Genomic DNA, 72,089 nt, shown 5'->3' with positions numbered 1-72,089 from the left:
TCCTCTGGGACCCCTATAATGTGAATGTTGATGGGTTTAATGTTGTCCTAGATGTCTCTTAGGCTTTCTTCATTTCTTTTCATTCTTTTTTCTGTATTCTCTTCCACAGCAATGAATTCCACCATTCTATCTTCCAGGTCACTTACCCGTTCTTCTGCCTCAGTTATTCTGCTATTGATTCCTTCTAGTGTATTTTTCATTTCAGTTATTGTATTGTTCATCTCTGATTGTTTGTTCTTTAGTTCTTCTAGGTCTTTGTTAAACATTTCTTGCATCGTCTCGATCTTTGCCTCCATTCTTTTTCCAAGGTCCTGGATCATCTTCACTATCATTATTCTGAATTCTTTTTCTGGAAGGTTTCCTATCTCTATTTCATTTAGCTGTTTTTCTGGGGTTTTATCTTGTTCTTTCATCTGGTACATAGTCCTCTGCCTTTTCATTTTGCCTCTCTCTCTGTGAATGTGGTTTTTGTTCCACAGGCTGCAGGACTGTAGTTCTTCTTGCTTCTGCGGTCTGCCCTCTGGCGGATGAGGCTATGTAAGAGGCTTGTGCAAGCTTCCTGATGGGAAGGACCGGTGGTGGGTAGAGCTGGGTGTTGCTCTCGTGGGCAGAACTCAGTAAACCTTTAATCTGCATGTCTGCTGATGGGTGGGGCTGAGTTCCCTCCCTGTTGGTTGTTTGGCCTGAGGCAACCCAGCCCTGGAGCCGACAGGCTCTTTGGTGGGGCTAATGGCAGACTCCGGGAGAGCTCATGCCAAGGAGTACTTCCCAGAACTTCTGCTGCCAGTGTCCTTGTCCTCACGGTGAGACACAACCACCCTCCACCTCTGCAGGAGACCTTCCAACACTGGTAGGTACGTCTGGTTCAGTCTCCTATGGGGTCACTGCTCCTTCCCCCGGGTCCTGACGTGCGCACTATTTTATGTGTGCCCTCCAAGAGTGGAGTCTCTGTTTCCCCCAGTCCTGTCTACGTCCTGCAATCAAATCCCACTAGCCTTCAAAGTCTGATTCTCTGGGAATTCCTCCTCCCGTTGCCAGACCCCCAGGTTGGGAAGCCTGACATGGGGCTCAGAACCTTCACTCCAGTGGGTGGACTTCTGTGGTATAAGTGTTCTCCAGTTTGTGAGTCATCCACCCAGTGGTTATGGGATTTGATTTTATTGTGATTGCGCCCCTCCTACCGTCTCGCTGCAGCTTCTCCTTTGTCTTTGGATGTGGGGTGTATTTTTTGATGAGTTCCACTATCTTCCTGTTGATGATTGTTCAGCAGTTAGTTGTGATTCTGGTGCTCTCACAAGAGGGAGTGAGTGCACGTCCTTCTACTCCGCCATCTTGAAGCAATCTCCTGATAATAGCAACTTCTTAATCAGGGGATGAGAATTAATAGGATAATACATGTAACGTTCCTAACAGAGTGTCTGGCATATGGAAAGTGTTTGCTCCCTTTGGGTGTCATTCTCATGTGATGGATTTCTTTAGCATTTCTAGGATGCTTTGAATTTAATTCCATTTTCAAAGTTGTCAGGAAGCATTTTAATATTTTGGGTAAAGTCAAGGTTTTATATTGAGCTCACACACTTTTAAATATGTGTATTAAACTATGTCTTGATGCAGAACAAGTTGCACAGATTTTTCTAGTGCCCTCTGCCCCCTATCTCATAGCCTCAATGTCTGCAAATAATTAGTGCAAAGAGGAGGTTTATAGTTGGCTACCCAAATGCATGTTAAACATTTAATTTAAAAAGCTAAAAGGATGAACCCAACAAGCTGCTATAATCTTCAAAAGATCTATTAAGGACTTAGACATATGGTATTAAATGATAAAGGCACGACTTCTGGCTTCGGACCCACTAAAAAATTGTGGAGCCACTTCTTCTATGTGGAATATCAGAAAAAGGGACTGCAGAGGTGAGTCTTGTGCCCTGGTTTCTGGCTCAGACTGACCTTGAGAGTAGAATCAAATAGCAGTAGACTTAACTTTTGGCTCTTCCAGATGCAACCAAAAATTCAGAAAGCTTGGGGCAGTAAGAATATACTGGACAGAGAACTGCCAAGGGCAGAAAATAGATCCTCTTTGGATTTAGCTCTTTCCTGGCTGGAACAGAGGCAGTGGTAATTATGGCAACTGACATTTATTGAGCAATTGTAATTTACTGGATGGCTTTATATTATTCCCATTTTACAGATGAGGAAACTGAGGCTCAGGAAGTTTCCATAACTTTCTCAGAGCCATATAGCTCATAAATGCAATCCAGAATTTGAATACAGGTCTATTTGATGCTGGACTACTTTTGTGAAACTGTTAAAGGGAACTTATAACAACTAATATGAATGATTCAGCCACTGATCTGCTTGCTTAAAGGCTGAGCAGTGGATCAAATGATCTTTTGGAAAGCCAAGATTTTGGTAGTTTAAGGCTCCCTACATCTTTCTGAATTGGACATGTTATACATCTTCATGAGTCCTTCCAGATAAGGTGCTCTTACATTCCTAGTCTGTGGATCCCTTGTAACCACTGCCTTGCCTCAAAAGCATAGCATCGATTTTACCAAGTCAGAAGTTACTTGTCTGCCTGCTCTTGACTAGAGAGTAAATTTCCTCTTTGACCAAATTCTTACAAAACTCAGTACCGGCGAGGCCCAGGACATGGTTTTAAATTGATAGTAATGTTTGTTGAGCATTTATTTCCCTGGTTTTGATGGAGGGAGGAACAGAGATGTTTCCATCTGACTTTGATTGACGTTGACTGTTGCTACCAGTGTGATCTCAAGCCCAAAGTTTGGGGATGGGGTTTTCTGCCCTTGGTCTTTGCTTTCAATGTCCCCTGAGATGTGGCACCCTCCCCCACACTCCCACCATCCACCATCCATCCATCATGGTCCAAACTACCACTGTGCTTCGCCTAAATGTTGAATGACTTGATTGTTCTCCCTGCCTAGAGCTTTGCTTCCTCTAATTCATTTCAGATATAAAAAGGTTTTTGTATTATAAAATAATACAAACATATGAAAAAGTATTGAGTAATATAATGAATTATATTATAATTCACTTAGAATTAGCAACTTCTAAAATTACATATATGCATCCATAAAAGCAATCTAAGGTATTGCTTTCCATGCATTTAAACTTGGCATAAATTGTATCACACTACACATATCCTTTAGTAAGTTGCTTTTTTTCAATGCAACATTGTGTTTTGAGAATTAGTCATGTTGTCAGATAAAATTTATTCATTTTGAATTGCTCTATGGAGCACGCATGTGGGAATATCTCACAATTTAATTTTTTCCACTGTCCTATTTGTGTGAATTTAGTTGGTTTCAATTGTACCTAATTACAAACGACACTGCAGTAGGTATTCTTACACACATCTCCTTGTGCATATTTGCATAAGTCCCTGTGGAGTAAATACCTACATATGGAATTTCCAGTTCACATAATATGTACATATTTATATTTACTAGGTAATATCAAACAAATCACTCTCCAAAATTCTTGTGTCAATTTACCCTCTCAACAGCATTTTATGGAGAATGGAGAGTTTCCATTTCCCTACACCCTTACTAGTAATTGATACTGTCAGATATTCGACAATCTGATGGATTTGACGAAGTGTCTCATTCCTAAATTTGCATTTGTTAGTGAGAATATTTTTCCACTATTACATTTTAATTTGCATTTATTAGTGAGAATAATTATATCTTTATGTACTTATTGGCTCCTGGTATTTTTCTCTATCATGTCTTTACTATTTTTTGCCTGTTCATGTCTTTACTATTTTCTGTCTTGCATTTTTAGTGTTTATTTTATTGTTTTTTAGAAATGTTTACCCTGTGTAGTCTGCATATTAATACTTTGTCAGTTAAGAACTGACAAAAATTTGCAAATAACTTCAAGTCTGTGGCATATTGTTTATATTTTTTATGGTATCTTTATCATGTAGAAAATTTTTAGTCTTACCGTAGTCAAATTTATCAAACTTTTTGCTTTTTATGATTTGAGCTTTTCTACCTGGTTCAATGAATTCTTGATTCTGTGATCAAAGAGTTATTTTTCAATCATTTTCTTAAAAAGGCTTTACTTCTCATATTGTGATCTTCAATGTACCTGAAATTTATTTTGCTGTAGTGTTCTATTTTGTTTTGTTTCCATATGGAAAGTCAGTTGTCCTTGTACCATTTATTGAATAGTCCATCCTTTTTCTGTTTATTTATAATGGCATATCTGATTATATATACCAAGTTTCCATGGGTATGTTTCAAGGTGCTTTGTTCTATTACATTGACTTTTTTGTTCTTATATCAATAACACATTGCCTTGAATATTCTGTTAGAATAAACCTTGATATCTGGTTTTGGTAATCTTTGTTACTCTTCTTCAAACTTTTCTTATTTCTTTATCCTTCTATATGAAAAGTATGTGCTCTGGCAGGTGAATTTCAATGAAAAACTTATTGAGATTTTAATTGTAAGTGCAACAAATGTATAGATCGTCTCTGTGGAAGAACAGAGGCTGCTTTAAAACTGAATCTTCTCTTCCATAAATATTTATTCAGGCTATCTTTTATGTCCTTTAAAAATTTCTTAAACTTTTTTCCTAAAAGTTTATTTCCACTTTTATAAGAAGTATTTTTAGGAGTCCTGAAGTTTTTCTTGCTATTATGAAATTATCTTTAATGTTCACTACATTTTATAATTGATGGAGCAGTTTTCTGGGAGCACTAATGGATTTGTGAATTGATCTTGTTACTTGCGGAATTCTCTTATCTTTTCTAATATTTTATCTGTAATTTTCTTGGATTTTCTAATGACATTGTCTGCAAGTGGAGACCATTTAATCTCTTTTTATCTATTTTTAAAATCACATGTTTATTTTTCTTATTGCATTAACCAGGGCTTTTTGACAATATTGAATAAGGCAAGGCCTCCTTCGCTTCCTCCAGATTTTTTTCAAGGAAATATTTCTAGTGTTCCATTGTAGAGGGGCCATGCAGCATAGTGGTTAAAAATGTAAGCTCTGGGGTCAAGTGGGTTTGAGGTTAGACTCTATCACTAAAAAGCTGTGTGACTTGGGATATAGGAACTTCCATACTGTTCTCCATAGTAGCTGTACCAATTTACATTCCCGCAAACAGTGTAGGAGGGTTCCCTTTTCTCCACACCCTCTCCAGCATTTATTATTTGTAGACTTTTTGATGATGGCCATTCTGACCAGAGTGAGATGATACCTCACTGTAGTTTTGATTTGCATTTCTCTAATAATTAGCAATGTTGAGCATTTTTTCATGTGCCTGTTGTTCATCTGTATGTCTTCTTTGAAGAAATGTCTATTTAGGTCTTCTGCCCATTTTTTGATTGGGCTGTTTGTTTGTTTTGATATTGAGCTGTTTGTATATTTTGGAAATTGATCCCTTGTCAGTCACATTGTTTTCAACTATTTTCTCCCACTCTGTAGGTTGTCTTTTTGTTTTGTTTATGGTTTCCTTTGCTGTGAAAAAGCTTTTAAGTTTAATTAGGTCCCATTTGTGGGTTTTTGTTGTGTTGTTTTTATTTCCATTACTCTAGGAGATGGATTTAAAAATATATTGCTATGACTTATCTCAAAGAGGTTTCTGCCTATGTTTTCCTCTAGAAGTTTTATAGTATCTGGTCTTCCATTTAAGTATTTAATCCATTTTGAGTTTATTTTTGTATATGGTATTAGAGAAGGTTCTAATTTCATTCTTTAACATGTAGCTGTCCAGTTTTCCCAGCACTACTTCTTGAAGAGACTGTCTTTTCTCCATTGTATATTCTTGCTTCCTTTGTCATAGATTAATTGACCATAGGTGCATGGGTTTATTTCTGGGCTTTCCATCCTGTTCCATGGATCTATATGTCTGTTTTTGTGCCAGTACCACACTGATTTGATTACTATAGCTTTGTGGTATAGTCTGAAGTCAGGGAGCCTGATTCCTCCAGGTCCATTTTTCTTTCTCGAGATTGCTTTAATTATTTGGGGTCTTTTGTGTTTCCATACAAATTAAAAAATATTTCATTCTAGTTCAGTGAAAAATGCCAGTGGTAATATGATAGGGATTGCATTGAATCTGTAGATTGCCGTGGGTAGTATAGTCATTTTAATAATATTGATTCTTCTAATCCAAGAACACGGTATATCTTTCCATCTGTCTGTGTCATCTTCAATTTCTTTCATCAGCATCTTATAGTTTTTGGAGTACAGTATAGTCTTTTGTCTCCTTAGATAGGTTTATTCCTAGGTATTTTATTCTTTTTGATGTGATGGTAAATGGGATTGTTTCTTTAATTTCTCTTTTTGATCTTTTGTTGTTAATGTATAGAAATGCTACAATTAGTCTGTAGATAAGACATTATTTATAATAACTTTTTTCTCTCTTCCTTTCTTTTTTGTACTCTTCTAGTGTGATATTGATTTATCCTTTGAGTTTTTAAAAATTATTTTAATTATAGTTTTTAGTCACACATTTTCTCTGAGATTCTTTTTCCTCTTCAGTATTCCTGCTGCCATTTTGTCTACTTCTGGCTCACAATTTCTTGTTCTTTATTATCTCCTTGAGAATTACAACCTTACTTCCTACTTTTATTAGATTAGAAAATTCTCCTCTGCTTGTAGTTAATTTATCTCATGATCATTGTTTTGATTCCTGATTTTTATATGGTTTGATGTTATTTTTTTTGGTTTTGGTTTTGCAGTTTGTTTGGATGATGGGCTTTCTTTTTTAAGATTAGCTTCTTCATGTGTTTTGTCATTTTGTTTTGCAGGATAATCTTACATAGAAGGACTTTTGTTTTGTTCTGATATATTTCCCCCCTTCTCTAGAAGATTTATATTTTCCTCCAATGGACTCTGGGTCTGCCATCCAGAGCTATGTTTTATGTCAACCATTTGAGATTCCTGCTCCATGGGCACAGTGGGAATATTTTGATGCTGTTACTTCAGGGAGCATATGGCTTGGTTTAGCTTGATTCCTAGCTACAAGAATGGGTCTGCGTACACTGGTCTCTTTTGTCAGGTGGCTGTAGCCCCAAACAGTGGTCACAGCAGCATTTAATTTTCCATCTCTTCTTATTAACAGGGGATCTCAATCTCCATCTTGACTCTCAGCAGGGAGACTGACTGGACTCTTCAACCTTGTTTCATGTGAAGCGAATTGAATTTTATTCCCTGTTCTTCCCAGGAGCAGAAATCCTGAATGCCTCTGCCTGCTTTGGACAGGGAGCCCAGGGGCCTGTAGCTTCACCCCATTCCTTACCTTGTTTTAATTCTGTTTCTCATCCACAGAGATGTTTATGGTGGGCTTGAGGCCAGCTATGTGTTATGAATGTTCTCTTTGCGACTGTTATTTGTCATTATTGTGTCTTTGGAGCAATGCCATCTTGCCTGGATTTCTCCCTTTGTTTCCTAGCTGGCAGGACAAATTGTATTCCCTAAACTCTCTGCACGTCATCCCCCTGTTTATAATGTTTCTTTGTGTCCCCATCAAATGTAGAATAAGTGAAAAAGCATTACCAGACATTTTTAGATCTTTATTCACCTGGCCTCTGCCTGCTATTTATATGGAGCTGCTTTTAATTCCCTGAATACACCTTGCTTCCTCTTACACCAGGCTTTAACTCAGGCTGTTTTTCCATCGGATACACGTTCGACCCTCTGTCTTGTTTGTATTTAATCCCCCCGATCTTTCTCATCTCCCCCTAATGTCACTTCTTCCACTATTCCTCATTCCACATACTTTCATTCTCCTGCCCCCACTTCCCTATGATAACACCTGTCTCCTTCCTGTAACTACTGTTTCATCAGTCTCTCCTCCCAGACTGAAGCTCCTTGTGAGTCTTTCTCATTCAGTCCTTAACCACTGCACCTAGCATGACAGAGACATCCAGTAAATGTTAGGAAAACAGATAAATGAAAGGAAACACAATTCTTTCATGCACCTCATTTCTTCCTTGCTGTCCAGAGGGAACCCTGACTTGCATGCGATGTGGAGGAGTGAATCATTCCATCTACATCACCAGCTGTCTGACAAGTTCAGCTGTCTGACAATTCAGCCTTGAATTCCGTCAAGGAAATCTGGAAATTTTTGAAGTGATGGAGGGGGAAGAGGTGGGATTCCGATGTGGAACTGGGAGGGTCCAGAGGAGGTGAGTCAGAATGTCCAGTGCTCTATGACAAAGACATCCCTTCACCACTGCTTCATGTTGCTGGGGAGGGAGGCACAGACTTTCCAGGACTGCTGTGGCTTGTGGCTCTGTGGTAGTTATTAGGGTGTATCCCACCTCTTGAACCTGCTGATCCTTGCAGATTCACAAGTGAAAGCTGGTCTGAACTCAGGGGCCCTGGGGAAGCAAGGTCTCTCCACTCTGAAGCAGACGTGGTTCTGTGCATTTGGACACAATCTTGTGACCTTGGCTGAAGCCAGGTGGTGCTGGGGAATCTGAGTTCTGGTATTAATCGTCAGAGCAGCTGTTGAGCCTGGCTTTCAAGGCCCTCCCTCACAGGGAGGCTTTAGAGTGCCAAAATCTCTCTCACCCCCTTTCCTCCACCATTTTTATATGCAATCTTAGTTAAAGCACTCGCCTTTCATGTATAGGCCAAGATGGTGACTTCACAACGGTCAGGAACTGGGGAAGCAAAAAAATTCCTTGAAAGCTTTAAAGTAAATTATTTATAGAAATAATAAATGGTAAATTGAAAGATTTAAGATGAGGAGTCTGGTATTTGGATGAGTTGAAATCTGTGATGTTGGGGGATTGTTTCCAGTCTTTTCCCAGGACTTGAGTTGTTTTGTCTTCGCACTTTCTCTATCTGCTACCCTTCGTGTGCTATCTTTCCTTTAGAATGGAGGTAGGTGTAAATTTTAAAAATTTCCTTCTTCATACTATGGTAACGGGTTGGAATTGAACTACCCAGTTCCTCTTTCCTGAAATCCCCTGTTCTGATATGGGACATGAGACAGCTGTTCAGGCTAAAAGTGCAGTTGAGGGGAGGAGAGACAAGAGCTGAGCAAGCGAATGCCCTGAGGTTATTTTGAAGCCTATTCGTGAAAGAAGCTGAGGAGTGTTTTGGGAAGAGTGTCAACTGAGACAGGAAAGTAACCCACCACTGTCTTTGCCCTACCACTTACCAGCCAATTGGCCTCGGGCAAGTCATTGAATAGATGTCAGCCCACCAACTGTCAAGACCTCAGTTTGCCTACCTATAAATGGGAGAGTTGGGTTAAATCAAGGGTAGTCAGTTAAATGGCTTGTGGAAAATAAGAAGGGAATTTAAGCAAGCAGAGGGGAGGCAGGAACCCTGGCAGACAAGGAATCATGTGTAACCAAAATGTAACCCGGTACATGGTTACCATGCAGAAAAATAGACCAGGCATTATCAGCATTTCTGATTATTTCAAGGGAAGCCCTGGATCTAGATTTTTATGTGAAATATCCTAATTTCACATCTAATCAGCAACTCATTAAAAAAATAGAACAAACTAGCAATGCCCTGTTTAGGTCAAACAGACATATCTGTGGGCTGGACACAGTCTGTGGACAGTCAGTTTGCAACCTCGGGAGCAAATGATCTTTGACCCTAGATTCACAATCTGTCTTCAAAATCAGGAAACATGCATTGACTCAGCCCCAGATGGGGATTCTGAGATGCTGGTAATTGGCTGCAGCATCAGCAACCTGTTGGAGGCTGGGGAGGCCATCTAACTCCTGTCTAGATAACATTGCCTGAAGAAAGCTTTAACCCTAGGGCATCTTGTTTCTTTGTTAATAAGGGAGATGAACAAGTGTTTAAGGGATGTTGAAGGCAAGTTGGCATCAAACTGAGACTTTCTCCTGGAAGTAAACAAAAGAGTTAAAAGGAAACTAAGCAGGGAATAACTTTCTCACAATGAGATTTGATGTCAGAATGCCCTCTCTATTTATGTCCCCAAACCATCTTGTAGGGCTTCCTCAGCATGTAAGCGTTACTACTAATGTAATACCTTTTGATTATTGAGAGATGTACCATTTATATATCCCTGCGGCATTCACTGGGCTCTTGTAGCAACCAAGAGAGTAGACCTGTCCAAGGATTATCATCTCTAAAGTGACGGTTCAGGAAGCTCAGAGAAGGGACATAGTGCATCCCTAATCACTCAACTAGGAGTTAGCAGAGCTGGGTTAGAACCTGGGTCTCCTGACTCCTGTGTTCCCTGTACTACCTTATGCTGCCCACACAGATTCACTTCCCCAGCCTCTTCACAGGTGTGGTTTGCACCCCAGCTGGATCCCTGAGCAGCTGTAACACATCAGGGCTTAAAGAAAGAGTGGCACACGCACACATTCTAGTACCCACGTGGTATCAGATGCACCCCAGACAATGCTCCGGATCCCACGAGATGCTCAAATGAACACCCAGTTCTCTTCAACTCCTTGGCTAACTCCCCAGCCCCCCAGCTTGGCTGTGTGAATTCAATTCCTGTTAAAAAAACACTTCTGAGTCTTTGTACATCTTGGATTTGTCCAGTACTAAAGAGAGAAAGGTTTATTTTAATGTGCAGGAGTGCTTGGAGTCTTGTGACTCTCTACCCAGTAGAGTAGAATTTTTATGAGTATGGGGTGACAAGACATTCAAACCAGATAGAAAGCAAACATCTTAAAGTATTTTGATGAAATAGTTTGGTGGCGAATTCTAGATCTAAAAATATTCCTGTTTTTTCAGTTGTGTTCTTTGTCCTATTTAGACACTGACTGTCAGAACTTCTAATTAACTGTATTTTCCTAAGACATTTTACAGGTCCTGGAACACAGGATTGCAACACTGGAAGGTGCTGGTCTTCTCATCCTACCAGAGGGGAGACCAAGGCACAGCGGGGACGAAGGCACGGCACAAGGCACCTTAGTGAGTGAGCCATTAGCAGATGGGGGACTAGTTGATTTTATAAATGAAGTCACATTGTTATAAAGAAAGCACATTTTGATATCTTTCTCTTCTTTAAAAAATTAGTTTTAAACTGCTAAATGGCTTCCCCCCACCACTGCACCCCCCTTCAAGTATGGAAAGCAATGATATTCCAGGGAGGCAGAGATCTGGTGATAAAGGACTTGCTACAGGCTTCAGACCTGAATCCCTTTTACAACTTGCTTGTATAGCTCTGCAGGTTGGCCTGATGATGGAAAGGCTGATGCTGTCAAATGCTAACTGGTGCAATTAGAGGGACATTGAGATCTCTCTGAGCCCGTCCTTTCCTCCTGGCACCCAAAGGCACAGGTCATTCCTGGCAGCCTGTCAGTCTCCTCATTACTTTCTGGGTTCAGCACATGGGTCTGCTCTGTCAAGCGTCAGACCCAGTGAGTCAGCAAAACGCAGTGGCTGAACGAGAGCAGGGGCAGGGCTTCCGTACCTGCAGCCAGGGATGGTCGTGAGCAAGGAGAACCACAGACATGCTGCGGTGTGGAATTCAAATGAGCACACGTTTCCCAGAACCCAAAGCAGTGACAAAGACCCAGGGACATCTTTTACAGGCTGCTTCTGCTTTCTGGTTCGAGCTGATGCTTAATCAGTTAATGGTTTAGAGGGAGGGTATGAAAGTGGGACTATTCCTTGTAATTTTTTTTTTTTTTTTTTTACAATTTACAATAGAAAAGCTGGTTCAGACCATAACATTTTGCCTGACACAAACTTATCTCAACATAGATCAGAGGAAAGAGTTGAGGCATTAAATTCAGGCCAAATCCTGAAGTAGGGGTCTTCTTCAACTACTCCGTTAGACAGTCTATATCAGGAAAAATGGCTTTCGTCAGTAACAATCCAAGGCAAAAATAGCAAAAATTCTGAGAGTACCATTTTTAATGCAATATTTTCAATTTCAGATATGAATATCTGAGCCGAATAGCTAAATGTAACCAGAGACATTTATGAAGAGGTGGTAATAATAACAAAAATAATACATTTATAACAGCTGGCATTTATTCAGCACACCCTGTACTATGTTCCAGCCACACTGCTGAGACATTTACTTTGCTTGGTTGTGGCCTCCATGGGTCCTGCAACTCTAAACTATTTTGTCTAAACTTTCAGGCAATTTTATGAAGTAGTTGTGATCATCTTCAGAAACATTTATTATCAACAGATATTTGTTGAGTGTTTATTATGTTCCAGGGGTGGTTCTAGGCCCTTGGGATCCAAAAAAGTTAGATAATACATATATGCCCCCCTGTCGTGGTGCTTACAGTCTTGTGGAGAGAAAACATTAACCACAAAATGATTCTGTTACAAATTGATGAGAAAGAGAGTAATGAGGGCATGGGAGTCTTCAGATAGGATACAGAGGGAAGGCATCTTTCTGTATGGTGAATTTACAGACAGTCCCAGACCAGACTCTGAAGGGGGCAAGATGTTGGCATGTTCTGGAAGCTGAAAGAGGGTCCATGTGATTGGTGATGGTGGAGGAAGTGATAAGAAGTGAGGCTGATGAGGTCAGGAGGGGCCAGATTGACCAGGGACATTCACATCTCCTCTCTGAGTCCTTCCTCTCCTCCTGGCACCCAATATAGAATCCTGTGGGTTCTGGGGGGAATTGAGATGAGAGAACTGAGTCATGGAGGCCTTAAGTCTCTTTTCCTTGGCCACATAGCTTATAAGAACTAAAGCACGGAAGAGCCAAATGGGGATTTTTTTCTCTCTCTCATCAGTATATAAATATTCATCAGTCTGTCTCCTTCGCCTCCTCTTCCTCCTCCTCCTCCTTCTCCTTCTCCTTCTCCTTCTCCTTCTTCTTCTTCTTCTTCTTCTTCTTTCTCTCTCTCTATCTCTGTCTCTCTCCATCAGCAAGTATGTGCCAGGAATGCTAGGCTCAAGATATGTGATTGAGTTCCTATTCTCATGGCTCTTTTTTCCAGTAACTTCAATGATGCAAACTAAAGCAGGGAAAATGGATATAGACTGAAGGGGGAGGGGGCTCTTTTAGATAATGTGCCTCTCACAAAGGATACCTCTGAGCAGAGGCATGAATTCATGAGGAAGCAGCCATCAACTCTGCAGCTAAGAGAGCTTTGTGATGAGCATTTTCAAAGTGGAGAAAAACATGGTTGTCCTCATGAAGTCGTTTGACACACACTATGATGTGTGTGTGTGTGTGTGTGTGTGTGTGTTGGTCAAATTTTTTCCTAGACCAGAGCCAGCAAGAAAAGGTCAGCCTAGGTTGTATAAACAAGGAGGATTTGGAGGCTTCATGTTAATAAAATTTTGCTAGGTGTAGAGAATCATGGAGGCAGAGTTCACAAAAAGACAAGACGTAGCCAGATGGAAGTTCACGTGTGTTTGGGCCATAAGGAAATGCAGCCTTTGGTGTCCACACATCGGGAATCAGTTACACCTGGAGAGACAATTATGGCATTTTCAGTAGAACATTCCTTTGGCTCATTCAAGAGCAGACTTCCATAAAAGAGTGAGGGGGATTAATGAGCCCAGCAACAGCCAATAAGAATCCATGGGAAGACCTAATGTTGGCGTTTAATTACCATTGGGTCTGACAAGTACACTATATCCCCATAAAAGATTGAAGATTAAGCCATATTCCACTCTCGCCATTGTATTCTCTATTTTTTTTTTCTTTTTCCGAATGGAATTACTGTTGCTTGGAAAATGTAATACAGAGCAGAATTCTGAACATGATTAGGATTAGCTGTTATAGTATAAGGTGAGTGGCAAAGGACCATTTGTCATGTTGATTTTTTGGACTGTCTAGACGGGAATGAAAAATTAAAAGGCATAATTCTTTTTTTTTTTTTTTATGGTTGTCAGGTGGAATAATCTATTCAGGATTAAATCTGACAATTCACAGATCAATTCCAACCATCTTGGGTTTCTTTATGGCTATGGCCAAGATATTTCAGAGAGTGTGAGGGGATTTATTGGATCTTTTGCAGTTATTATTCAGAGAAGAATGATGTGCCTTTGACCTGTTCTGGAAATTGCCTGTACGTCTATCCATGCTTCTGTCCATCCACCCAGAAGGTACTTATGCAATATCATGAATGACACAGAGATCAATAAGTCATGACCTCTGTTCCAAAAAGCTCCCAGGCTGGTGACCAAAAAGCAAAAAAGGATATTACCCCCCAAAAGTGGAGAAATGCAAGATGGTGGCAGGGATCAGATGCTTTGGCGGTGGGGGAAAGGATCTTACACAGGATGAGGGTGCGTGGGGACAGTTTCTCATAAACATCAATGATGAGGCTCGTCCTTGAAGAAGAATGTGTGGGAATCGTTCAGGCAGAGAAGGCGAGAAGTTCTCCAAGAGGAGGAAATTCTGTGAGCCTGTGTACAGGCACAGAGGGGTAGAAGAGCAAGACTTCCCCAGGGAACCATAGGAAGCTGGCATAGCTGGATTCTAGTCTGCATATGTGGTCAGGTGCTGAGAGGAGGGAATGGCTGGGGGAAGAGGGGTCAGCTCTGAGGCTCAGAAGCATTCAGGGACAAGGTCATGAGAAGTCTGGGGACCACTAGAGTGAACTTGGATTTGATGCTGGTAGGTATAAGGAACCATGACCGTATTTTAAATTGAAAGTATCTGGCCAACATTTTAGAAATTGCATTGGCCTCTTATGGAATAATTGCTACTATGTGAGCAATTTTTTTGCAAGGATTATCTCAGTGGAGTGAGGCCTAGAGTAAATGGTTACAGGTTATGGAGGGTGAGGAAGCCACTTAATTCTTTGTCTGTTGGTCCTAACGGTGTGAGTAGCCCTTTCATAGACCTTTTCTAGATCAAGTAAATAATCCCAACCTAAAATCTTGCAGATAATTTTAAAAGGAAAGGAAAAAAACCTTCAAAAATGAAAAGTTCTCTATTATACTTCCATGCTATGTGTTACCCTGGAAACATGGCCATGGTCTGATGTGGTTTCTTGTTCTGTTTGGAACACTTCTGTTTTGAAACCTCAGCAGTGCCTGGCGCAGTGACTGGGACAGAGAAGATGCCCAGTTAAATATGCAAAACGTTAGTTTGCTAATGACCCAAACCAAGCAGTGCGAGACCCGTTTGAGTATTTACTGAATTCCGTGTGTGTTAAATATGTGGAATACCAGTGATAACAGCAAAAGTAGGTCACTAACAGCACTAGAGCAACAGCTGAATAGTTACCACTTACTGGGGACCTAGTCTAAGCTATGGCCCAGTGTCAGGCTCTCTAGACATCATCTGACAACCTTCCCTTCCCCTCACTGCTCAGTATTACTATCCCCCTTCACAGAGGGGAACACTGAGGTTGACTGAGTTCACTCTCAAGGTCACACAGATGAAGAATAGAAAGGCAGGATATGAACCCAGGTCTACTTGGCAGCAAAGTCCATGCCTTTTCTCTCCTATTGCTGTTTCTTGTGAAAGAGGAAGCACATTTGTACCCCTGGCCCCAGAGGAGAGAAAGCAGATCAGGGGGCTCCCTTGCTGGGAAGGTGAAGGGCTTTGGCAGGACTTTGTGACCACCACGGCTCCCAGAGAACAGAACTGACTTTTCTGCAAGGCTGTGGCCACCTGTCCCTGGAGATGAGACACTGATGTGAGAGGTAGACAGCCATCTCTCAGGGAATCTGTAGAATAATTTCTACTCTGGCGGGTAGAATAAAAGATATTTACTTCCATATTTGCAGTCTTGAGTTATTTTTCGGATAGTAACAGCAGTTCCTGACATCTGGATAATATTTCACATTAGTCATAACACTTACATGGAGCTTCTTATTTAATCCCAAGTGACCTCCTTTTGGAGATGAAGTAGCTGCTGCTCAGAGAAGCAGCATGACTTGCCCAAGGATACACAGAGTGAATGGAAGACTCAGAAGACAGACCTGGATCAAATAATTCCAAGATCAGTGGTCCTTCCTCTCTGCGTGTTGTCTCTGCAATGGAATGAAAATCCAGGTCTGTGGGGAAGTATCTTAAAGATGGGGTCGTCCCTTCCCACAAGGAGCATGGGCCACATGCTGAGGCTATTTCTGAGACAATCACCCCTTTCTTTGTGGCTCAATATCCCCAAGGCCTGCACCTCCCTCTGGGAACAAAGCATCCTTCAGGGTCTCCCTTAATCATGCTCATCAGTGTAATAGGTTGCTCCCTGGCCAACTGCCCCATTGCCATAGGCAGTTTATGCCAGAGTGCGGATTCTCACCCCAGTCATTTCATGTCTAGGTTATCCTTCCTGACACGTGAATCCAGGACACAAGTCTAAGTCCCGTACTTACACAGCCCAAAGGAGCCAACCCCTGCTCGTCCAGGAGCACGCTGACTCCTGACTATGGAAAGTTTGCCTGTGTCTAAGTGTAAGCAGATGTCTCCAGCTGCCAGATCGTGCAACCATATGAAACCAATCACCCACTCTGCACAAACATGCATCATCAGGCCAAAGTCTGAAGATGCACCCAACTCATCCTGCTTCCCATAAAACAGTGGGTGAGTAGGGCGTGTGGGGTATGGGGAGATGGGTCAGAGCAATCCATCTAAGAGTCAAATTTGTATGGGTCAAAGGCATAAGAATGGTGAAATCGGGCCAAAGGAAGTGCTGCTCAAAGTTATGATAGGTACTCAAACTTGTCCTGTGATACCATCTGAACACTTTCAACACTGTACTCAAGGGGTAACTAAGGTTTGGGGTGTGGAGGTGACTTCCTATGATCTCATAGCAATCTAGTGGTTCAGACAGGGCTCTATCAAAAATCAAAATATTCAGTCCAGTACTCATTTCATTATGTAAGGCTGCCTGTGCCATTGGCTTTGTGGTGGGCTCCTCCACGTGCAGTCTCTTTTGTTTTGAATCCCGTTGGCTTTTGGGGTGACTTTTCCTAGCTGAGTAATCTTTACTAAAGAATGATGATAATTAATGCCATTTAATAAGGGTTAATATTACGTTAGGCTAGATGTTCTATGTAGTGTGTTATACATAAAAATGCTCAAATACCATGAAGTAGGCTTTTCCCTCTCCTGGTTTTTTTTTTTTTTAACATCTTTATTGGAGTATAATTGCTTTACAATGGTGTATTAATTTCTGCTTTATAACAAAGTGAATCAGTTATACATATACATATATCCCCATATCTCTTCCCTCTTGCATCTCCCTCCCTCCCACCCTCCCTATGCCACCTCTCTAGGTGGTCACAAAGCACCAAGCTGATCTCCCTGTGCTATGTGGCTGCTTCCCACTAGCTAGCTATTTTACGTTTGGTAGTGTATATATGTCCATGCCACTCTCTCACTTTGTCCCAGCTTACCCTTCCCCCTCCCCGTATCCTCAAGTCCATTCTCTAGTAGGTCTGCATCTTTATTCTGGTCTTGCCCCTAGGTTCTTCATGACCATTTCCTTTTTTTTTTTTTTTTAGATTCCATATATATGTGTAACATATGGTATTTGTTTTTCTCTTTCTGACTTACTTCACTCTGTGTGACAGACTCTAGGTCCATCCACCTCACTACAAATAACTCAATTTCGTTTCTTTTTATGGCTGAGTAATATTCCATTGTATATATGTGCCACATCTTCTTTATCCATTCATCTGACAATGGACACTTAGGTTGCTTCCATGTCTTGGCTATTGTAAATAGAGCTGCAATGAATGTTGTCCCTCTCCTGTTTAAAAGGAGAGGAAACTGATACTCACAAACAGAAAGTTGCTCAAAGTCACAGAGCTTTTGTAGGTGGTACAGCCTAAATTCACATCAAGATGGACTCCAAAGGCTTCCTTTAAAGCAATCAATAAAGTCATATTGAGGCATTCAGTTGATCAGCCCTGGCAGATGGCTGGGTAATCAACATTTACACAGTTAAAAGGAATTTTTTGAGCATCAATTTGTGCCTGGCAGCATAAGTGGCTTCAGAGATACATATGACACCATTCCATCCCTCTGGGAAAGCAGTCAGTGGTGGAGTCAGATGTAAAAACAACCTCTTAGTTTGTGTTGAAGTGATGGTTAAAGGGATGACTGCTTAGGTACAACTGGAATAGGGTAGAAGGAGCATACATGTTTGCCCAAGGGGTAAGAGATGGTTTGTCAGAGAAAGTGGCACTTTTCTGTCAAACGAGTGAAGATGACATTCAAAGCAGAAGTTGACAATATGTGTAGAGACATTCACAGGACAAACTGTGAATACTTAGGGACATGCAAATCATTAGGTATTGCTGCTTTGTTAAAACATAAATGGGAAGCTTAAAATATGTAGCTTAAAAAATATACAGTTTGTTAGGACCTTGAATGTTTTGCTAAGGGGGTTGGAATTTTCTCTGAGATCAGTTGGGAACCATCGATAGGTGACGTGATTGACCTATTATTTATGGATTAGGTTTGATTGCTAGTAATGGAAAATTCCAAATTAATACTGGTTTTAAGGCAGCAGAAGTCTGTTTTTCATGCAAAAGTCTGGAGTTAAGTGGTCCAAGACTGCTATAGTGGCTCTTCTAAGGAAATCTAAATCTTTCCAACCATCCCTGTATTTGACCTTTAGATTCATATTCCAGATTCTTAGTCCAGGTGGCAAGCGGGGAACGGTGATAAATAAGAATAGAACTATGGGAAGTGTCTTAGTTCATCCAGTCTGCTATAACAAAATGTCAGAGACTGGGTGGCTTGTAAACAGTTCTGGTGGCTGGAAGTCCAAAATCAAGGTGCCAGGATGATGGGCTTCTGGGGAACGTCCTCTTCCAGGTTGCAGACTGCCGACCTCTTGCTGTGCCCTCACATGGTGGAAGGGCTATGGAACTCTATGGAAGTCTGTTTTATAGGAAGACTGATCTCATTCATGAGGGCTCCACTCTCATTACCTAATCACCTCCTAATATCATAAAATTGGGCATTAAGATTTCAACGTATGATTTTTGGGTGGGCACAAACATTCAGACCGTAGCAGGAAGTCTTCAACAGTCTCTTAAAGAAGAGTCTCAGAAGCTTGCACAGCACACTTCGACTTTATTCATCCATCAGAAATTAGCCACAGGTTCATATCCAGCTACAAAGAAGATCGAAAAATGTAACCTTTACATGGACAACCATTGGGCCCACATAAAAACCAGGTTTTGTGTTTCTCTACTAGAACTGGAGAATGGATATTTAGAAATTTTACCAATCTATGCCACAAATAGGTCTGAAATTTAGAGATCACTTCAATATCCTTGTAGTAGATGGACAAAGACACAGGGACATGACCGAAGATTTGGGACTAAGGCAGTGGGCATCAGTGGGATTGGGAGATGCTCTCCCCTCCCCGCTCCCAATTACTTAGGCTTTGCCCATTTAAGGAGATTGCTCTTACCTTTATTTCCCCACTGTTGAGTCAGAGGTGATATACGTTTGCTTCAGCAAATGAGTCATACTCAAGGTTGGGCAAACCTGTTTGGATACACAGAAACCTGTTTGGACCATAATATGAACCTGGTTTAGACCGCATCCTTCATTGACTTGAAACACTGCTCGCTGTACTTCTGACCTCAAATGGATATATCAGATTTCTTATTCTGATCGTTTATAGCGCCAGGATAGGGAAGAGGAAGTCTCTGTACATACTATTCAGGTTAGCAGAGTTAGTACATTTTATCTATGGATGTTCACAGAGTTAATTAGTTAGGAGCATGTACTTTAGAAGCAAAAAACTATAAATTCAAAACTCTGCTGTGGTCAGTGTCTCAGGCTGTCTAATTTCGGAGTCAGTCTTCTTAATCACCATACTGTATTGCCTCCTCTCTGGCATTTTGTTTACTTTTGCCCCTTCCCTAAACTTCCTTCCAGTAAGGTGAGAGAAACAGTCTCGGCAGCCTTGATGAGTATCCCTAGAAGGTGGTGGCAGGATGGACTGAAAGATACAAGAGTTTAACGTTGGTCCCTGACTGCGCTCCTCTGGCTACCTACCTCCATGCAGCCCCTTTAAAAATCAACTCCTGTCCCAGCAAGTATGTCTAGGGACCCGTAAAAGGAAGAGCCCTGCATACGCCCAGTGTTGGCTCAGCCAGTACTCGTCATCCCCAAGCTACCTGCACTCACTTTGTATCTCACTTTTTCTGCTAATGTCCTTATGCCCCCTCCCTTCCAGGGTCCTGGCCTCTCCAGTTTACTCACCACACCTTATAGTAAGCACCCACACTATATACATTTGTCTCGTTATCTTGAGATGATTTTTGCCTTGTATATTTTCAAGCATTTCAAGCCTTTTCCTGAGGCCTGCCAGTTAATTCTCAAAAACTCAGTAGAAAATTTATTGTCTTTGCAGTTTAGGTGCCGAAGAAATGTAACTTAAGTACTATTAATTATCTCATGATTCCCCTTTACCTCTGGGACTTAGGGGCAAGTGACAGGGGCGCTTTGAAAAGCAACTCATCCCTGTTGACTGTGCTGGGAGAGCCTTGGGCCTGAACATGCAGGACTCCTGGGGAGAAAAGCCTGGCTTTCTTCAACAATTTAAAGCAGGAGTCTGAGCTGGGAAACCCTACAGCTTTCTGGCTATAGTGTAATCATTCATCTGTTCGTGGTTCTGGGACTTTTTGCTTACAAAGTACTGGTCTCATGACCTGCCCCGTTTGAGGACATCACCAAAGGTCTGCAAGACAGGATCAAATGAGTTTTTAAAAATACCCCAGGATCCCTCTCCACTGCACCGCCTACCCAGTATAACGGAATTAGACTCAAAGCAGCATTTGCTGAAGATCGCACTGTTTGCATAAATTTTCCATTAATACATCTGGTTTTCCTTTTGAAAAGGGCCTTCAAACCTCATAAAGCCAAAGTCTTTTGAATCAAACCACAAATTCCTTATAGCTAACCTCAGCGAAACTCCCTCCCTGCTCTGTATACTTAGTCCTTCTAACCCCCATTTCTCTTCTCTCTTCTGTCTTCATTAACTTAGCCCGAGCCAAGTTCACAAGGATAAATCATGTTTTTTTTTTTAAATTCACTTCATATTAATAAAAATTACAGGTCGTTTTTTCTGTCTGAGACCTTTGATTTAGAATAAACACCATTTATTGAGCTCTAACAACGTGCCAAGTGCTTTACTTAGGATCCCATTTAATCCTACAATAGTCTTGCAAGGTAGGTGGTATTTTTCCAGTCTTTCTGATGAGGAAAAAGAAACAAAGAGAAGTCAAATAACATGTCTTGCTCCTGCTAAGTGGTGGATTCAGTAACTCAAATCCAGTTGGTCAATTCCAATACCCTCACTTCTCATGTTTGTCTCTCTACATAATATATTCCTAAGACTTAATTTTCAAGTGTGATTTGATATTTAAAATAACTCCTCTTTTGCCTCAGGCAATCATTATCCTGCTCATTGACTTCATGGTGATGGTGATTCTCGCTATCACTAAAAATATCGGCTACTAGTCTCTGAGTGTATTGCTAATCACATACCATACCTTGAATTCTTACAATAATCTTTTGAGGCAAATGTTGTTATCTCTATTTGTAAACTGAGATGCAAAAAAAGTTTGTTAACCTGCCCAAGGTCACACAGCAATCAATTAATTGGAACTGCAGATATTTTTTAAATTAATTTTTATTGCAGTACAGTTGATTTACAGTGTTGTGTTAGTTTCTGCGGTACAGCAAAGTGAATCAGTTATACATATACATATATCCACTCTTTTTTAGATTCTTTTCCCATATAGGTCATTACAGAGTATTGAGTAGAGTTCCCTGTGCTATACAGCAGGTTCTTATTAGTTATCTGTTTTATGTATAAATAGTAGTGTGTATATGTCAATCTCAGAAATCAAACGTTTGTGTATGCCAACACCCAGTTAACTCATTCGAGTCCCACGACAACCTTGTAAAGTAAGTTGCATTATCATCTGCATTGCACAAGTGAGGAAACTGAGGCAAAGAGAAATGAACTCACTTCTCAAAGCCGCACAGTCAGTGGTGCATGGGGGCTTGACTGTGAATCAGTTAGTTCAGCTCTGCTTCCTGACTCAGAGCTTGGAACCAACCCCCTGCTGCCCGATTGTCTGATTTCAGAACCTCTTTGCTCTGGACAGGTGTCTATGTGAATGCATTTAAAACTACATAACTCATCCAGTTCTTTTAGTCTCTGGTGACCTCATTGTGTCGAAAGGACCGGACGTGATGCATGCCACGTCGGTGGCGATCGTAGTCACTGAGATGGGTCTGCACTGATGTCTGGGAGTTTGGACTGAATGTTCGTGACACAAGAAGGTGACCCGCAAGAAGTATATCGCTCTGTCGGAAAGCTGGAGCTAGGCAGGAAAAGTCATCACAGACTGTGGCTGATTCCCCTCCCACCAGGCTCTTTTATGAGCAGTGTTCAGGTAGTCAAAGCTTATCTAAAGGCTGAACAAATCACACTGGAATCTTCTGGAATGTGGGAAAAGGGGGAAAAGTAAGTATTGGGTGTGAGTGGAGAGGTGGGGGGAGGTTCAGCTGGAAGATGGAACATGAACTAGAGCAAAGGGGAAACTTATGTCAGCCAGTTTTCTTTTCAGGAATGAAGGACCGACAATGGAAGAAAAAGCAGAGGGGATTTTTTTCAGTTGCAGGCATGGAAGTAGAGAAATCAATATCTCTAAGAATCCCTAATGGCAAGATGGGCTCTGGGTGGGTATCACCCTACATTTGATTCTTAAACTTTGACCTCCAAAATCTGCTCAACTATAGGGACATGCATATAGTATAGCCTAAAGTGGACTCCTGCCCATTGGAAATTTCTTTGAAGCCACATGTTTTATTAATTAAATACTGGCCAGGTACGAATTCACACGTATGTGTTTTATATGAAATACTTGTTTAAATTGCTGTTCAGTTAAGTTACTTAACTTACTCTAATTTTCCGTGAAAATGATGCCCAATGTTTACTATTGGATTTGAGTATTCCCAGAACGATGTTTCAAGAAGCTTCTTCCTATCCTGGATTTATGGGAAGGTACCCTCCAGCAGTGCAGAGAGGCTCAGGGAAGAAAGGTTTGAAGGGGACTAATATTTATTTGTGACCTATGTTGTGTCTGGCACCATATTAGGTGCTGTGCATATACCATCTCATTTAATGATCCTAATAGACATGCATAGTGGTTATTATTAATCCCCATCTTATAAAGAAACAAACCCGGAAGAGTGAGTTTACCAGGTCACTGGTAAATTATACCAGGTCATGTGACTAGACCATGCAGGAGCCAGAATTTGAAACTCAGTCTGCCTGACTTCAAAGCATGTTCTTTCACCAACTCATCCAACACTGCCTCTCGGGGTAAAACAGAGAATTGGCACTATTAACTTAAATCCATGCAGACAATTAGGTCAGGAGACTCTTGTTCTCCCAAGGGAAAAACCAAACCAAAACAGAAACCATGAACTCCAGTCTTCTAATCTGGAACATCAAACCTTTCGTGTCTCGTGTCCTGGTCTTTGCTGCGTGTGGAATATGGGCTATCTCACGTTTGCGATTGGAGACCTCTGTCTCCTTCTTCTGGGTTAGAAAGTAAACTATTTATGAGGGGGGCATTGGTTTTGGTGAGAAAACAGATCTCATATTATCATTTGATATGCTGTGCCTTTCATTCATGACAAATATTTTGTGGTCGGTTGGAAAAACGGCCCTGATTCTCTGCTCATCCCACATCCGTTGCCATGTGACGTTGCCGCCCCTTCATCAAAGGGTAGTCTATTTCCCCAGGCTTTGAATCTGGCTGCCCTTGTATCTTGATTCACCTAATAGAATGTGACAGAAGTTTTAATGTGCCAGTCTGAGACTAGGCTGTGAGAAGTTCTGTTTCGGCGTGCTTCTGTTTCTCTCACTTGCTCTTGCCATCCCTGTCATGCCGTGGGAACAGAATTGGGCCAGAGTGCAGGAGGGGGAGGGGCACGTGCGCGCAGCCACGATCAGAAACTGAACTGCCTCACTGTACACAGCTAACCTCATTCTCAGGAGGGAGCCGGGGGGCAGAAGAGCCACCAGCTATACCTGCCTAAATTGCTGACCCGCAGAATTGTGAGCTAAAGAAATGGTTTTTGCTTTAAGCCCCACGTTTTGGAGTGGTTTGTTTTGCAGCAGCAGATAACTGACATCCATTTACTAAAACCTGATGGAGTGCCAACCCTGTGGCATGCTACGGGGACATAGACATGACTAAGGCACGGTACCCATTCTCCAGGGTCAGCCAGCATCCCCAACAGAAAGTCAGCCATGTAAACAAATAATCACCACCTGACAAGTTACGTGATGAATCAAAGTGACTTGTGAAATCATTTTAGTGGGAATAGTTCTGCTTCCTCTGTAAAGAAGCCATCATTCTAAGCGTCACAATACTAGTTGCTTCCAGTACTTCCTGTGACAGTGTCATCCAAGCCTCAAACTGCATCAGTGGTCACTCGGCGAGGAGCCTTGAGGATTACCCAGTGCTATTTTTGTTTATTATGGGAGCCCCACTGAATATCCTCAAATGGGAGCCAGGAGCTGGGGGCCAGAACTTTTTGGAATGCTTATTTTAAAGGGATAGTATCCTCTGTTTAAAGATGGAACTGCTAGATATTTGGGTGTACCAGGCAAAAATTTCAGTCTCTTGGACTTTTTAATGATCAACAATTTTAATAGAGCTGTAGACACCAGAAATCATGGACTTTCTGACTCTCTCTGACTTTTCAGAGAGAAAACGAAGGCCTTAGCAGGTAGATTAGTAGAGAGAAGCTAAACCTGGGTTTGAATCTCAACTGAGGCATTCACCAGCTATTTGATCTTTAGCTCTTTCTGGAATCTTCATGAACTTCACATTGTCGTTATACAGGAATAAAGATACCTACCTTATATGGTTATGATGAGTACTAAGTGTGCCTGGTACATAATCAATGTTAATTCATTTCCCCATTTCCTTCATTCTTAACTCTCCTTTGCTTTCTGTTACCATTTCTTCCTTTTTTTTTAAAAAATAGACCCAATCAGAGCCTCCACACACTAAACTTCTTGAAACTGGGTCCTCATTATTAGCAAAATGGATGAGTTTGAAGGCTTCCCCAGTGTTTATCTGTAAAAGAACCTTTTGAAAGTGGTTTCAGTGACAGTTTGAGTAATAATATCTGTTCATGATTGTGAAGGGCTAAGGCAAAAGGTTGACACAAGTTGGTCTGGAGCAACTCTTTGCACTGAATGCGAGTGCCCATAGCAACAGCGAGCCTGTCCGTTCGGTCCACGGAAAGAATGGTGGTTTTCTGTTATCCTGGGCGCCAGGGTGGAATGGAATGGAATGGAATAACTGTCAACTCGCTGGTGCATTACACGTGACCAAAGACGTAGCTAGATAGACTGTCTAGAACTTTTTCTTCAAAAGTAGCAAGACCTTCAACATTCGTATGCAAACCAGAGAGGAAGTGGGAGAATTCTTTCCTCTTGCTTTTCTTTGCTATTAATCTCAATCACAAAACTCTTACTTTAATTTTCCTTCTATAGAAAGAACGTCTAACAGAAAGCACATGTGAGAATTAAATAAAAGCAGAACTGAGTGAGGGCTGAATCTGCGATATATAAGATATATATATATATAGACTTGTTTACAGAGAAGGTGTATGACACCATCTTGGATATACAGTTTTATCACCTGTATGACTGTATGATGATGGGACGAATCTCTCCTGGGGTTAGCATGGGGCTATGGGATTATAGAGATGCTCCAAGATAATGGATGTGAGAAACAGTAGCCTCTCTAACTAAAACACTCTGTAGTCTCAGAACCTTTGCCCTTGCTGTTCTCTCTGCTTGGAGATCTCTTGCTTTCCTCCAGAGACGTTTGTCGGTACATGCTTCAATTCATTCTGGCCTCTGCACAAACGTCACCTTGTTAGAGGGACTTACCTTGATTATCTTATCCAAAATAGCCATCCTATACGCTCTACTTTCTCATCCTGCTTCATTTTTACTTCGGAGCGCTTCTCTGACCATGTATTATATAGTCAGATGTTGATTTGTTAGTTGGCCATCTCTTGCAGTAAAATGCCTGCCACATGAAGGCAGGGATTTTTGTGTGTTTTGTTCACCTCTCTATCCCCAGCACCTATAATAGTACCTGTCACGTAGTAAACACTCAAAATAAACGTTTATTAAGTAAATGAATAAGTTAATGAATGTGCGAGATTATCTTTGTGTTGAAAATCTCAGGCACATGGTGGGCATTCTGTAACTGTTGGCAGAGTTAACAGCGGGACTGCGTGCTCCTGTGTGAGCAGAGCTGGGGAATCACGACACAGCAAGCAGCATCTCCTTGGCTTCACACCCCTGCAGATTGCGTAAGGAATATCCAGACGCTTTCTCTTTCCAGCATGATGTAATGTGGAATGAGAAGACCTAAGACAGACCAGACAGATGATCTCATCCCCTTCCTGGGCATTCCCAGGCTTTTCTGTTCAAAAAGGAATAAACAAAACCTGCAAAGTTCAGATCACAGGTGGTTGTTTCAGCCGCAGTCCTTTGTTGGCAAAATCCTGGAGCTCATCTCACAGCTCTCTGGCGGCCAGGGGGAGGGAAGTCATGTGGGATCTTGCCTGGCCTCTTCCTTCAGCCAAATGGAATGGATTTAGCCTGAGAAACTGGGACATACAGGGGGCGAAATACATTTCAGCATCAGCCACAGGGGACAAGCTGTGAGTAACTAACTGGGGGTGATGGGAGAGTTTAAAACACAGAGTAAGCACAGTGTTTCATTGACTCCAGAAGCCTGAGATTGTTCTTGGTATTGTTTCAAAGGTTTAGGGCCTGAAGAAAAAATGTACCCAATTTTTCTTACACGGCTCAGTTTCATATAAAAAGTCCTTTGGTTTTGATGTCTGTGTATATATTAAAATGATCATAATTCTGATTTATAGATATTTATTGTTCTACAGTTTGCAATACCTTTTTTTAGTCAAAAACATTTTAATATAGTTCATTGTAGATATAACCTAAGTCAAACAAATTTTTGTTACCATGAGTTTTTTTTTTTTTTAATTGGGGTAACATTGCTTTATAACATTATGTAAGTTTCATGTGTACAACATTACTATTTTAACTTCTGTATACACTGCAGGTTGCTCACCACCCAAAATTTAGTTTCCATCCATCACCATACAGTTGATCCCCTTTACTCATTTCGCCCTCCCCCTGCCCCTTCCCCTCTGGTAACCACTACTCTGTTTTCTGTAACTGCATGTTTGTTTCTGTTTGGTTTGGTTTGTTCATTTCATTTGTTGTTTGGTTTTTATATTCCACATCTGTGTGAAATCGTACTGTATGCAATACCTTTTAACATGCAGATCTTCAAAAAAGCTCTGAAATTGAGGGATGTAGAATTATCCCCATTTATAGTTGAGGAAGCTAAGGTTCAGAGAGGGATGGTGAATTGACCAAGATCACACAGCCAGAGTGTAACAGAGCTGGTAATAGAACCCAGATCTGGTTATCTGGTTATCGTAAGTGCAAATTTCTCCAGTGAAAATTTCAAGACTTAAAAGGTGATCTCTATTTGTCAATCACAGTGTCTGTATTCCCTAAATTTTTCTACATTTTTTCTTCCCGGGTCAGCTACTAGGTACCATATCTTAGACCCAGGTCTGGGGCAGGTATGGGCAGACAATCTGTGCACAAACCAAACTGAAGTCCACCTAAATGTCCCACGAACAATGAACATATCCAAATGGAACTGTCGACTCTGCCCTCCAGACTTGCCCCTCCTCTCTTTGCTGTTCTCCTCCCACCAGTGTCTCTTTATCCAGACACTGGTGTCACCAATTGCTCTAGTCCTAAGTAAAGAAGTCATCCTTGCTTTCTCCCTTTCCATACCACTTTCTCCATCCAATCCATGATCAAATCTTCGAATTTTCATTTCCAAAGTATATCCTGGCTCTGTCCACTCTTCTCCATCTTCATTGCCAGCATCTTAGTCCGAACCACAGCATCTTAGTTCGTGGTCCATAAAATCTCCTGAGATATTTCCTCATAGCTGCTGACCCTGTCCCACGCTCTGCCTCTCCCATTCATTTTCTCCAGTGGAAACAAAAGTGACTGTCTTAGTGTATATCTATTTCTCATGTTTAAATCCCCCAAGGCTTTCTGATGCATTTATAAAGACACAGACCTACTAAAGAATGGACTTGAGGATATGGGGAGGGGGAGGGGTGAGATGTGACAGGGTGAGAGAGTGTCATGGACATATATACACTACCAAATGTAAAATAGATAGCTAGTGGGAAGCAGCCACATAGCACAGGGAGATCAGCTCGGTGCTTTGTGACCACCTAGAGGGGTGATATAGGGAGGGTGGGAGGGAGGGAGATGCAAGAGGGAAGAGATATGGGAACATATGTATATGTATAACTGATTCACTTTGTTATAAAGCAGAAACTAACACACCATTGTAAAGCAATTATACTTCAATAAAGATGTTAAAAAAAAACAAAACAAAAACCCCAGAGTCCTTAACATGACCACTACGCTCTGCTTGATCTAGCCCTTGGCTTTATCTCCAAACTTATCTGTGCCCTTTTCACACTTGCTTATTCTATTCTAGGAGCTGCTGTGTGGAGGGAAATGTTTCTTGAGAATAAAGTCCGTATAGAAAAGAAAGAAAGAAAGTAGAGCTTGAATACCAGGGGAGGTAGAATTCTGGGGATATCACTTGAGCTGCAGAGTCCAGCTGTGCCCTAAGTACTACGCTGTTACTGAGCCAATACGTTCCCTCTCCTATTTTGAAAAAAGTAAGGTCACGTTGATTCGTGTTTACTATCGTTTGCAACAAGGTATTCCTGGATTTTTAGAAACTCATAGTCAGGTGGGGAAAAGTTGACATGGGAATAGGCAAACACTCTACAAAGTGGTTGGTATGATGCAGGTAAATACCAGAGACTTTTGATCAGCCTGGGAGAGGAAAAAGCGTCAGGGAAGGCTTCCCTGCAGGAAACCTGGTCTGAATCTTGAAACATGCCTAGAAGTTGACAGGATGCCTCTGCCGACCAGAGGGTCGGGCTGAGGCATTCCAGGGATCAGGAAAAGCAAGAGTCAAGGTATGGTGTGAAACCGTACCATAGGTCAAGGAAGTACAAGTAGTTCAGCATAACTTTAGTGCATCACAGGGGATAGAGTTAAGGAAAGAGAAGCTGGAGAGGGAGGCAGAGGCCAGACCAGGAAGTGGCTAATACGTAGGTCATCCTAACAAGATGAACATTATCCTGGAAGTTTTGAGGGGACATTGAAAAACTGATATCACCACTTTTAAAATGGGAATTCTAATCCCTGCCTAGCTTAGGCAAAAATATTAGGGTGAAAGTCTCTCAATAAAATGGCTGTGAAAGTACTTTGAACCAGATATGAATAAGCGATTTATGCAAAGGAAAAAGTAAACTGGAATCTATTGGGCATCTCCCGTTTGCCAGGCTCTGGACCAGGAGAGAGACTCAGGCCAGGTAGGAGGAGCTGAGGAGCTGTGTAGGTGGGCTTGGTGAATCCCCTGAGCTTTTTGTTCCCGACAGCAAAGACAGTGGTGGAGCATCTTTAGGAGCTGAGCGTTATCCTTGAAGGGAGAGCAGAAAATACTGCTTATGAGCCTAGCCTATTTCACAAGTGCCCCGAGCTGGATTTTCTCCCTGTCCCTCTGTGCCTCATTCTGGCATCCCAGCAACATGATCCCAGAATGGCTTGACAGCCCTTGTCAAGGCAGAATCCTATGGGAAATCATACATCTACGTATTGGCTTTATTATGAATTTCCCCTCATTTTATTCCCAGCTAATTGAGTTGGAAAGCCTCATTAAGAAAATACCCCTCCAGAATTTAACAATACCCTCTTCCCTAAGACTCTAAATGGGAAAAGCAAAGATTTTTTCCTTTCTCTTCTCTGTTATATAAATTTAAGATTTGTAAGACATCTCAGGAGAAAGGAAATGGTTGTTGACTTTCTGATAATGTTACCCCTGTTTGTCCTTATCCGGATGGGCCAGAGCAGTGAAAGCTGGGTGAGGAGCATAGTGATATTTAAAGGAGGGGATGTGGGAAACCATTACAGCTTTGAAGACGTAAAGTTTTTACAAACTCACTTTTCTCTGAATCCAGTTGATCTGACACATTAGCTGTCCCCGTGGGATGGATCATTCCACGTGGTCCATAAAATCTCCCGAGATATTTCCTGTTAAATGGCCTCTGCCACTTCTATATTTATTTATTTTACCCTAGGAGCCTAGAAATATAGTTCAGCTATATAGGTGGGCTCTGGCTAGCTATTAAAGTCTTCATGTAACTTGATTGGACGCATCTGTAGAAAAGAGGGGTGGGGCATATTTTTATTTACTCTAATTAATGTGAACTCTTCAGAATAGAACTTTGGGCATTCAGGATTTACATATGACCCATAGCTGCTGCTGCATTGTGTGGAAAGAAAATCATGTTTAATAGCTTTGTTAAAAGTTTTTGCTTGTTCCGACCTCATTGCTGTAGGGTCTAACTCTATCTGTGTGTGTTTAAGAAAGAAGGGGAAACAGGCTGGGGGCAAAACTGTGCTCTGGTCTCTACTCAAAACATCCTTTCTTTGCAAACTCTGAAAGCCTTTTAAAAACTGCTTTGATTAGCTTCCTCACCACTCCCCCAGCACAGAGTGAGATGCTAGTTTGTGGCCCCGGATGAGAGAAAGGAGGGAACCACAACTCTCACGGGACTGCTGGGCCACTCAAGTCTTCCAAACCCAAGAGACTTTACATAAATCGGAGATTCCCTGGAAGGGGACCAGCAGCCTTTTGAGCTCTTTACCCATCACTAATTCTGGCTCCAGCTGGACTCCGGCTCTGGTGATGAAAGGGGCTGAATGCAGCGGCTTCAGCAAGCATTTTGGATGGGATCTATTCAGTCTGCATTTACTCACCCTGCATTATGGGGTTTCCATGGCAACAGGTGCATGTTTCGGTGTGTTGCATGTGGAGGGGCTGTACCTTATAGTCTCCCCTTGTCGGGGAAGTCTGATCACGTGTCCCTTCCTTCCTACTTGTCTGAATGGGCTCCACCAGGAGCCAGTCTCTCTTTCCATGTGATATGCAGAGACAAATGCCTGAGGCCAATGTCCAAGATCCTAAAACATGGATCCCACTGGAGACATAGGAGAATGGAGTCGGCTCCAAAGACACTTGGCAAGGTTGTGGCAGATCAGAAATTGAGGCCCAGGCCCCTTTCCTGCTCTCACTTGGCTCCCAGCCTTGGCTGGGTTTTGAGGGCCACGAGATGAAAAGATCATCTGATAATCAGTAGGAGGTAGCCAAATTTGCCCCTCTAGCTGGGGCTGTTCTTTCTGGTTTTCCAGCTCCCTCCATGCCCACTCACACATTCACAGTATCTAACACCCCAGTGGATGTTTGAGTGTGTGACCCCTGCTAACATGAGGTGTGTGCCTCATTCTCTGTAGGGGTCACATGATACAGTTCGTGTGACGTGTGACCTGTCCTTTTGTGTGTTTCGATGGGGTGTGTAGGAAGCCAGAATGTCCCTCATGACTGGCTGGGTTAGGGCTTTACAGAGCCAGCCTCCCCATGTCAGGGTGCTGAGATCTAATGATAATCCCAGATGTCTAGGTGCTGCAGAGATGTCAGAGAAGAGGAGGCGAGCAGCTTCACCTGGGAAGAGCAGAGAACATAGTACTTGAGCTGGGTTCTGGAGAACGACTAGGATGTCACTAGGCAAAGGAGGAGGAGAGCGGCTTTCTGAGCTGAAGGATCATCATGTGGGGGAAAAAAAGGCAATTACGACGCACATGAAACTTTAAAAGACTATAAACATTTTGGCATGCCAAAAATGTCAGATGCATGAGAGGGAGCTGGGAGAGAGAGGCAGGGATCAGGTAACAAAGGGTCCTCCATTGTCAATGGAAATCTACTGAAAGTTAATTTTCAATTAATTTATAATTACATAAGCAATGTACAATTACATTTTATTCGAAAGGTCTAAACATTAAAGATAAACTTCTTTGACATCTGTGTAATCCTTAGGCCCTCTTTGTTTATCTAGGGCTTCTCAACCTTGTTACTACTGACATTTTGAGCTGGATAATTTCCTTGCTGGGGGTGACTGTCCTGTGCACCCTGGACTCCATCCACTACATGCCAGTAGCACCCATCCCTCCTCCCAACTGTTCTGATCACCACCAGTGTTCTTGAGACATTGCCAAATGTGCCCTGGGGGCAAAAAAGTTGCCCCCAGTTGAGAACCAATGACCTAGCAGTAACCAGCATGCTCCGTTTGCTGTATTTCTATACAAAGCTTATTTCTATACATTTACCTATACATATATTTACCATGTTCTGTTCATTTTCTGGTTCTGTTGTGTTTTTCTTTTTCACGTATGTAGTATTTTGTTAGTACGTGTTCTGTTTTTCTTTTTCACAAATGCTATTATGTGATATGCATCAATTTTTAACTTGCTTATTTCATACATCTTTGTGTTTTTTGATACCTAGGTATATGCTGGTACATAGCAAGCTATCAGGTTTTTTTTTTTTTTTTTAAATTAATTTATTAATTTATTTATTTTTGGCTGCGTTGGGTCTTTGTTACTGTGTGCGGGCTTTCTCTAGTTGCGGCGAGCGGAGGCTACTCTTCGTTGCAGTGCGTGGGCTTCTCATTGCCATGGCTTCTCTTGTTGCAGAGCACGAGCTCTAGGCACGTGGGCTTCAGTAGTTGCAGCACGTGGGCTCAGTAGTTGTGGCTCACGGGCTCTAGAGCGCAGGCTCAGTAGTTGTGGCGCACGGGCTTAGTTGCTCCGTGGCATGTGGGATCTTCCCGGACCAGGGCTCAAACCCGTGTCCCCTGCATTGGGAGGCGGATTCTTAACCACTGCGCCACCAGGGAAGTCCCAGGTTTTTTTTTTATAGCATAATATTCTGTAGTAAGGTTATAGCACAGTTTATTTATCTGTATCTATGTTATTGGATCTTTAGTTTGTTATTCTTTCTTTCTTTTTTCTTTTTTGTATTTCAAACAATTTGGCAATGAATGTCCTAATATATTACCTCATGTACACAGAAGTCTGTACCAGGAAGACAAGGCAGCCTTGCTGTTATTCATCTCCAAAATGACTAAACAATTAACTAGAGTCTCTGTGCTTCTTAGGGAAATGATTCTTTTCTATTGGAAACAGCGCTAAAGGGAAAAGAAAAAGGGGGGCAAAGAAGAGAAGGGTGGAGGAGAGAGTAAGGGCGAAGAAAACAAAGAAGGGTTTCCTGGCTACTCCAGTGATTAGAACTGAGCATTAGTTCAGAAAAAAAGTTTTTTTTGGTGAGAAGATGAATAGCACGACAGGGTATTTCAAATGTCAAAGGAGACATCCTGGTGCAGCAGGAGGGAGGAAGAAAGATGATGCTTCCAGATTTTTCCCAAAGCTTCACAAGACTTTGCCTCTCAGCCTCTGATTTGACCCACAGCCAAAACCAACAGGCCTCTCATATTCCTTATCCCAAAGAAATGTGTCCCTTTAATTCCTGCTTAAGCCAATTATCTGAGATATGTTTTATATTCTGAAAAAATATCATGTGCTTTTAATAGACCCCTTTCTTCGGGGGCTGATAGGCTGGCACTGGGCTGGACTCCTCCAAGGGGGGTTAGTTCATAGCCTTGCCCTTGTTCACCTCACCGCATGAGTGGGTTTTCAGTATCTGATAGCCTTCCCTGTAATTTCTCCAAAGGGTAGAGGGCCAGAGCCTTTGGGATTAATCAGCTCTGTCTTGGGAGAAGCTGAAGCTGAAGATTCCCATTCTGCATGTGCCCTCGACATGCCTGGTCAGTGATCTCCCTCCCATCCTTCAAGACCTGGCTTCCCCTGGGAAATAGTTTAACCCCCTTGCCCTCCTGACTCACTTCCTTGATACCTCCCAAACCCTAGCACCTCCTACCCTCTCCCCTCTATAATAAGTCTCCCTGTGTACCTTAGAACCTCTACTGCTTCCTCTGCTATGTTCTGGACCATCCCTTGGGTCAAGACTCCAATACCTTGATGGCAAGACTGGATCTAAGGCAGCCGCATGTTCTCATCTCTGCGTACTGTGCTGCATTCCACTGATCAGTGAGTCACGGAGCCTGCCCAAACTCAAGAGCTGGAGAAAAGGACACTGCCTTACAAGGGGAGGAGCCACAGATTTCATGTTGCAAAGGAGCCTGGATACAGGGAGGGAATTTTTGCCGCTATTTTTATAAGCAATCTATTGGAGGCAGTTTTATTAAAATTAAAAATGCATATACTCTGGGAGCCAACAATTCCACGTTTGTCTACAATTGAGAGATTGAGAGACAATTTACACACGTGCATAAGGAAATATATGTCAGGACATTTATTGCAAATTTGTTTGAAATACAAAACAAGTTCAAGGTTAGCTAACATAGATACAGATATACTGTGATATATATATATATATATATATATATATATATATATATATATATATATACATACACTACAGAATACTATGTCATATTAAAAAAAAAAAACCTGGCAGTTTCCTATGTACCAGCATAGTTAGCTTATCCCAAATACTAAGGCATGTGAAATAAGCAAGTTAAAAGTCGATGCATATAACATAAAAGAATGTATGTGAAAAAGATAAAAAGAACATGTACTATTGGTAAATACAGGTACAGGTCAGTCTATGGAAATAGGTCCAGGAACTTCTACAGCAAATAGATAACACTGGTTCCTGCTAGGTCCATGGTTCTCACCTGGGAGTGGTCTTACCCTCAGGGGACATGTGGCTATGTCTGGTGACAGTTTTGTGTGTTCTGATTTAGGAGATAAGTGAAGGTACTAGCACGTAGCAGGCGGAGGTCAGGATGCTGCTAAACATCACCCAGTGCCCAGGACAGGTGCCTCTAGCAAAGCACTGCCCAGCCCCAAATGTCAATAGTACCAAGGCTGACAAGCCCTGCTGCTCTAGGGAGACAAAGAAGAGATGTTTTAGACCATTTCAAAGAAAATATAATTGTGAATTGCAGATGTAATTACAAATTGACTCAAAAGTAACCTTCAGTAGATTTCCATTGAACACAGAGGACTATTTGTAACCTGGTCTCTGCCTTGTCTCTCCCTGGTTCCTATAATACACCTTATATTTTTTTTTTTAACATCTTTATTGGAGTATAATTGCTTTACAATGGTGTGTTAGTTTCTGCTTTATAACAAAGTGAATCAGTTATACATATACATATGTTCCCATATCTCTTCCCTCTTGCGTCTCCCTCCCTTCCACCCTCCCTATCCCACCCCTCTAGGTGGTCACAGAGCACCGAGCTGATCTCCCTGTGCTATGTGGCTGCTTCCCACTAGCTATCTATTTTACATTTGGTAGTGTATATATGTCCATGACACTCTCTCACCCTGTCACATCTTACCCCTCTCCCTCCCCATATCCTCAAGTCCATTCTCTAGTAGGTCTGTGTCTTTATTCCCGTCTTGCCACTAGGTTCTTCCTAACTTTTTTTTTTTTTTTTTCCTTAGATTCCATATATCACCTTACATTTTTGGCATACCAAAATATTTATAATCCTTCAAAGTTGCATGTGTTTCATGATGATGTTCTTTAATTCACACGACACTCTGAGCTGCATAGACCTGGAGTGTCTATTCTACGTTTCTTCTTGGATGTCTAATAAGTAGGCCATAATTAACCTGCACGGAACAGATCTCTTGATTCCTACCAGCCCCAAACTTGCTCTTCTCCCAAGCTTTCCTTTATCAGGACTTGGCATCTCTTTCTGCCTGGTTGCTCACTTTCCTCACCCACATCCACTCCATCAACAGGCCCTGGCCGCTGTACCAGCAAACTATATCCTGCACTGACCATTTCTCACAACCTCCTGTCACTTTCCTGTCTCCCTAAGTATGCCATCTTTATATCTTTCCTAAGCCACAGAAAAGGGCTAGGGAGGATGACAGGGGCTGGTACCACATGGCCAGGAAAGCAGATTGTGGGAAGTGAGAACAGAGCTGAGGGAAGCATATTCTCTAAGAGAATTTCAATGAGAACCAGAATATGGAAATATGCCCTCTGCCTTTTTTTTTTGGTAATAGAAAAAAATGTTAAATTAGAAGGCTAAAAAGAAGACCGCCAGCTGCGTTTTGAGGGAGGTTTTCCAAGCTGGGTTTGCATGTGGTAATCAGACCTTGTGTGCAGGATTTAGTCAGAGGGCACAGCAGCCCTTTGTTAGTGGGGCCTCATGGGGTTTGCCATGGCAACAGAGGGGGACTGCCCAATGTTCTTGAGGAGGAAGAGAGCAGGAATAGATCCTCTCAGTGGGTAGACTGGGGAGCCAGTCCAGGTTGGAGCTTGGGTTGCAGTCTCATCTATTAATGGGATTGAAGTGGAAGGTGGCTTAAGTTTGATGAGCCCTGGAGTTTGAGACAGAGACTAGTGTAAATTCTAGTCTCAACCTACATTAAATGTTTGAGCTTACTAAACATCTGAACGTCTCATTTTCTTTACCTATAAAAATAGATTTAATAATTTCTGGCTAGCTTCTATTCACCATTGGACTGAAAGAGCAATTAGAAAATAAAAGAGATAAAAGGCATCCAAACTGGAAAGGAAGAAGTAAAAGTGTCCCTGTTTGGAGATGACATAATTATTTATGTAGAAAACCCTAAACATTCAACAAAAAACTGTTGGAACTAATAAACACATTCAGTAAAGATGCAGGATACAAAATCAACATACAAAAATCAGTGGTAACTCTGTACACAAACAATGGATGCTCTGAAAAGGAAATGATGAAAACATTCCCAATTACAATAGCAATAACAAGAATAAAATGTTTAGGAACAAACTTAACCAAAGAGGTGAGAGATTTGTACACTGAAAACTCTAATACATTAATGAAAGAAACAAAAGAAGATACAGATAAATTAAAAGCCATCCCACATTCATGCATTGGAAGAATTATGGACAAGTATGGACATTGTTAACAAGTATGGACATTGTTAAAATGTCCATACTTCAGATTTAATAAAATCTCTATCAAAATCTCAGTGATGATCTTTACAGAAATAGAAAAAGCTGTCCTAAAATTCGTATGGAACTACAAAAGACCCAGAATAGTAAAAACAATCTTGGGCAAGAAGAGCAAAGCCAGAGGCATCACACTGCCTAATTTCAAAATACGCTACAAAGCTATAGTCGTCAAAACAGTATGATACTGGAATAACAATAGACATATTAACCAATGGAACAGCATAGAGAGCCCAGAAAAAAATCCATACGTCTATGGTCAACTGATCTTTGACAAGGATGCCAAGAGCACACAATGAGGAAAGGATAATCTCTTCAATAAATGGTATTGGGAAAACTAGGTACCCATATTGCTGAAGAGTGAAATTGAATCCTTATCTCACACCATATACAAAAATCAACTGACAATGGATTAAAACCTTAAATGTAAGACCTAAAGCTATAAGACTACTAGAAGAAAACAGGGAAAAACCTTCTTGACGTTGGTCTGGGCAATGAAATTTTTGGTTATGACCCCAAAAGCACATTGTCAACAAAAGCAAAAATAGACAAGTAAGATTGAATCAAACTAAAACCCTTCTGCTCAGTAAAGAAAACAATCAACAGAGTGAAGAGACAACCTGTGAAATGAGAGAAAATATTTACAAACCATGTCTTTGATACAAGCGCTTAGTATCCAAAACATGTAAAGAGCTCAACTCAATAGCACACTTATTTTGTAAAGTGTATTTACATGTTTCATTGAGATACAAGTAACATACCATAAAATTCTTCCTTTTTAAGTGCACAATTCAGTGGTTTTTAATATATTCACAAGGTTGTGAAACCATTATTACTATCCAGTTCTAGAACATTTACATTAGCACAAAAGGAATTCTGTACCCACTAGTGGTCACTCCCGTTAGTCGTCTTCTAGCCCTTGACAATCCAGTAATCTGTTTTCTATCTCTATAGATTTTGCCTATTGTGGATGTTTTAAACAAATGGAACCATATGATATATGCCCTTTTGTGTCTGGCTTCTTTAGCTTACCATGACATTTTCAAGGTTTTTCCATGTTGTAGAATGTATCAGTACTTCAGTACTTTTTCATAGCTCAGTGACCTTCCACTGTATGAAAACAAGTCCACGCAAAAACCTGTGTGCAAATGTTCATAGCACAGCATTACTCATAATAACCAAAAGGTGAAACAACCCAGTGTTGTGCAATTAATGAATGGATTTTTAAATTTATGGAGCTGGGAGTTCCCTGATGGCAGGAACTGTGTCTTATTCGATGTTTTATACATAACGGGTATTAGGTGAATGTTTGGTCAATTAGTAAATGAATGACTACTACTTCCATACTATAATATAGTATAGTACTACTATACTATAATAATATGCAATAATTGACTATTACATTAATTATGATGGAGATGACAGTATTGAGGATGATGGAAATTACTGCTTAATTGAGCTTGGTTAGGTTTCTGACTCTCTCTGGATTTCAGTTCCTTTGTTAATAAAACAGGGCTAATAGTGATGGTTAAAATGAAATCAGGGATGTGATCATTATTCCTATATGTAAACTTAATTCCCCATTGCAACCTTCCTTTGCCAGGCCTGCCGTACATATTGCAACAATAGACAATCACTGGGCATTTAATAAATGTAGCAGTAACCAAGAGTAAAGGACTCACTGCTCAAGAATTTCTTTGTATCAAGTAAAATTTCATTTCTTTTGAAATTAAAAGAAACTACACTTGTTCTCCTGGATATACAATTAGTTATAAAAAGTTTATGGATATCTGAGGAAAGATTGAGGTTGAGGCTCATGTATTTTAGGATTTTAGTGTTTGTTTCATGTTTTCTCAGTTTCAATAAAAATCGCTGAATCTCAGGTTTCCTAAGGCAGGGCTGTATCTTTATCATCGTGTCTTCAGTGACAAGCAGAGGGGTTGGCACTTAGAATGTGCTTCACTATTGTTTTGCAGATGACTACATAGACAGTATTTGATATAAAAAGGTGTCAAACTGATCTCTAGGCTCTGTGTCAACATGCGAACTCAATGCTCCATAAATTTCACCCCAAAAAATATGAGCAACAGTGAATTGGAGTAGATCCATCCAAGGAAACTGTGCCTTGCAGACCTGTTTCCCAGCCTAACTTCTTGGAAAAACGTATGACCTCGTGCAGGCAGACTGCCTCCGCCTGCCCCCCACTGCACAAGGGTAAGGCCTTTCAGAGACTCAGCCTTCCAGGATCTGGGTTTGCTGCCGGGGAAAGTCATGTCATGGGAAATCAAATATAGAGCCTGTAGCCTTTCACAGACGGAGGGACAAAAGCAGATTATTCGTGGTGGGAATAGAGACAGTCATTTTAGCCAGTATCTCCAGACTTAAAAAAAAAATGTCTAGCCAGTCTTTGTGGCTGAGCCCTGGAGAAAATAACCTCAGAGCCATATGGCTGATGGGAATGTGGAGGCTAATTTCATCTGTAAAATGATAGGCCTGGATGAGATAATAATCACTCTTCTCCTTCCCAGCTCTGCCCGGTGGTTTCTCTGAGAAACCCTACAGAGGGGGGTGTGGGATCCCAGGGCCCCCAGGGCCTAGGGGAGCCTGGAGAGGGCCACAGGGCTGCCATGGGGTTCCTGCTGGGGGGTCTCTGACTTTTTTCCTGCTGCTGTGTGCACTCAGCTTCCCCCTCTTTCTACATGCTGAGCTTCTCCTCTGCTCCCTCATGCTCTCCTACAGTACACATGTTACCTACACAACCAAGATGCTGAGCCTGAGGGAGGAGGGCTTTTAGCCATACTCCGGTGTCTGGAGCCACTACTGTCACTGATGTGTTTCTGAAACAGAAATCTGACGTCCCTCTGTGAATCCTTCCATAGCATCCATTGCACTGGGTTAAAATCCGAATCTTTGTCGCAGCCCCCAAGACCCCGGAGCGTGGGTCCCAGACAACCTCTCCAGGATCATCCCTGGCTACTCCCTCCCTCAGCTGGACTAGGTGATTTTCGTTCCCTTTTTTCTTTTTTTCTTCTATAGACCATGTCCTCTCTCATCTGGAACTTGTGCGTATACAGTTGACCCTTGAACAGCATGGGGTTGAACTGTGCGGGTCCACTTACACACAGATTTTTTTCCATGATACAGTAGCTGAATTTTCATTTTACAGATCTTTGAATTAAGTAAGTGTGGATTGGTTAGATCACAATATTTGAATTGAAAGAACTTAGGGTTTTAGTCCGGATTCTATCCAAACTGTTTTAGCTTTCTGCCCTTGGGTGAGTCTTTTATCACTTCCTTTGTTTTTGAGGCAGACAGAGCAGTAAGTGCATGTCTGACTGCGTGTAGGGCTGGAGCCCCAAACCCCACATTGTTCAAGGGTCAACTGTATTGCTTTTACAAGAACTAGAGTGATCTTTACATATGTAAATCTGATCACAACCCTCCCCTCTTAAAACCTCCAATGGCTTCCCATCACACTTAGAATGTAATTCAAACAGCTTACCGTTCCCTACATGGTTCTACAAGATCTGGTCCTGTCCTCTTTCTTATGTTTCCTGTCTTCTTTTTACTCCCTAAGGCAGCCCTGATCACCTTCTTTATGTGCCCAGAACATGCCAGGCTTGCTCTGAATTTAAGACCTTGGTGCTAGTGCTTCTCTCTGTTTATACTTTAGTTGTCCGCATGGTCACAAGGCTGGACTCTTCTCCTCTCTCAGGTTTCAATTGAAATGGAACTTCCTTGGAGTGGTCTTCTATGTCGATCAAGTCTGAAATAGCTCCTTTCCATTGCAGTCTTCATGTCATGGATCACTTCCTGATGTTTTGTTAATTATTTATTGTTGATCGACCAGCTGAAAGCTTGACTCTATAAGATCAAAGACCTTGTCTGTCATGTTCAGTACTGTACCCTTAATTTTTTGAATAGTTCCCAGAATATATTAGACACTCAGGACTTGTTTGTTGAATGAATGAATGAATGAATGAATGCCTGAACATCTCTCATCATCCTTTCCCTTCTTTCATGTGTCTAACTTCACTTAGACATCATTTCCTCCAGGAAGAGTTCTGTGACCCTGGAAGATGAGCTAGGTGGCCCTCATCTGTGTTCCCTTAGCAGTTGCTACTTTGAGAAACAGAGGATGTATGATGCTGAAGTCTCATTGCCTCTTAACTTGTCATTCTTCCCTTGACTATGTTCTTATGGGCAAAACCTCTAACCTGTACATTGCCACGTGCCATACCTAGTTTACTTGTGAACAGTTCAGTGGCTTTAAAAACACAGAATAAACTGTGTATTCTTTTGCTAAAACAGTGTGGTGCTTCCTAGGTAGTCGCCCTGCTGTCCTCTGGGTTAATTCACTCAAGGACGAGAATGAGGAAATATTTGGGGTTGCTGGACCCAATTCCAACGTGTATGTGTTGGGGGCTTCCAACAGAATAGCAAGCAATTTTTGGACCCTGCTGGTGTCCAAGAATTCAACTCCATTCTGATACTATCTACCCAGAGATAGCATCAGATTCCACAGGCTAAGAGTTCAGTTCTGTAAGACGGCTCCCCGCCCCATTTCAGAAACCAGTCACAAGTCCAGGTTGTTACCTGTTCTTCTGACTAACTGGCTATAAATCAGAGGTTCCCACAACCTCCTCCTCAGGTCTGATTAATTTGCTAGAGCAGATCTCAGAACTCAGAGAAACATTTTACTTACTAGATTATCAGTTTGTTATAAAAAGATATAACTCAGGACCAGCCAGACGGAAGAGATGTATCAGGCAAAGCATGGGGAAGGGGCACAGAGCTTCTATGCCTTCTCTAAGCATGCCACTCTCCCCAAATCTCCACCAACCTGGAAGCTTACTGGATGCCACCCTTTTCAGGTTTTTTATGGAGGCTTCACTATGTAGGCATGATTGAGTGAGTCATTGGCCATTGGCGATTGAGATCAATCTCCAGCTCCTCTCCCTTCCCTGGAGGTCAGGGAGGTGAAACTGCCTTCTAAAACTCTAATCCCATGGTTGGTCCTCCTGGCAACCATCCTCCAACCTTAGATGCTTTCCAATAATTACCTCAGTCACGCAACAAAAGACACCTTTATGCTCTCATCACTTAGGAAATTCCAAAGGCTTTAGAAGCTCTGTGCCAGAAGTGAAGATGGAGACCAAATATAAATTTCATCTTATAAATTACATCACAGGGAAGCACTCACTGAGTGCCTGCTAAGGGCTGATATTTTGCTTACATTTTCTCCTCTTATTCTCAGAAAGCCCTCAATAGGAGTCCATGCTGACTCCACTCTCTGGGTGTGGGAATTGAGGCTCAGAGAGAGCAGTGACTTGGTCAAGTTGAGAAGACAGAAGCGGTGTTCTGTCCTCACTCTACACTTTCTCCTCTTTTCAACACCTGTCCACAGCAACGGTGCAGGACACGCAGCTGGCATCCCCTGAGAATTTTATTGGCCATCTTCAAATTAACAGCTTCCCTTCTGACCTCCCAGAAAGGAGGCCACAATCAGAAGTCAAGCCGCAGAAGAGGAAGAGACCCTGAGGCTCTGGTTCCAGGTATCGTCTGGGGAAGCGGCTGACGGAAGCCAGTGTTATTACCTGGCTAAGCCTCAATGTTGATCTGCTCCCTTTCCTGAGATCACCCACGTCTGATCTGAGCAGTGTTTCCTGGCAACACGATTCGATGCTACCGATAGTTAGATAAGAAAGGAAATGGAGGGACATTCATGACTGGCTGGTGATGATTTGTTTTGGGGGAAAAATAAAAAGGTATTGGATTAAATCCTGGGTGCACTGGTGCCAGGTTCTTTCCACCCTGGCACTTAGGCAGCTGGTGGGGCTGCTGACTGATCTCCATATGCCGTCACCTCCCGTCTCAGCAGCTACGGTTTTGCAGAGTCACTTACTACCCTGTCTTAGCATCCTCAGAGCTCACTGCAGTGGATTTAGGGGAAAACCACAGCCAAAACTATTTGGGCAACTGTAAGCTCCACAAGCTGGACTTCTGTGCATGAGAGAGCTGCTCTGTCTCCCCTCAGTCTCCTCTGGAAAGCTCAGAGTAGATACCTCTGCCTTAGTGAGCCCTCTTCCACACACCATTTAGAAGGGCCTTCCTAATCTTCCACAGAGTTGACCTTTGGATGGTCACAAGCAGTTGCCCTTCCTTTCCCAGCCTTGATGGGACATATATCAGAGGCCCTCAGTGGAAGTCGGACACCCAGCTGGAGGACCCGGTCTTGCTATAAACTTGCTGCATGACCTTGGGAAAGTCATTCCACCTCCTTGAGCAACAGCTTACCGAGCCATTAACTGAATGGCTCAGCTACGTAGTGCTATGCGGTGTAATCTTATCTCAAGAGCCCCCTCTGGCTTTTTAATTGTGTGATTTTAAAGCCACTCTGAACTGACAGAGGATGGTGCCCAACAGATATTAAGTAGAAGAAGACTGTTTTGATGGAAAACTGTCATCAAAGTACCCCACATTTGTTTAAATACATATGTCCGCATTGCATGTGTTGTTTTGGTAAGTTAAAATAACAACTTATTATAAGTAATCTTTTGTAAGTTGATCGTTCCACTAAATAATCGATTCATTCCAAAGGCTGCACGGGCCTACTTGGTATCAGACATTTGGGATACAGAAATAAAGAAAACGGGGTCATTGTCCTGCAGGGTCTGAAGTCTAGGGAGTTTATGAGGACTTATGATTTATTTTTAAAAGCTTTTCACAAAGTAATTACTCTGCATTGAGGCTGGCTTGCCTCCGTATCTGATACATGGAAAAGGCACTGGAGCTCCTTTTCTCATGACAAAGTGTGTATTGTTCACGTTCTCTTCAGTGAGACATCCTCTCCTTAGTGCTCGCACTGGACTCACCCTTCCTGAACTCCTACCCAGCCCCGCGTTTGTGCGAATAATTTAGTACTAAACCAAACAGCATCTTCTTCCTCCATTTCCACCTCCTTACCACCCATTCTCTCCTTAGCTCACTCCAACCAGGCTCTGTCCCCTCCGTTCCACTGAAAATTCTCTGGTCAAGGTTACAATGCTGTAGGTCTTTCGTTCCACAAGAGAAGGGCAAAAATGCACATTTTCAACAGCATCAAGTGGTAGAATGGGCTGCTGATGTCCATCTGATGTTGCCTCCTGGATCCTGCAGACTGTAAGGTGGCTCTTGAGTGCCATGCACCTGACCTTTCATTCGCTGGTGTCTGTTTATGCTGTCAGTCTTACCCCCACTTTGCTGTCTCAGGATTCTCTCTTCCCTTAGTGTGTCTTTCTCACCATCAGACCTTAATTCATGCTGCTCTTCCTGCCTGGGTGACCATCTTTGTCTTGTCCAAGTAGAAAATTCCTACTCTTCTTTGTAATGGACCTCTTTCTGTCTTTTTCCCCCCACCCTTTTTTTGTTTAGTTTTCCTCTATTTCCTCTTCCCAGAGCACCTTGATTTCCCTTTGGGGAAGTATATCTCCCCTATTGCAGGCAGGAATGCCCTGCTGGGTCCTTCATCTCACCTACTTGGTACAGTCATGGAATGGGCATTGACTTACGCTAGGCCAACTGGACTCTCTCTCCAGGAGAATGCATGAAATGTGTGGATTCTCTCATTCCAGCAGCTGTTCCAGGTCCCGATTTCAGTCTCCATCTATTCCAGTCTCTTTCTTTAGCCTTCTCCCCTGACCTCAGAGTCTACTCTTACACTCCTGACATATGCTTTTTGAGACTCTCATCCATAATGGGTTTCTGCTTCTCGCAATGGAAAAGCAACAGCAATAACAAGGTTGATACACCTTTGGAGACTCAGATAAGCAGTGAACTTCCCTGCAAAGTTCACAGGCTTCCTCCTTTGTCCTTCCTTGGCCTCTGGTTGCTCTAGCGGATTCCTCTTCTATGGCACTGTAACTGACCTCTCCTCCCCTGAGGGGGTTCCAGGGGGTAGAGATCAGAGCTCATTCAAAGGTGGGTCCCTAGAGCCTAGGATACTTTATCTGGTTTACTGCTGGGATGCAGATCAAGTTTGTTCAAGGGTGAATGAAGAATCAGAACCCTTGTACCTACAGGGCTAGTACATTCTTCTTATTGACAGAGATGATCACTTGACAGAGTAGTTTCCTTTTCAAGCAGTTAACATTTTGTTTTTTATAGAATTGTCCTTGTAAGAGATTTGACAACACTACATTTAAAGCTATGGATGTCCTTTGTATCCATCAGGTTCCAGCCAGGAAAACGGAAAGCGTATCAGGAATTTCAAAGAGAGGGATTTAATATAGGAAATTGACTACACATGTGTTTGAAAACCAAACTAGCAAACAGAGGACATGAGATAATCCAGACATTTGTAACTGCAGGAAGTAACTACTACCCCTCAGGCAGGGAGAACAAAAATGGAAAGATAGTATTAGAAGAACTTAGGAAGGAGGAGATGGAAACCTGCATGGCTGATTCTCATACTTCTGGGGGGGGTGGGGGGGTGGGGGGAGTGTCTTAAAACTGTGCTTCAACCTCTGGGGAGGGGGCACCCTGCAGTCAATGCTTAGACATCTGGGGAGGTGCCCCACGGGCTAGTACTCAGATTTCAGTGGGGGGTACACTGTGGCCAGTGCCAGGACTCTGGGGGTGTGAACTCAGCGCTTGAGCTCAGACCTGATGGGCCATTCAGCGCTGGTACCTCTAATGAGGCATCTCATGGTGGGTACCGGGAGTGCTGGAGTAGGCTGAGGCTGGAACCTCAGCTGTCTTGCTTCTGGAAGGTGTCTGGCTGGATCTGGAAACAGGAAGAGTCTTCTTTCGTCCTGCCACCTTGTAGTCTCCTGTCAAGTCCTCCTGCTGAGGAACCCTCATGGGAAGTGAGCCATCAAGGAGTCTGGGAAATGTAGTTTGCAGGAGCAGTTCCCAGCTCCAGCAACACAGAGTGTAGAGGAGGGTGGGGAGCCTTGAGGCTGAGAGACACTGGGTAAATAACTGACATAGACTCTTCCAGTAAGGAGAGACTAAGCAGAGTTGGCCTCCAAGGTAATGTGGCAAAACACAGTCTTCCTATTTTGTAACCCGTTTCCAGCCTGATTCCCAATAACTCTTGAGTAAGAAATTGCAGCTTGGGATAGGACTTTGGTGGAAAATTCTGATGCCAATGTGAAAAGTGGCTCCAAAGTCAAAGCATTCCTGCAAGCCGGTACACACGGAGCCCATGATTTATTCTAGCTTTTCCTTATTTTGCCTCTTTCTGCAGTCCCTGCTTCCAAGAACATCTTCTGGGACAGATGATCCCATGGCTCAGATACTTGGAAACATAGCCATTTACTACAAAGCCTGCTGCTCCTCAGACCACCCTGCCAAACCCCTTGCTGTGCAGCCGCACCCTGTTCCTGCAGGCTTGCCTCTCTCCATGTGTCACTGCCCACGTGTCATCACCCCCTTCCTTGGGAAGAGAACGCCATGACTCGACATGTCCCATCTCCGGACTCAGTTTCTTCCTTCTTCATTTTCCATTGCTTTTGCTCATCCCTTCATTCTGATGCAGGATGGAGGTCCCTGAATCTCTTTCTAACTTTTATGCTCTTCTCCTAGGATCCTACTGTGTAAAGAACACCCTGTTATAATAGTGACAGTGAAATTTCATACAGCCACAATTATTTTTCATCTACAACCTCTTTGACACACTGTTAGAAGGAGAACAGGTTTTTGGATTCAAGTAATCATATCTAAATCCTAACTGTAATTTAACTTGAAAAAATTTAGCTACTTAATTCTCCTGAGCCTGACTTTCCTCTATTTTAAGAGGACTAATAACTACTTCCAAAGATTGCTAGGAATATTAAATGACACAAGGTACTTGCTGCATCCACACATAGTAGGACAGGGTAAATCTCGGTTCTCCTTCCCTGTGTAAGAGTGGTGTTTTTCTTATACATTTATGGGGAAAGGAGGACAGAGCATTATATAAGCCTAGCCTGAGCCATATAATAGATATTATAATAAGAAAGGACTTAAGGTTTAAAATCTGGTCAATGCTATGTGGAAGAGAATTATTTATCTATTCCTACAGGAAGACGAGAGTGATACTATCATCAGATGAGTTCTGACTGTGGACTGACTTCCCTCCCCCGAGTTTACCTGGCTTCTGGAAGGTGTCTTGTTATTTGTACAACTCTGTTATTTGTATATGCATAAGAGCAGGGAATAAGGAGGCTGGAAGCAAAAGCACAGGGCTGGGACAATATGAGGTATTCCTAGGGAAAGAATGGCAGATTATAGGACTAGAAAGGAAGCTTTTGAGTCACACTCTGCCAATCCCTGAATGACCTGCTAAGGAGTTTTGCATTTTATTTCTTAGGCAATAGAAAGTTAAAACCAGAGAGAATAAAAAACAGAGAACCTTATAAAATGGATTTGACATTTTATTTACAAAAGCTCTTACTTAAGGAATGACAGGCAAAGAGATTCAGAAAAATGCAAAATCCAGAAAGATCTCTCTTGGCAATTCTTTTTTTTTTTTTTTTCCCTTAAATGACTTTAGGAAAGATATACTTAAAGTAAGTGCTAGAGGCTGAGGTGTCCTTGTCACTTTATCTTTTTTTTTCCCATTCACATAGAACATGACTTGCCACTGCTTCAAACACAGGAAAGATTTCAGCAGTGGACAAACTGCAATTCTCAGTATCTCATGATGGGTTTATTCTGTTAGAAGCGTTTGGATCATTGCTGCCTCTAAGGAGTTAACATTCTGGTTGAGAAGACAGATGCAAAAAGAGATCAGAATAATCAATAAGGTAAATGTAATGAGGAGTACTGGCTAGTATTGGATCCTCAAGATGGAGCTTGTAGGGCTTCAAGGAGAACTTTCCGGAAACACACACACAACATTGGAAAGAAATAGCTAAGCTGAGCCTTAAAGGATGAGAAGGAGTCAACCATGTGGAGGAAGAGCCTGGAGGAGAGCAGTCCAGGTAGAGGAACAACCTGGGCAGAGATGAGAAACACCATCATTCACGAGGGGAGACCACAAGCAATTTGTGATCCTGGAGGCCAACGAGGCAGAGAGGAGTCGGGAGAGAGGAGCTGAGCAGGTGAGGTGGGGCCAGAAGGAATAGGGTCTTATGTGCTTGGCCAAGAAGCTTACAAATTATCCTGTAGTCTCTGATGTGAGGATGGGGAGGGGCTCTGAGCAGGTAATGACACTGGAGATTTAACATTTCATCTGCTCTCACGACTGCATGAAGGAGGGAACAAGATGAGACCAGATGGGAGGTATTAGCAGTATTCTAGGTAGGCTCTTAGGAGGAATGGGGCTCTTGGGGGTGCCAAGGCGAGTATGGAAATGGGATCTGGGAGGGGTTGGTGCTTGACTGACACGGGGAGATGAGCCATCCCAGGTGTTTAACCACCATGACTGATAGGTGTGGTTGCCAACCACAAAACAGGGGGCACATGAGGGGTGGCCACTTCGGAGGAAGACGGTATGCGTAGCTTTAGAAGCAATGAACTTGACATGCCTTGAGGAGGCTGAAAACTCATCCTCCCAGCTGTATCAATTACCAGCTCTTTGACCTTGGGTAAATTATTTAATCTCCTGAGCCTCAACTTCCTCATCTCACTTGAGGATGGGAAAATAATGAGTAGTTTTCGGGGAAAGATAAATTTGCTCAAGGAACTCAAGGTGTTGCTTTTATCAAACTCTTTCCATTTGTACCTTCTTCACAGTAACTACAGGGAAACAAACGAACAAACTTCTATCCTGAAAGTTGACAAATGTTCCTTTCTGAGCCAAGGTTCTGCTTCTGTTGGTCGTCTTAAGCCTCGGGAAATCCCCCACCTGTAGGACTGGCCCTTGGGTTTCATGTGTGTCATGTGGGATGTTCTTTCTGCTTCGTCTTAATATCAAAGTGACAGATTACAATGTGAAGGTCCCAGAGGTGGAGACACTCCTGCTGAGAATCCACATCGAAAAATTCAGAAGCCTTGAGAAGTAAAGGTGATCCAGAAAGAATTTTGAGGTGTGTGAAAGCTTTGAAATAATCTTTATTTTATATTTATTTCTCTCCTGTCATATTTCTAAAGATTTTGAAATTCATTTCATCCTTAAATATTGTCTTTTTCTGTAAAAATAATGATACATAAATTTTTCATCTCTATAAAAGCCATCATTTTTGAACCCAAAGATGGTGTGTGTGTGTGTGTGTGTGTGTTTTAGTGGCAGGATAGAAAAAGGGACAGACCCAAACCCCTCAGCTCACATTTACTCCTAGTAACCCATAAAATAAACAAATCTCACCATCCCCACCTCATGTGCTCCTGCAACAAAAAGGATTGGGTGTGATGGGTCCAATTTTTGCTATGAACTGTGAACTAGCATATTTTAAACTTGACTTCTGAGGTTGATGAAGGAAGCTTTCTTGTCCTCTAATAAAAATGCAGATGGCTGTCCTTTGCAAGCTCCTAAATCCACAAAGCTGTGTTTGAGTATGAATCTCATCTTCATCAAGGATAAGAATAGACTGGTAATTCAATAAGTCACGCTGTGCATTATTTCCATTCCTCATCCCAAAACAATTTCTAAAGGGTTTGACATATAGTAAGTGTGCATTAAATACGTATTAAATGAGTATATAAGAAGGCATTAGCACTAGCCTGAGAATATGAAGATCTGGGTTTAAATCCTGGCATTGTAGGCCACTATCTACAATGACAGGGAGTCTTGGGTTCTTTAGAATAAAGTCCTTTAAGTTGGTTAGATCAGGATTTGGGTCCTGGTTCCATGCCTACCTGGCCATGTGTGGGGAGGATTGGGGTCAAATTTCATAACCTCTCTATAACTCAGTAGGCTGCAGTGGTTGAGCTTGAGGATTCTGGGTTTGAATCCGGTTCTGTCTCTTATTATCTAGAGGACTTTGGTAGTTCAGTCAAATGCCTTGATTTTCCCATTTGCAAAGTATAAAAAAATAATTGTATCTATTGTTATGAGTTTGCTATGAGGATTTACGATTTAATATATGCAAAGCACTTTGAGTAGAGCTTGGCACATGGTAAGCACTTTGTATGTGTTAGCTATTATTCTATTATTTTTATTATACTACCTCTTACTGTGCTGTTGGAACTCTGAGAATGTACTTTTTTTTCCTAGGGAAAGAGGTTCCAAAGCATTCAACATCTTGAGGGTGGTGTTAGGATGGTCGGTCATTCAACCTTGGCCACTTTGGGTTTCAGTTTCCACACATGCCAATGAGATAATGTTCCCCATCCCTTCTCTCTCTGTATATAGCATAGGCTTTAGTGAGGCTCAAATAAGATCAAATGTGAAAACACTTAGCTAAATCTCAAGTGCTCCATAAATGTGAGTTTATTAGTTGGAACCCTTTCCACTACAAATGACAAAGACCCAACTCAAATTGATGTATGCCAGAAAAGAGGATTTATTGTTTCTTGCAACTGGATTCTAGAGTAGCTTTCAGTCCCAAAGGAAGAACTTTGGGAACCCAAACTGATGCTCATTATAACATGAACATGTAATTTACATCTGTATGTCGTCTCTGATGGCTGCATTCTCTCCCTCTCTACACAGACTTTTTTTAATATGATGAGGAAGATGAAACCAGGAGACCAACTTCATATTGTTCCAGTATTCCAAGCCAGCAAAAAGAGGAAATCTCCCAATCATCTCCTGTATATTCACTTCAAGGAAGAATTCTAATTGACTCTGATTTAATCTCCTGTCTAACCTTGGGCCAGTCATTGGATATAAGGGAGTGGATAACTAAGATTGTTTAGGCTTGGTCACAACCCTTTCCATTTAACATGGGACAGAGGGATAGTGTATTAGTCAGAGTTCTCCAGAGAAACAGAACCAATAAGAGATATACATCTATATATAGAGAGATTTATTATAAGTAAATGGCCAATTATGGAAGTTGGCAAGTCCCAAGATCTTTAGTGAGTCAACAAGCTGGAGACCCAAGAGAGTGGATAGTATAATTCCAGTCCAATTCTGAAACCCTGAGAATCAGGAGAGCTGATGGCATAGTTCTAATCCAAAGGTCAACAGGGTCAAAACCAAGCCAATGTTTCAGTTCAAGTCTGAAGACAGAAAATAAGCAAATATCCCAGTTCAAAGGAAGTCAGGCATCAAAAATTCCCTTACTTGGGGGAGAGTCAGCTTATTTGTTTTATTCAGGCCTCCAACTGGTTGGATGAGGCCCACCCAGAACAGGGAAAGCAATTTGCTTTACCCATTCAGCTGATCTAAATGTTAATCTCATCCAAAAACGCCCTCACAGAAACACCCAGGGTAGTATTTGACCAAATATCTGGACATCCTGTGGCCCAGACAATTTGACTTGTAAAATTAAGCATCATAAATATGTTACCAGAAGAAGGAAAAAAAGAGGACAAAAGGTATTGAGCAGATTTTTAAAAACAATACTATCATATATTATCATTACTAATAGTAGTTTCTTTGACTTCTATAGAGATGATTACAATAAGCCTAGATTAATTATACCCCAAACCCTTGAGTATTTCTCAACTCCTGGCAGAGATAGGTTACCAGGATATTGATCCCATTAGAAACTGTCTTGGTAGAGGAGAAATCTTACTAGTACAAGGTTCTCAACCTTGAATATATTGACATCTGTGCTGGAAAATTCTTTGTTGAGGGGTGTTGTCCTGTGCAGTGTAAGATGTTTACAGCATTCCTGACCTCTACCCACCAGATGCCAGTAGCACCCAACCCGCTGCACCATCCACCTTGCGACAATCAAAAATGTCTCCAGGCATTGTCAAATGTTCCCTGGGGAACAAAATCTCCTCCCACCTCTGGCTGAGAAGAATTATACTAATAGTTCCCAGCTAAGTAGTAAGTCATACCTCTCTATTCTTTACCCTTAGTCCCAAGTGATGGAGGGAATGCTGCCATGCTGGGTTGGTTTTACAACTTTATAACTCCCCCTGCCATCCCTTCTACGCACACCCCATTACACTGAAGCTCTCCACCACTGGGGCACTGAACAAGCATACTGTTGAGAAAAAACTGCAGGGTATACAACTCAAGATATTTGGGGGTCTAGGCCCTCCTCTGTCACTGACTTGTGTATGGCTGGGCATCTCTTTTCTCTCCTGGCCTTGGTTTTCCATATTGAAAAAACGAGAAGATGTCCTGTAATTCTTCATGTTACCCTAAAATTGTCTGATACAAATTGATGAGATTTAAACTATGAAATGGGAAATCACCATACAGAATTCACTGACTGAGTACTTTGTGACTAAGATCCTAAATTTCCCATTAGCATCTCTTTTGCTTCTTGGAAGTGAAGATTGCATTGGGTTACTTGAATAAGGAACCTGGGCAAAAGTGATATCTGGATTTCTGCTGCTATTTGATGTTTTGTTTTGGGGTGTCACTCAAGATTCCATCTGTGCGTAGGAAAACAGTGTCAAGTGGAAAATCATTCAGTGTGGCTAAACGATTGGGAGATCGTGCAAATTTAGGTGCCAGAGTAACGGGTACATTACCAGAGTGGGGGGTAGTGGAATGCATAATAAAACACATATCTCTATAACTGGGTGAATTATTTCTCATCTTTATGTTTGAAATTTAGATATATGGGAGAGTGAACTTAGCCAGATGAAATTTGGAGTAGACAATAGTTGTTGCCTCTTTATTTTTCTTGTCAAAATTATAGGGCACTGAATATTGACTTTACTGATGAGAAAACTGATGCTCATAAAGGAAGAATTATGAGCAGTGGACATACTATGAATTATTGGCAGGGTTTAGACACACTTCTAGGGCTCGCAACATCCGGCCCAGTGATGTTTCTACCATATTAACTCCCTGGGACAAGGCCTTATGGGAAACAAGTGTAGAAACACCCTTTCCTCTTCCCACCTAATATTAGAGTTCAGAAAAGAAAGTCAAGTTGATGCTGGTTTTTCCGTCTTCCTCTCCTCTGCCTCCGCACTCTTGGGTGGGTTTTTCACAAAGATTTCAGTCTTATTCTTGCCACTTGTTCCTATCTAGAGGCATAGCAGAGCTTATACTAGGGCCCAGAACAGAGCTCATGGAGCAAATGTCTCATAGCCCCAGTCCCCTTCCTGCCCAGCTGAAGAAAAAGCAAAAGAAAAGAAATAAAGGCATCAGTTGTGTTTTCATAATGACCTCTCTGGCAGATAGAGATGAGAAGTTATAAACAGTTGTTTGTTTTGTTTTTTTTTTATAAATTTATTTATTTATTTTTGGCTGTGTTGGGTCTTCGTTTCTGTGCGAGGGCTTTCTCTAGTTGTGGCAAGCGGGGGCCACTCTTCATCGTGGTGCGCGGGCCTCTCACTGTCGCGGCCTCTCTTATTGCGGAGCACGGGCTCCAGACGCGCAGGCTCAGTAATTGTGGCTCACGGGCCTAGTTGCTCCGAGGCATGTGGGATCTTCCCAGACCAGGGCTCAAACCCATGTCCCCTGCATTGGCAGGCAGATTCTCAACCACTGTGCCACCAGGGAAGCCCAAGAAGTTATATACAGTTTTTGAACAGTCAAGTTTCTAGTTCCTATGTTAGTTTCCTGTGGCTGTCATAACACATTATCACAAACTTGGTGGCTTAAAACAACAGAAATGTATTCTCTCACAGTTCTGGAGGACAGAAGTGTGAAATCAAGGTGTCGGCAGGGTCACACCCTCTCCCGAGGCTCTAGGGGAGACTATGTTTGTAGTCTCTTCCAGCTTCTGGTGGTTCCAGGTGTTCCCTGGCTTGTGGCTGTATCATTCCAATCTCTACCTCTCTGGTCACCTTTTTCCTCCTCTTCTCTGTGTGTCTCTCACCTGTCACCTGTCACTGAATTTCAGGCCCACCTGGGTAACCCTGCATGATCTCCTTATCTCGACATCCTTAACTTGATTACATCTGCAAAGACTCTTTTTCCAAATAAGGTTACACTCACAGGGTCTAGGTATTTGGACATGCACATGTATTTTGAGGGCACCATCATTTAGCCCACTACACCTAGGAACTGTGCTAATTTTTAAAAATAAATTTATTTGTTTATTTATTTATTTTTGGCTGCGTTGGGTCTTCGTTGCTGGGTGCGGGCTTTCTCTAGTTGCGGCGAGCAGGGGCTACTCTTCGTTGCAGTGCGTGGGCTTCTCACTGCAGGTGGCTTCTCTTGTTGTGGAGCACGGGCTCTAGGCACGCAGGCTTCAGTAGTTGTGGCACACAGGCTCAGTAGTTATGGCTCGCAGGCTCTAGAGCGCAGGCTCAGTAGTTGTGGCGCATGGGCTTAGCTGCTCCGCGGCCTGTGGGATGTTCCCGGACCGAACCCATGTCCCCTGCATTGGCAGGCGGATTCTTAACCACTGCGCCACCAGGGAAGTCCCGGAACTGTGCTAACTTTTCTACATAGGTATAATATCTCTCAGACTTCTCACAGGTCTTTGAGCTATGAGTGAATATTCATTTTACAGATGAGGAGGTGAAGAAACAGCAGTGAATTTGAAAAGGATGCTGAGTTAGAAAGTGTCAGAGGCAGGGTGCACAGACTTGAGTAATTTTTAGTGAGTTTATGTTCTTCCTCAACTCTGGATTTTCCTTCGAAGAGTTTAGTTACAGTCACTTTTGTTGTAAATAAATTTATTTTAGGGTGAGGCAATGCAGAATAGGGAGTGTCATCTATAGAGGACATAGGTACTGACACACTAGGTTGATGGGGAAGGGGTTCCCTCTAGGTTATTCTATTGGACCCAATTGTTACCCTCATGATTTAAGAGAATCTTGATTCAATTCTTCAATTCTGGCCCTGTCTCTATGTATCTTGAATACATTTTGTCAAGTCTGTTTACCCCTTGTTCCTCAGATTTTTCACCTGTGAAATGAGCACATTGGTCTTGAGCTCTCAGTTGATGAACCATACCTTTCAACAACATCAATCCTCAAGGACACAGTTTTTAAAGAACTGATGCCACCTTTGCAAGTATCACGACTGCGGAAAATATTCGAACTCTTCCCACCACTACTGTACTGGTGGAACAGGACTCAGATGCTGGGAAGCTTTAGGGGTCACTCTGGTGAGACTCAGCTTCCCCAGCTACTCTTCTCTCCCAGGCTGTATCTCTTCCTTGGCCTTGAAAATTCTTCTCAAACATTCCTCCTGCCCCGATCTTCCTGGGCCAAATTAACTATTCCTTTCTCTCACCTCCTACCTTGTACTCACTTGGAGAATGACATTTCTCTTTATGTATGACTGTCTTCCTTATCTCACTCCTCTAGAGGGTGTGGAAACACACAAGGGAATCTAGACTTTCTTTCAGGTGGTATGAAGACAGGGAACCTGCATTCTCACTTTTTTTTTTCTTGATATTTGACTAAAAAAGTGCCGGAACCCTTAGAGGGAAACAGCCTGAGTTAGTGAGATACTGAAGCCATTTTTAAAAGAAGATTAGAGTTTGCTTCTTGGCAAGATAATTATTTCCTTTGTTTCCTTCCTCCTTTTCATCCTTTCCTTTCCATTCCTGTCCTTCCTTTATCAAAAACACACCCTGAACTCCTACTAATTGTCAGATGCTGCTAGATCTACAGACATAATGGTGCATAAGTTACTGCCCTGCAGTCAAGTAGAGCACAGTCTCATGGCCAACATAGTCAAGGAAACAAAGAATTACAGCCCATCATAGTATATGCATTATATCATATATAATATATACAGTATAATATAATACATAGAGTACATATCGCTTTGTTATATATTTTTGCATCGCATTTCACACTATGATATGTGCCACATGGCATACTACAAGGAAAATGTGCTGAACACTTTAGTATAGTTTTCTTCTTGGCTTCAGGGGAGGTCCTAGAGAAAAAGGGATAGAAAATGAACATGTGTTCATCAGACAGAGGAGACATATTTAGAATGGAACATTCTCTAAAGCTCAGAGCCTGTGAGCTTGAAAGGCAAACTCAGATATATGATAGCCAACAAAATTCACTGGGGCCACTTTTTACGAGTTATTTTGGGGGCCTACCTGGGCGTTCCAGGGCTACTGTAGGGCCTACCCCTCCCCTGCCTCTACGTGGCAGCAGGCTGAGCCGGCATCACCATCTGCCCGCAGTTCAGAACTCTGTCCAAACCAGACTGCAGGACACCAGCCCGTAGAGACCCAGCACACGACATTTCTCCCCAAGCACTCAGCCTGGTCCTCATTAACTGCCCTCTCAGCTACTTTGGACTCCACAGAAACCATGTGTATTTCCACTGCTAACTTAATCTGCAAAGCATTCAGTGAACTTCTTAATATTCTTTTATTTCCCTGTAATCTGATGTTGCAAATAAAAACAAATTATAAAATGGGGGCAATCAGTGAATGGGCTAAGTTATCGATCACCGTATTTTAATGCTGCAAGTAGCTGTTCATTGTTAGGTAATGAAAGTACAAAGTATGGCCCATTTTATCTTGATATCCCTGTGCTTGGCATAAATTGGGTAATGAGTAAATGGGAATTAAATTAAGTTGAGCAATACTGAAAGATTGAATGAAGCAGGCATTATGGATTCTCTTCATATACAAGAAAATGGGTCAGAATTTAACCGGGAAGGGAGCTGACCCTCCCTATTTGTGTGCTAGTTAGCTGAAGAGCTATTATTGCCTTCACTGCTAAACACTCATAACTATCCCATTGGCCTATTTCTGCTGGTGATTTAATAGAAGTCTGAGTGCATGGCTTTTCTCTTTTCAGCCCTCCGCTCCTTCATTCCATCTTTTTCCAGGCTTCTGGCTGTGAGTTCTTTCTGAAATGCACATTGGATCGTCTTTCCTCTGCTTGCATATATACCATTTTATGGTCTTGCTCTTGCCTGAGCCCCATCTCTCACACTCAACCACACGTGCCCTATACTTGAGCTGCCATGGGGCTCCTCCAACACCCTTGTGATTTCTCCATCCTTCCTGCCTACACAGGCTGTACCATTTTCCAGGAGGGTGTCTGTCCATCACTTCTCCAGGAGATGTACACGGTCCCATGGTCACTCCCAGACTGAATTATTTTGTGTCTAAGCATATAAGCTCTTCAGGAAGAATTTCCAACAGCTCCCCCCTATCTGGCTGTGGGGGACCAGGGATATATGACCACTCAGCTACTCCATAAACAGTGCTGGGGAGCTAAGGAGGACTTCAACCATGGAAGCCCGTGATTGCTTTTGTTTGTTGTGTCTCTGCTGCCATGGCTCCCAGATGACACCCCATCTCCACAAGCGCTGCTACAAATAGACTTGAAGCTGCCAGGTGGGTTTTCTCAAACCCAAGAGCCTCAGCAAAGCAGCAGCTGACAAAGGTTAGGAGCAGGCCCCAGACAGAGGGGAAGGAATGCAGGTTTGTCTTGATCTGCCTCATTGGAGGGGAAATGATAAAGGAGTCATAAAAGACTGGCAGCAGCTCAACTATTTGACGCCAAATGCCTCTTCCAAGGAATCATTTTACAGCAGCTCAACTATTTGATGCCAAAGGCCTCTTCCAAGGAATCATTTTCCAAGCAGAGCCTGCGCTCCTGCAAACATGGTCACGTTCATATAATGTTCTGTTTGTCTTTTCTTTTTTCCTGTCTTTCTTTCCTCTTTTAAAAATTTCCCTGATCTTTCAGTGAAAAGAATTAGTAGAAGGGTCAGGTCTCAGGCATCAGGTAAAAATAGAAGAGAAACAAGATAGGGAAGTGAAGCAAACATCCCTCTGGGGAGAAGGCAGGTCTGTTTGGAAGGAGGGGCACTCTCAGACCTCACTCCCTCTCACTCCTCAGGCTGTTTCTGGTCTGGGAGCCATGGATGCAGAGCCCATTGAGTTCTTCCTGTCTGTTGACCTGATCCCAGAAATTCTAACTCCATCATTTTCCCCTAATGGCTCTCCTTCTCCAAGTATCTGCCTGCCTGTTCTCTGGGGGAAGAAATGACACTGAGATGCTCTTCGTCAGCTTTTCTTTCTATTCTGTAGTAATTCACCACTGACAGCAGGTATAACTAAATTCTTTCCTTTCCCCAAGACAGGGGTGCGTCTCCCTTCCCCTCATGCTCCTGACATCTTGTTCGTTGGTTTTCTCATTTCCTCAGCGTCAGCCCCCCACATGTCCCCTAGCTCTTCAGCTTGCAGGGGTCACCTTGTTGGTTATGATGAAGGTGAACTTTGGCTCGAAGCCCCGTTCCACGATGGTGGGATCCCAACTGTCCTGTGTGACCTCTGGGGACTCAGGCCGGTGCCCTCTGGCCCTGGTTTTCATGTCTCTCCCATTGTCCATCCTTTTGCTTCTCCCCACAAGCCATTCCCACCCTCTGCCATTCATCACTGCTTGGAAAACAGCTCCTTTTAATTTATCTCTCCCAAACTCCCACATGGGAGCTGTGGATAGCAGACTTTTACAGAGAACCCACCCTAAGTGTGAGCGTGTGTGTAAGTGTGTAACTTTGCAGCTCGGGATGGATGTCGTTTTAGCCCAGGCTCTGGTCTTATTATTCCTCTTGAACCCTCCCCCTTTCTAGTACCTTAAAACTCCCCCTCCAATGTTCTGGTTTATTTTCTGGGTAGAACAGTTTAACTATTTTATTTTAGTCCTGACCAGTGCTACTATTTAATAACAAAATAACCTATAAGAGATTTTGCTACTTAAAAGCTGTCTTCTCCCTCAAATACAATTTCATCACCAGTTCTTAACCTCACAACCTTCTATACCAGTGGTCCCCAGTCTTTTTGGCACCAGGGACCGGTTTCATGGAAGACAATTTTTCCACAGATGGGGCGGGGCTGGGGGGGGAATGGTTCAGGCGGTAATGGGAGCGATGGGGAACGGCAGATGAAGCTTCGCTCACTCGCCCGCCGCTCACCTCCTGCTGTACGGCCCGGTTCCTAACAGGCCGCCGGCCGGTACCAGTCCGCGGCGCAGGGATTGGGGCCCCCTGTTCTACACATTCACTCAGTAGGCACGCAGCGGATATCACTGTGTGGTGTCCTAGGCCCTGCTGACTACGAAGGTGAAAAAAGGACGATTCTGATTTCCCTCCTGCAGTTCATTTTTTTACATAGCAATCTTTCTCAAGTCTTGCGGGCGTGTGCCACGTTTCATTTATTTCTATATTCCTGGCTTCCAGCATAATGTCTAGTATACACTGATAATGTGCAATAGATAATTGTGGCAACATAGTTTCAGATGTTATTATGCTACACATTTTACAGGTGAGAAGAAGAGTCAGAAACCTCCTACAGCAAGGCCTTAATCACACAGTAAATGGCAGAACGAAGTCTTGAAATACCCAAATGTTCAGACACCAAACACCGCACTTTTATTTCTCTACCATATCAGTGGCATGTTTCCTGCAAACAGAAATTTTTTCAGATTTTACACACACATGAAGTCATGTGTTCCGATCATACTGGCCCCCCATACCCATAGGGTGATCTACCACTGCTCTCCAGTGTTTGTGCAGGGATAGGTGGTGGGCAAGGATTGGGGGAGGGCCATGCAGTCTCCATTCTTGACCCCCCTCAGGCACCAACTGCTCCAGCCATCTCTAAGCCTCGCTGCTGTAAAAAGTCTCTGTACGTCAGTCTAGAAGAGTTCCTGAGCTCTTTCTTACACAGCTGGCTCTTGAAGGCACAGCCTCGGTCGTAGCAGCAGAATATTACCATCTTAGAGAAGGGAAAAATGATGATGGGGTGTTGCCCAGTGCATCAGTTTTCTATTGTATGACAAGTCATCACAAATTTATCAGCTAAGAAATAGCACTTGGACATTATCTCACAGTTTTTGTAGACCAGGAGTCCAGGCATGGCTTAACTGGATCCCAGAAAATTACAATCAAAGTGATGACTGAGCTGTATTTACATCTGGACACGTGACTGGAGAAGAATTCATTTCCAAGCTCATTCAGGTTATTTGCAGAATTCATTTCCATATGGCTATATGGCTAAGGCCAACATTTTAGTGGTGGTGCATAGGTTTAAATATCTTCTCTCTGGATTCATTTCCATTTCCATTTTAATGAAAACAATACAAATAATTTTCCTTAAGTGTAAAGTACTAAAATTCACTAAAAAATCATATGGGCATCAATTTCGAAGTGAATACTTGAGTATTGAACTCAACCCAAATAATAAGAATGCCAGAAATTTATCCTGTGGAAATAATGATCAAAGCAGAATTACGGTGACCTGACTTTTTTTTCTCTAGTATGTGGTCCACGAGTTGCACCGATAGCAGGAGTGTTGCTTGAGCTCAGTGAGAAATTCCCAGATCTTCGATTGGTACCACTTCGTTTACTCCCCCACCCCTACCCCCTCAGTACCCTTCTCTCCTACCGAAACACTGGAAACTCAGCTGGGAGCCAACTCCTAAAGGTTCAGCTCAGCTCAATACATGTTAACTTGGAGTTGAATGTAGCACAGTTCCAGCAGCTGAAACTTAAGGTCATTTTGAAGATGAAAAAGTTGTCATTTAAGTAGTTATAAATCGTTTCTACTTTCCTGGGGTAAAGATGTGGACTTGCTTTACGAGGGGATTGTGTCTTTTGTACTTTTTTGAAGAGGGACCACATCAGAAGGCTCTTTCAATCATATAGGTCAGGGGTTGACAAACTTTATTTGTAAAGCACCAGGTAGCAAATATATTAGAATTTTCGGGAAGTCAGTGCTGCCATTTTAGCATGAAAGTTGCCCTAGACCATATATAAATGAAGAAGCATGACTGCATTCCAATAAAACTTTATGTATGGATCCTAAAATTTGAATTTTATATTATTCTCATGGGTCGTAAAATATTCTTCTTCTTTTGACTTTTTTTCAACCATTTACAAATGCAGAAACCATTCTTGGCTTGTGGGCCATATGTAATGGGCAGCAGGCTTGATTTGGCCCATGGGGCATTATCTGTCAACTCCTGCTACAGATGTAAAACAAGCACCTATCCACTGCTCTTGGGAAATTTAAGTTTTCTCCCTCACCCCCTTGGAAGTCAGTTGGAGTTGCACTGAGAGTTGCAAGGATCTCTGAAGATTCTTGGTGGTGAGAACTGTCCCTGAGTTTGGGCTTTCAAAAGAAGTCCTTTCTATGTTTGGAGGCGGCAGCCAAAGGAAGAGCTTTTTAGACTCCTGGGACCATTGCATCTCAGTGAAGGAGAGCTGGGCCCAGCCAAGCTAGGATATCAGCGATCTCATGGGCAGGTGAGGATGCCACACCAGGGAGATGAAGAAGTGAAGTGACTGCAACTTGGGTGAAATCATCTCAGTAGAGAAAAGAGTGACCCGCAGAAGAGCAGATGGTGGTCTGGGGACAAATGACTGGTTTATACAAAAAGTGACAATTAGGACAGATTTGTGGAACTTTCCCAGAGATACTTGGTGGAGTGTGGTAAAAGAATGAATTTTCTATATTTGAGTAGCTTGAGGGATAATGCCACTATAATTTGGAAATACAAGGAAGTGCAGCATTTTTTGGTAGGGTCTGGCTTGTGAGGCCTGAGATGTGTGTTATCATAAGCACACTTGGTTGCCAAGCAACTTGCATATTCCCATTCTTCCTCTTTTTTTTTTAAACATTCTATTTTGAAATAATGTAAAATCTTCAGAAAAGTTGCAAAATAGTACATATCTCCACCACCCAGATTCCTTGATTATTAACATTTTTCTTCATTTGTCTTAGCATTCTTTCTCTATTACATACACACCCACACACACAGCACACACATTCATATATATATCATTGTTTCTGAACCATTTGCAAGTTTGTATTTCTTCAAAACAAGGATAATCTCCCATATAATGACAGTACAACTATCAAAATAAGAACGTTAGCATTGACCCAATATTGCTTTCTAATACATATACGCACCTGAAATTTCCCTGATGTCTGAATAATGTCCTGTTTATATTCTGGTTCAAATGCAGTAATGTAAGTTCACTTAGTTGTCATGTATTTTTTTTTTTAATCAGTCATCAATTTTATACACATCAGTGTATACATGTCAATCCCAATCGCCCAATTCAGCACACCACCATCCCCACCCCACCGCGGTTTCCCCCCTTGGGGTCCATATGTTTGTTCTCTACATCTGTGTCTCAACTTCTGCCCTGCAAACCGGTTCATCTGTACCATTTTTCTAGGTTCCACATACATGCGTTAATATACAATGTTTGTTTTTCTCTTTCTGACTTACTTCACTCTGTACGAGTTGTCATATGTTTTTAATTTCGTTCAATCTGAAACAATTCCTCAGTCGTTTTTTAAAATTTAAATTATAGTTGACTTACAATATTATATTAGTTTCAGGTGTACAACATAGTAATTTGATATTTTTATAGATTAGACTCCAAACAAGGTTATTATAAAGTATTGACTATATTCCCTGTGTTGTACATTACATCCTTATAAATTATTTATTTTATACCTAGTAGTTCTTTATCTTTCATGACTGACATTTTTGAACAGGCCAGGCCAGGTGCTTTGTAGAACAGTCCTCAGTTGGAATTTGTATGATGCTTCCTCATGATTTCTGAGCTCTTTAGCAGTAATATCTGCCAAATATTCTTCTCACAGGATTATATCATTAGGCACCAAATGCCAATTTGTCCCATTACCGGTGATGCTAACTTTTATCACTTGGTTAAAAGTGTCTATAAGGTTTCTCTACTGTGAGGTTAGTTAATAAGTATTTTGTATTGAATATTAATCAATTCATGATTAATAAAATATATTTTGGGCATTGAAACTTCAAGTCTTCTACTGTAAACTGGAGCTTTTCCTTCTCCCCCCATTTATTTAAATCAGTATAAACAAATAGATATCTATTTCACTCAAAGGATTACAACCTGTCAATAATGTTATTCATTTTGATGCACAAATGTTGTAGATCTGGCCAGTGGAGCCCCTCAAACTAGCTTCAGTAGTGTATTGACCTGTCCCCATCATTCTTTCAGCAATTCCTTGCTTTATGGTACAACAAAATATTTTTGACCTATCTTGAATTTTCCCTTCTTCAGCTCTGGATAAGCCATTACTCTTAGGGGCTCTAGTTTCTTTACTGCAGAATAGTACGTAGAAACCAAGAACTAGGCATACTCACTGTGAAAGATGTGCCACTGTCTCTAGGTCCTTTTAATGGGCAGAGATAGAACAGACAGACACACATACACAAAATCTGTATCTATCTATATTTGTGTATGTATGTAAGTCAAAAACCACACGTTTACCTCATCACTTTCCATTTCAATCTACAACACACCATGAGATTTACTCTAGTCTTACCCTTCTCCATTTTTGTTAATACCTTCTCCATCAGTGAAAAACCAAACCTGTAGCATTTTCAGTGTACTTACCTATATTTTCAATCCCTCCTATTTATAACGCACTGAAACATGCATGAGGGAAAGACCAAGAGAATCACACAGGTGCCAGCTCCAATAAATTTAGGTGACTGAATTAATTCTGGCAGGCACCTCACTCTAGTTATGTGAAAAAATAAACCCCTATTAATTTAACCACTGCAGGTCTAGTAGTTACTTTTAGCTGAATACATTCTCAGCTTGACCTCAACTTGGACAGTGTCTGTGTCCTGCATGGGAAGGCGCCCCCTAGCTCTGGGGATAGATCTGATTGATCTCAGGGTCCTCTCATTTCACTTTCCAGTAATTGACTTAGGGATGGGCATGTGGCCTAATTCTGTAAGTGATGTGAGAGGTGAATTTGGCCGTGGGAACAATCAGTCTCTCTTCCTCTGTAAGTTACTACGCGTGAGTATAAGGCTCATGATTGCTGTGGCCGTCTAGCTACATGCCTGAAATGAAAGAGATACTTGGAGAGGAACCCAATCCAAAACTGCAGCAGGAAATCCAAACTAGAGTCTGCCTCTAGGGCCACGTTTTGACCCTCAATTATTTGAATTGGTATGTTTTCCTATTAACTAAACCAATTTGAACTGGATTTTCTGTTACTTGCTATTAAAAGCAACCTAACTGATAAATGCAGATAACAATAATATATATCAGGGTCAGTTCTTGGCAGTAAGAATACAGAGAGAAATAAGTCTACTTTCTTTTTTTGTTTTTTTGGCCACACCGTGCGGCATGTGGGATCTTAATTCCCCTAGCAGGGATCGAAGCCAATCCTCTGCCTTCGAAGCGTGGAGTCTTAACCACTGGACCACCAGGGAAGTCACAATAAGTCTACTTTCAATGAGATCAAACTACATATTACTGTATCAATATGTGCCATCAATGATAAGGAAGATGTAGGACACAATAAGAGCTCACTCAGAGGAAGTCTGGATGAAAGTTTGCCTTAACTAACCAGGATTTTACAGTGCATAGAAGACACATAGGGAATAAAGACTATCATAGACAAAATACTTAGTACAAAGGCTTGAAACACTAAATGCTGGTGGGAGGTTGGGGATAGGAGTGCTAATATTAGAATGAAAATTTTGAGCCATTGTTGACTTAATGAAGAAACATATGTTGGTAGCATATGGGTGCTATAAAGGTATCTCTGGTGACTAAAGGGAATAAACATGTGCAGAAGTTTTGGGCAACTAAAGATGAAAGGTTAAATGTTCCCAGGACAGAAGGAACTCCTAAGTTATAAAGTCACTGCTCTGAAATGCTTCTTCTTGTAAGAATATATTGTGGGGTGGACCCTACTTCTTTCAATGGTATACTGAGTTGGATCCAAGAACTTGAATTTTCTTCATTTTACTGACAACCCTGTGTTTCATGGACCTGAAAGTAGAGGCCAGGAAGCTGCCCATCTCAAGACCTGAGGCTGTTCTCTAATCCAAGATGGTGGATATACCTACATGTAAATTTTCTTCAATGAGATTATTATTTTTTTAAACATTTTTATTGGAGTATAATTGCTTTACAATGCTGTAAAGCATTAACATTAGTTAGTTTCTGCTTTATAACAAAGTGAATCAGCTATACATACACATATATCCCCATATCCCCTCCCTCTTGCATCTCCCTTCCCCCCTCCCTATCCCACCCCTCTAGGTGGTCACAAAGCACTGAGCTGATCTCACTGTGCTATGTGGTTGCTTCCCACTAGCTATCTATTTTACATTTGGCAGTATATATAAGTTCATGCCACTCTCTCACTTCGTCCCAGCTTACCCTTCCCCCGCCCCGTGTCCTCAAGTCCATTCTCTACGTCTGAGTCTTTATTCCTGTGCTGCCCCTAGGTTCTTCAGAATGATTTTTTTTTTTTTAGATTCCATATATATGTGTTAGCATATGGTATTTGTTTTTCTCTTTCTGACTTACTTCACTCTGTACGACAGACTCTAGGTCCATCCACCTCACTACAAATAACTCAATTTCGTTTCTTTAGATGGCTGAGTAATATTCCATTGTATATATGTGCCAAATCATCTTTATCCATTCTTCTGTCGATGGACACTTAGGTTGCTTCCATGTCCTGGCTATTGTAAATAGAGCTGCAATGAATGTTGTGGTACATGACTCTTTTTGGATTATGGTTTTCTCAGGGTATATGCCCAGTAGTGGGATTGCTGGGTCATATGGTAGTTCTATTTTTAGTTTTTTAAGGAATCTCCATACTGTTCTCCATAGTGGTTGTATCAATTTACATTCCCACCAACAGTGCAAGAAGGTTCCCTTTTCTCCACACCCTTCTTTTTATTGTTTGTAGATTTTTTATGATGGCCATTCTGACTGGTGTGAGGTGATACCTCATTGTAATTTTGATTTGTATTTCTCTAATGATTAGTGATGTTGAGCATTCTTTCATCTGTTTGTTGGCAATCTGTATATCTTCTTTGGAGAAATGTCTATTTAAGTCTTCTGCCCATTTTTGGATTGGGTTGTTTGTTTTGTTGATATTGAACTGCATGAGCTGCTTGTAAATTTTGGAGATTAATCCTTTGTCAGTTGCTTCATTTGTAAATATTTTCTCCCCTTCTGAGGGTTGTCTTTTTGTTTTGTTTATGGTTTTCTCTGCTGTGCAAAAGCTTTTGAGTTTAATTAGGTCCCATTTGTTTATTTTTGTTTTTATTTCCATTTCTCTAGGAGGTGGGCCAAAAAGGATCTTGCTGTGATTTATGTCATAGAGTGTTCTGCCTATGTTTTCCTCTAAGAGTTTGATAGTGTCTGGCCTTACATTTAGGTCGTTAATCCATGTTAAGTGGATTTTTGTGTATGGTGTTAGGGAGTGTTCTAATTTCATTCTTTTACATGCAGCTGTCCAGTTTGTGCAGCACCATTTATTGAATAGGCTGTCTTTTCTCCATTGTATGTTCTTGCCTCCTTTATCAAAAATAAGATGACCATATGTGTGTGGGTTTATCTCGGGGCTTTCTGTCCTGTTCCATTGATCTATATTTCTGTTTTTGTACCAGTACCATACTGTCTTGATTACTGTAGCTTTGTAGTATAGTCTAAAGTCAGGGAGCCTGATTCCTCCAGCTCTGTTTTTCTTTCTCAAGGTTGCTTTGGCTATTCGGGGTCTTTTGTGTTTCCATACAAATTGTGAATTTTTTTGTCCTAGTTCTGTGGAAAATGCCACTGGTAGTTTGATAGGGATTGCATTAAATCTGTAGATTGCTTTGGGTAGTATAGTCATTTTCACAATGTTGATTCTTCCAATCCAAGAACATGGCATATCTCTCCAACTGTTTGTATCATCTTTAATTTCTTTCATCAGTGTCTTATAGTTTTCTGCATAAAGGTCTTTTGTCTCCTTAGGTAGGTCTATTCCTAGGTATTTTATTCTTTTTATTGCAATGGTAAATGGGAGTGTTTCCTTAATTTCTCTTTCAGATTTTTCATCATTAATGTATAGGAATGCAAGAGATTTCTGTGCATTAACTTTGTATCCTGCTACTTTACCAAATTCATTGATTAGCTCTAGTAGTTTTCTGGTAGAGCCTTTAGGATTCTCTATGTATAGTATCATGTCTTCTACAAACAGTGACAGCTTTACTTCTTCTTTTCCAATTTGGATTCCTTTTATTTCTTTTTCTTCTCTGATTGCTGTGGCTAAAACTTCCAAAACTATGTTGAATAATAGCAGTGAGAGTGGGCAACCTTATCTTGTTCCTGATCTTCGTGGAAATAGTTTCAGTTTTTCACCATTGAGAACCCTGTTGGCTGTGGGTTTGTTATATATGGCCTTTATTATGTTGAGGTAAATTCCCTCTATGCCTACTTTCTGGATGGTTTTTATTATAATTCGGTGTTGAATTTTGTCGAAAACTTTTTCTGCATCTATTGAGATGATCATACGGTTTTTCTCCTTCAATTTGTTAATATGGTGTATCACATTGATTGATTTGCGCATATTTAAGAATCCTGGCATTCCTGGGAAAAACCCCACTTGAACATGGTGTATGATCCTTTTAATGTGCTGTTGGATTCTGTTTGCTAGTATTCTGTTGAGGATTTTTGTGTCTATGTTTATCAGTGATATTGGCCTGTATATTTTCTTTCGTTGTGACATCTTTGTCTGGTTTTGGTATCAGGATGATGGTGGTCTTGTCGAATGAGTTTGGGAGTGTTCCTCTCTCTGCTATATTTTGGAAGAGTTTGAGAAAGATAGGTGTTAGCTCTTCTCTAAATGTTTGATAGAATTCACCAGTGAAGCCATTGGTCCTGGGATTTTGTTTGTTGGAAGATTTTTAATCACAGCCTCAATTTCAGTGCTTGTGATTGGTCTGTTTATATTTTCTATTTCTTCCTGGTTCAGTCTCCGAAGGTTGTGCTTTTCTAAGAATTGGTCCATTTCTTCCAGGTTGCCCATTTTATTGGCATAGAGTTGCTTGTAGTAATCTCTCATGATCCTTTGTGTTTCTGCAGTGTCAGTTGTTACTTCTCCTTTTTCATTGCTAATTCTATTGATTTGAGTCTTCTCCCTTTTTTTCTTGATGAGTATGGCTAATGGTTTATCAATTTTGTTTATCTTCTCAAAGAACCAGTTTTTAGTTTTATTGATATTTGCTATTGTTTCCTTCATTTCTTTTTCATTTATTTCTGATCTGATCTTTATGATTTCTTTCCTTCTGCTAACTTTGGGGTTTTTTGTTCTTCTTTCTCTAATTGCTTTAGGTGTAAGGTTAGGTTTTTTATTTGAGATGTTTCTTGTTTCTTGAGGTAGGATTGTATTGCTATAAACTTCCCTCTTAGAACTGCTTTTGCTGGATCCTATAGGTTTTGCGTGGTCGTGTTTTCATTGTCATTTGTTTCTAGGTATATTTTGATTTCCTCTTCGATTTGTTCAGTGATCTCTTGTTTATTAAGTAGTGTATTGTTTAGCCTCCATGTGTTTGTATATTTTACAGATTTTTTCCTGTAATTGATATCTAGTCTCATAGCGTTGTAGTCAGAAAAGATACCTGATACGATTTCAATTTTCTTGAATTTACCAAGGCTTGACTTGTGACCCAAGATATAATCTACCCTGGAGAATGTTTCATGAGCACTTGAGAAGAAAGTGTATTCTGTTATTTTTGGATGGAATGTCCTATAAATATCAGTTAAGTCCATCTTGTTTAATGTATCATTTAAAGCTTGTGTTTCCTTATTTATTTTCATTTTGGATGATCTGTCCTTTAGTGAAAGGGGGGTGTTAAAGTCATCTATTATGATTGTGTTACTGTCAATTTCCCCTTTTATGGCTGTTAGGATTTGCCTTATGTATTGAGGTGCTCCTATGTTGGGTGCATAAATATTTACAATTGTTATATCTTCTTCTTGGAATGATCCCTTGATCATTATGTAGCGTCCTTCTTTGTCTCTTGTAATAGTCTTTATTTTAAAGTCTATTTGGTCTGATATGAGTATTGCTACTCCAGCTTTCTTTAGATTTCCATTAGCATGGAATATCTTTTTCCATCCCCTCACTTTCAGTCCTTATGTGTCCTTAGGTCTGAAGTGAGTCTCTTATAGACAGCATATATATGGGTCTTGTTTTTATATCCATTCAGCCAGTCTATGTCTTTCGGTTGGAGCATTTAATCCATTTACATTTAAGGTAATTATCGATATGTATGTTCCTATTCCCATTTTCTTAAATGTTTTGGGTTTGTTATTGTAGGTGTTTTCCTTCTCTTGTGTTTCTTGCCTAGAGAAGTTCCTTTAGCATTTGTTGTAAAGCTGGTTTGGTGGTGCTGAACTCTCTCAGCTTTTGCTTGTCTGTGAAGGTTTTAATTTCTCCATCAAATCTGAATGAGATCCTTGCTGCGTAGATTAATCTTGGTTGTAGGTTTTTCTCCTTCATCACTTTAAGTATATCCTGCCACTCCCTTTTGGCTTGCAGAGTTTCTGCTGAAAGATCAGCTGTTAACCTTATGGGGATTACCTTGTGTGTTATTTGTTGTTTTTCCCTTGCTGCTTTTAATATTTTTTCTTTGTATTTAATTTTTGATAGTTTGATTAATATGTGTCTTGGTGTGTTTCTCCTTGGATTTATCCTGTATGGGACTCTCTGTGCTTCTGGACTTAACTATTTCCTTTCCTGTATTAGGGAAGTTTTCAACTATAATCTCTTCAAATATTTTTTCAGTCCCTTTCTTTTTCTCTTCTTCCTTTCGGACCCCTATAATTTGAATGTTGATGCGTTTAATGTTGTCCTAGAGGTCTCTGAGACTGTCCTCAAGTCTTTTCATTCTTTTTTCTTTATTCTGCTCTGCAGTAGTTATTTCCATTATTTTAACTTCTAGGTCACTTATCCGTTCTTCTGTGTCGTTTATTCTGCTACTGATTCCTTCTAGATAATTTTTAATTTCATTTATTGTGTTGTTCATCACTGTTTGTTTGCTCTTCAGTTTTTCTAGGTCCTTGTTAAACGTTTCTTGTATTTTCTCCATTCTATTTCCAAGATTTTAGATCATCTTTACTGTCATTACTCTGAATTCTCTTTCAGGTAGACTGCTTATTTCCTCTTCAACTATTTGGTCTGGTGGATTTTTACTTTGCTCCTTCATCTGCTGTGTGTTTCTCTGTCTTCTCATTTTACTTTAACTTACTCTGTTTGGGGGTCTCCTTTTTGCAGGCTGCAGGTTCATAGTTCCCATTGTTTTTGGTGTCTGCTTTCAGTGACTAAGCTTGGTTAAGTGGGTTGTGTAGGATTCCTGGTGGAGGGGACTGGTGCCTGTGTTCTGGTGGATGAGGCTGGATCTTGTCTTTCTGGTGGGCAGGACTGCATCTGGTGGTGTATTTTGGGGTGTGTGTGACCTTATTATAATTTTAGGCAGCCTCTCTGCAAATGGGTGTGGTTGTGTTCCTGTCTTGCTAGTTGTTTGGCATAGGGTGTCCAGCACTGTAGCTTGCTGGTCGTTGAGTGGAACTGGGTCTTAACACTGAGATGGAGAGCTCTGGGAGAGCTTTTGCCATTTGATTTTATGTGGAGCTGGGAGGTCTCTGGTGGACCAATGTCCTGAACTCGGCTCTCCCACCTCAGAAGCACAGGCCTGACCCCCGGCCAGAGCACCAAGACGCTGTCATCCACACGGCTCAGAAGAAAAGGGAGAAAAAAAGAAAGAAAGAAGAGAAAAGAAAGTCATTAAAATAAAAAATAAAAAATAATTATTGAAAATAAAAAAATTAAAAAGTGAGAAAAAAAGAAAGAAAAGAGCAACCAAACCAAAAAATCAAATCCACCAATGATAACAAGCGCTAACAACTATACTGAAAAAAAAAAAACCAGAAACTGGACAGACAGAACCGTAGGACAAATGGTAAAAGCAAAGCTATACAGACAAATTCACACAAAGAAGCATACATATACACACTCACAAAAAGAGAAAAAGGAAAAATATACATATATTGTTGCTCCCAAGTCCACTGCCTCAATTTTGGGGTGATTCGTTGTCTATTTAGGTGTTCCACAGATGCAGGGTACATCAAGTTGACTGTGGAGATTTAATCCGCTGCTCCTGAGGCTGCTGGGAGAGGCTTCCCTTTCTCTTCTTTGTTCGCACAGCTCCTGGGGTTCAGCTTTGGATTTAGCTTCGCCTCTGTGTGTAGTTCGCCTGAGGGTGTCTGTTCTTCGCTCAGACAGGACAGGGTTAAAGGAACAGCTGATTCGGGGGCTCTGGCTCACTCAGGCTGGGGCGAGGGAGGGGTATGGATTGCGGGGTGAGCCTGTGGCAGCAGAGGCCAGCATGACGTTGCACCAGCCTGAGGTGCTCTGTGTGTTCTCCCATGGAAGTTGTCCCTGGATCACGGGACCCTGGCAGTGGCGGGCTGCTCAGGTTTCCGGGAGGGGAGGTGTGAAGAGTGACCTGTGCTCACACACAGGCTTCTTGGTGGCAGCAGCAGCCTTAGCGTCTCATGCCCGTCTCTGGGGTCCACGCTGATCGCTGCGGCTGGCGCCCGTCTCTGGAGCTCGTTTAGGCGGCGCTCTGAATCCTCTCTCTTTGCGCACTCGGAAACAATGGTCTCTTGCCTCTTAGGCAGGTCCAGACGTTTTCCCGGACTCCCTCCCGGCTAGCCATGGCACACTAGCCCCCTTCAGGCTGTGTTCACGCAGCCAATCCCAGTCCTCTCCCTGGGGTCTGACCTCCGAAGCCCGAGCCTCAGCTCCCAGCCCCCGCCCGCCCTGGTGGGTGAGCAGACAAGCCTCTCGGGCTGGTGAGTGCTGGTCAGCACCGATCCTCTGTGCGTGAATCTCTCCACTTTGCCCTCCACACCCCTGTGGCTGCGCTCTCCTCCGCGGCTCTGAAGCTTCCCCCCTCCGCCACCCGCAGTCTCCACCCGCAAAGGGCCTTCCTAGTGTGTGGAAACCTTTCCTCCTTCACAGCTCCCTCCCAGTGGTGCCGATCCCTTTGCTATTCTTTTGTCTCTGTTTTTTCTTTTTTCTTTTGCCCTACCCAGGTACATGGGGAGTTTCTTGCCTTTTGGGAAGTCTGAGGTCTTCTGCCAGCATTCAGTAGGCGTTCTGTAGACGTTGTTCCACATGTAGATGTATTTCTGACGTATTTGTGGGGAGGAAGGTATCTCCACATCTTACTCTTCCGCCATCTTGAAGGTGTCTCCTCCTTCAATAAGATTATGAAACAAGTCCCCTGGGGCAAACTCAGCCTTGCTCTGAACTAGCAGCATCTCTATTTGGTGGCTTCCTTCTACTGTTCCAGAATTGGTCTCCACCCAATTGCCCAGATCTGGTGCAGTT

The 72,089-nt window shown here is 41.9% G+C and overlaps 1 long non-coding RNA gene across 1 annotated transcript; it reads right to left on the bottom strand.

The window, feature by feature from the left end:
* Positions 1-19,689: 19,689 nt before the first annotated feature.
* Positions 19,690-47,687, bottom strand: LOC309664728. Its single transcript, XR_014266007.1, has 2 exons — positions 47,552-47,687; positions 19,690-26,606 (listed from the first exon to the last, which is right to left on the bottom strand). It is a non-coding gene; the product is annotated as an uncharacterized lncRNA (long non-coding RNA).
* Positions 47,688-72,089: the final 24,402 nt, after the last annotated feature.

This window comes from Balaenoptera physalus, assembly GCF_965194825.1.
Source record: "Balaenoptera physalus genome assembly, chromosome: 7".
In the NCBI taxonomy this organism is placed as follows: domain Eukaryota; kingdom Metazoa; phylum Chordata; class Mammalia; order Artiodactyla; family Balaenopteridae; genus Balaenoptera; species Balaenoptera physalus.
Note: the sequence above shows the minus strand (reverse complement) of the source record. Positions and strands in the feature narration are given on the sequence as shown.